This window comes from Dendrobates tinctorius, unplaced genomic scaffold, assembly GCF_039654945.1.
Source record: "Dendrobates tinctorius isolate UK_male_01 unplaced genomic scaffold, ASM3965494v1 ptg000038l, whole genome shotgun sequence".
In the NCBI taxonomy this organism is placed as follows: Eukaryota; Metazoa; Chordata; class Amphibia; order Anura; family Dendrobatidae; genus Dendrobates; species Dendrobates tinctorius.
This window is the reverse complement of record NW_027361706.1, coordinates 617,747-689,835: the sequence shown is the minus strand read 5'-3', so window position 1 is coordinate 689,835 and position 72,089 is coordinate 617,747. Positions and strand designations below refer to the sequence as shown.

The window sequence follows — 72,089 nt, the reverse complement described above, 5'->3', positions numbered from 1 at the left end:
GAGGGTATGTACTCTTCTAAGAGTGATGCTCAAACTGTTGGGGTGCAGCTGTGGGACCCTATTTTCAGAGATGATGTCCTCCACCCAAGTCTCAAAAGCTGAAAGGGTCTTCAGGAGAGGTGGGTAGTCGAGCTAGGCTATCAGACGGTCACCTCTGTAGCTGTAGTGTCATCCTTCCTATGGTTCCATTCAGGGGTGGACAGGGGCGGACATGTTGTTGGTACAACTTGTGCAACTGCACACGGGCGATGAGGTACATATATTAATCCTTATCTATCTATCTAATAGGATGACGACAGCTGTCCAGACCTGCATCCCACCACAACCACCACTCCGGAGTAATCCCTGGCGAATGCTATCCTCCTCAGTAACACAGTGACTGGCTACGCGCCCCCTTCTGATCTGAGGGTATGTACTCATCTAAGAGTGATGCTCAAACTGTTGGGGTGCAGCTGTGGGACCCTATTTTCAGAGATGATGTCCTCCACCCACGTCTCAAAAGCTGAAAGGGTCTTCAGGAGAGGTGGGTAGTCGAGCTAGGCTATCAGACGGTCACCTCTGTAGCTGTAGTGTCATCCTTCCTATGGTTCCATTCAGGGGTGGACAGGGGTGGACATGTTGTTTTTATAACTTGTGCAACTGCACACGGGCGATGAGGTACATATATTAATCCTTATCTATCTATCTAATAGGATGACGACAGCTGTCCAAACCTGCATCCCACCACAACAACCACTCCGGAGTAATCCCTGGCGAACGCTATCCTCCTCAGTAACACAGTGACTGGCTACGCGCCCCCTTCTGCTCTGAGGGTATGTACTCATCTAAGAGTGATGCTCAAACTGTTGGGGTTCAGCTGTGGGACCCTATTTTCAGAGATGATGTCCTCCACCCAAGTCTCAAAAGCTGAAAGGGTCTTCAGGACAGGTGGGTAGTCGAGCTACGCTATCAGACGGTCACCTCTGTAGCTGTAGTGTCATCCTTCCTATGGTTCCATTCAGGGGTGGACATGTTGTTTTTACAACTTGTGCAATTGCACACAGGCGATGAGGTACATATATTAATCCTTATCTATCTATCTAATAGGATGACGACAGCTGTCCAAACCTGCATCCCACCACAACAACCACTCGGAGTAATCCCTGGCGAATGCTATCCTCCTCAGTAACACAGTGACTGGCTACGCGCCCCCTTCTGCTCTGAGGGTATGTACTCTTCTAAGAGTGATGCTCAAACTGTTGGGGTGCAGCTGTGGGACCCTATTTTCAGAGATGATGTCCTCCACCCAAGTCTCAAAAGCTGAAAGGGTCTTCAGGAGAGGTGAGTAGTCGAGCTAGGCTATCAGACGGTCACCTCTGTAGCTGTAGTGTCATCCTTCCTATGGTTCCATTCAGGGGTGGACAGGGGCGGACATGTTGTTGGTACAACTTGTGCAACTGCACACGGGCCAAGAGTTAAGGGTACCAATTTCCACTTCCAAAGCTGATGAAGCTGTGCGTTATGATGAGTCATTGGGCTGATCATTAGCATAAAGACAGAATCTAAAATTTATCCACAACAAGACCATTAATATGAGGCATACAGGTAGGACTAGCTTAACATTTCTATTACCTGTATGCTCATATTATTAGGCCATATACGTCTCGCGGGGGGGGTGACAGATTCTATTTAAAGCATAAGCAGACATATATAAATTCTTATGTATCTAATTGGATGACGACAGCTGTCCAGACCTGCATCCCACCACAACAACCACTCCGGAGTAATCCCTGGTGAATGCTATCCTCCTCAGTAACACAGTGACTGGCTACGCGCCCCCTTCTGCTCTGAGGGTATGTACTCATCTAAGAGTGATGCTCAAACTGTTGGGGTGCAGCTGTGGCACCCTATTTTCAGAGATGATGTCCTCCACCCAAGTCTCAAAAGCTGAAAGGGTCTTCAGGAGAGGTGGGTAGTCGAGCTAGGCTATCAGACGGTCACCTCTGTAGCTGTAGTGTCATCCTTCCTATGGTTCCATTCAGGGTTGGACAGGGGCGGACATGCTGTTGGTACAACTTGTGCAACTGCACACGGGCGATGAGGTACATATATTAATTCTTTCTATCTATCTATCTATCTATCGAATAGGATGACGACAGCTGTCCAGACCTGCATCCCACCACAACCACCACTCCGAAGTAATCCCTGGCGAATGCTATCCTCCTCAGTGACACAGTGAGGGGCTACGCGCCCCCTTCTGCTCTGAGGGTATGTACTCATCTAAGAGTGATGCTCAAACTGTTGGGGTGCAGCTGTGGGACCCTATTTTCAGAGATGATGTCCTCCACCCAAGTCTCAAAAGCTGAAAGGGTCTTCAGGAGAGGTGAGTAGTCGAGCTAGGCTATCAGACGGTCACCTCTGTAGCTGTAGTGTCATCCTTCCTATGGTTCCATTCAGGGGTGGACAGGGGCGGACATGTTGTTGGTACAACTTGTGCAACTGCACACGGGCGATGAGGTACATATATTAATCCTTATCTATCTATCTAATAGGATGACGACAGCTGTCCAGACCTGCATCCCACCACAACAACCACTCCGGAGTAATCCCTGGCGAATGCTATCCTCCTCAGTGAGACAGGAAATGGCTACGCGCCCCCTTCTGCTCTGAGGGTATGTACTCATCTAAGAGTGATGCTCAAACTGTTGGGGTGCAGCTGTGGGACCCTATTTTCAGAGATGATGTCCTCCACCCAAGTCTCAAAAGCTGAAAGGGTCTTCAGGAGAGGTGGGTAGTCGAGCTAGGCTATCAGACGGTCACCTCTGTAGCTGTAGTGTCATCCTTCCTATGGTTCCATTCAGGGGTGGACAGGGGCGGACATGTTGTTGGTACAACTTGTGCAACTGCACACGGGCCAAGAGTTAAGGGTAAAAATTTCCACTTCCAAAGCTGATGAAGCTGTGCGTTATGATGAGTCATTGGGCTGATCATTAGCATAAAGACAGAATCTAAAATTTATCCACAACAAGACCATTAATATGAGGCATACAGGTAGGACTAGCTTAACATTTCTATTACCTGTATGCTCATATTAATAGGCCATATACGTCTCGCGGGGGGGGGTGACAGATTCTATTTAAAGCATAAACAGACATATATAAATTCTTATCTATCTAATTGGATGACAACAGCTGTCCAGACCTGCATCCCACCACAACAACCACTCCGGAGTAATCCCTGGCGAATGCTATCCTCCTCAGTAACACAGTGACTGGCTACGCGCCCCCTTCTGCTCTGAGGGTATGTACTCATCTAAGAGTGATGCTAAAACTGTTGGGGTGCAGCTGTGGGACCCTATTTTCAGAGATGATGTCCTCCACCCAAGTCTCAAAAGCTGAAAGGGTCTTCAGGAGAGGTGGGTAGTCGAGCTAGGCTATCAGACGGTCACCTCTGTAGCTGTAGTGTCATCCTTCCTATGGTTCCATTCAGGGGTGGACAGGGGCGGACATGTTGTTGGTACAACTTGTGCAACTGCACACGGGCGATGAGGTACATATATTAACCCCTTCACTACCAAGGGTGGTTTGCACGTTAACTACCGGGCCAATTTTTACAATTCTGACCACTGTACCTTTATGAGGTCATAACTCTGGAACGCTTCTATGGATCCCGGTGATTCTGACATTTTTTTCTCGTGACATATTGTACTTCATGTTAGTGGTAAAATTGCATTCAAATAACTTGCGTTTATTTGTGAAAAAAACGGAAATTTGGCGAAAATTTTGAAAATTTCGCAATTTTCCAACTTTGAATTTTTATGCCCTTAAATCACAGCGATACGGCACACAAAAAACTTAATACATAACATTTCCCACATGTTTACTTTACATCAGCACAGTTTTGGAACCAAAATTTTTTTTTTGTTAGGAAGTTATAAGGGTTAAAAATTGACCAGCGATTTCTCATTTTTGCAACACCATTTTATTTTTAGGGACCACTTCACATTTGAAGCCACTTTGAGGGGTCTATATGATAGAAAATACCCAAAAGTGACACCATTCTAAAAACTGCACCCCTTAAGGTGCTTAAAACCACATTTAAGAAGTTAATTAACCCTTTAGGTGCGTCACAGGAATTTTTTGAATATTAAAAAAAAAATGAACATTTAACTTTTTTTCACAAAAAAAATACTTCAGGTTCAATTTTCTTTATTTTACCAAGGGTAACAGGAGAAATTGGACTGCAAGACTTATTGTGCAATTTGTCCTGAGTACGCTGATACCTGATATGTGGGGGGGAACCACTGTTTCGGCGCATGGCAGAGCTCAGAATGGAAGGAGCGCCGTTTGACTTTTTCAATGCAAAATTGGCTGGAATTCAGATCGGACGCCATGTCACGTTTGGCGAGCCCCTGATGTACCTAAACAGTGGAAACCCCCCCAAGTGACCCCATTTTGGAAACTAGACCCCCCAAGGAACTTATCTAGATATGTGGTGAGAACTTTGAACCCACAAGGGCTTCACAGAAGTTTATAACGTACAGCGGTACAATTAAAAAATCATATTTTTTCCACAAAAATGATCTTTTCACCCCCAATTTTTATTTTTCCAAGGGTAACAGGACCCTAAAAGTTATTGTGCAATTTGTCCTGAGTACGCTGATACCCCATATGTGGGTGTAAATGACTATTTGGGCGCATAGCAGAGCTCGGAAGGGAAGCAGCGCCATTTGACGTTTTTGGCTAGAATTGAGATCGGACACCATGTCGCGATTGGAAAACCCCTGATGTACCAAAACAGTGGAAACCCCCCACAAATGACACCATTTTGGAATCTAGACCCCCCAAGGAACTTATCTAGATGTGTGGTGAGAACTTTGAACCCCCAAGGGCTTCACAGAAGTTTATAACGTACAGCAGTACAATTAAAAAATCATATTTTTTCCACAAAAATGATCTTTTCACCCTCAATTCTTATTTTTCCAAAAGTAACAGGACCCGAAAAGATATTGTGCAATTTATCCTGAGTACGCTGATACCCCACATGTGGGGGTAAACCACTATTTGGGCGTATGGCAGAGCTCGGAAGGGAAGCAGCGCCATTTGACGTTTTTGGCTGGAATTGAGATCGGACACCATGTCGCGTTAGGAAAGCCCCTGATGTACCAAAACAGTAGAAACCCCCCACATATGACACCATTTTGGAAACTAGACCCCCCAAGGAACTTATCTAGATGTGTGGTGAGCACTTTGAACCCCCCAGTGCTTCACTGAAGTTTATAACGTCCGGGCGTGAAAATAAAAAAATCGTATTTTTTCCACAAACATGATCTTTTAGTCCCCATTTTTTTATTTTCCCAAGGGTAACAGGAGAAATTGGACCCCAAAAGTTGTTGTCCAATTTGTCCTGAGTACGCTGTTACCTCATATGTGGGAGAAAACTACTGTATGGGCACACGTCGGGGCTCGGAAGGGAAGTAGTGACGTTTTGGAATGCAGACTTTGATGGAATGGTCTGCGGGTGTCATGTTGCGTTTGGAGAGCCCCTGATGTACCTAAATCGTGGAAACCCCCCACAAGTGACCCCATTTTGGAAACTAGACCCCCTAATGAACTTATCTAGATGTGTGGTGAGCACTTTGAACCCCCCAGTGCTTCACAGAAGTTTATAACGACCGGGCGTGAAAATAAAAATATCGTATTTTTTCAACAAACATCATCTTTTAGTCCCCATTTTTTTTATTTTCCCAAGGGTAACAGGAGAAATTGGACCCCAAAAGTTGTTGTCCAATTTGTCCTGAGTACGCTGATACCTCATATGTGGGAGAAAACTACTGTATGGGCACACGTCGGGGCTCGGAAGGGAAGTAGTGACGTTTTGGAATGCAGACTTTGATGGATTGGTATGCGGGTGTCATATGCGTTTGGAGAGCCCCTAATGTACCTAAACTATTGAAACTCCCCACAAGTGACCCCATTTTGGAAACTAGACCCCCCACCGAGCTTATCTAGATGTGTGGAGAGCACTTTGAACCCCCAAGTGCTTCACAGAAGTTTATAACGCCTGGGCGTGAAAATAAAAAAAACATTTTTTTCCGCAAAATTATATTTTTGCCCCCAATTTTTTATTTTCCTAAGGGTAACAGGAGAAATTGGACCCCAAAAGTTGTTTTGTAATTTGTCCTGAGTAGGCTGATACCCTACATGTGGGGGTAAAACACTGTTTGGGCACATGGCAGAGCTTGGAAGGGAAGGAGCACCATTTGACTTTTTCAACGCAGAATTGGCTGGAATTGAGATCAGACGCCATGTTGCCTTTGGAGAGCACCTGATGTGCCCAAACAGTGGAAACCCCCAATTATAACTCCAACCCGAACCTCAACACACCCCTAACCCTAATCTGAGCCCTAGCCCTAATCCTAGCCCTAACCCTAGCCCTAACCCTTACCCTAACCCTAACCCTAGCCCTAACCCTACCCTAACCCTAACCCTAGCGGGAAAATGGAAATAAATACATTTTCTTTTAGTTTTATTATTTTTCCCTAACTAAGGGGGTGATAACGGGGGGTTTGATTTACGATTTATGGCGGTTTTTATGTTTGGCGGCTGTCGCACGCTAAAAGACGCTTTTTATTGTAAAAATAGTTTTTGCATCACCACATATTGTGAGCTATAATTTTTCCGTATTTTGACCCACCGAGTCATGTGAGGTCTTATTTTTTGCGGGACGAGTTGACGTTTTTATTGGTACCATTTTCGGGCACGTGACATTTTTTGATCGCTTTTTATTCCGATTATTGGGACGCAGAATGAACAAAAACCAGCGTTTCATGAATTTCTTTTGGGGGGGTGCGTTTACACCGTTCCGCGTGCGGTAAAATTGATAAAGCAGTTTTATTCTTCGGGTCAGTACGATTACAGCGATGCCTCATTTATGTCGTTTTTTTATGTTTTGTCGGTTTTTTGCAATGAAAACTATTTTATATAAAAAATAATTATTTTTGTATCGCTTTATTCTGCGAGCTATAACTTTTTTATTTTTTTGCGGATGATGCTGTATGGTGGATCGTTTTTTGCGGGACAAGATGACGTTTTCAGCAGTACCATGGATATTTATATGCGTCTTTTTGATCGCACGTTATTGCACTTTTTGTTCGGTGGTATGATAATAAATCATTATTTTTTGCTTCGTTTTTTATTTTTATTTTTTAAGGGGTTCGCTAAAGGGGTTAACTAATGGGACAGTTTTATAGGGCAGGTCATTACGGACGCGGCGATACCAAATATGTGTACTTTTATTGTTTTTGTTTTTTTTATTTTGAAAAAATGGATTTATTGGGGAATATTTTTTTTTTTTTTACTGATTTATTTAGCGATTTTTTTAAAATTATTTTTAACACTTTTTTTTTTTTTTTTTTTTTTTACTTTATTACCTTGTCCCAGGTGGGACATCGCTGTCCTGTGACAGATCGCTGATCTGTCACATCACAGATCACTGTGACAGATCAGCGATCTGTCACAGGCACTGCTGCAGACTTCCTCATGCCTGCGCTTTGCAGGCACTGAGGAAGCCAGCTTCCTCAGGCCCCCGAAGGCCCCCGTCGCCATCTTGGATCCGGGGGCCTGTAGGGAAAGAGCCCCCCGCAGCAGCGCTGCACATTGCGCTGCCGTGGGGGGCTCAGGGAAGCACGGAGGGAGCCCCCTCCCTGCCGATGCTTCCCTTTAACCCCCGGTACACCGCGATCGCGTTTGATCGCGGTGTGCAAGGGGTTAACGTGTCGGGGGCGGTCCGTGACCGCCTCTGACACATTGTGCCGGGTGTCAGCTACGATAATTAGCTGACACTCGGCCGCGATCAGCGGCGCTCACCACGTGGGCGCCGCTGATCGCGATGACGTAATATTCCGTCCATGGTAATTAGGTCCATGGTCACATGGACGGAATATTACGTCAATTGTAGGTAAGGGGTTAATCCTTATCTATCTATCTAATAGGATGACGACAGCTGTCCAGACCTGCATCCCACCACAACAACCACTCCGGAGTAATCCCTGGCGAATGCTATCCTCCTCAGTAACACAGTGACTGGCTACGCGCCCCCTTCTGCTCTGAGGGTATGTACTCTTCTAAGAGTGATGCTCAAACTGTTGGGGTGCAGCTATGGGACCCTATTTTCAGAGATGATGTCCTCCACCCAAGTCTCAAAAGCTGAAAGGGTCTTCAGGAGAGGTGGGTAGTCGAGCTAGGCTATCAGACGGTCACCTCTGTAGCTGTAGTGTCATCCTTCCTATGGTTCCATTCAGGGGTGGACAGGGGCGGACATGTTGTTGGTACAACTTGTGCAACTGCACACGGGCGATGAGGTACATATATTAATCCTTATCTATCTATCTAATAGGATGACGACAGCTGTCCAGACCTGCATCCCACCACAACCACCACTCCGGAGTAATCCCTGGCGAATGCTATCCTCCTCAGTAACACAGTGACTGGCTACGCGCCCCCTTCTGCTCTGAGGGTATGTACTCATCTAAGAGTCATGCTCAAACTGTTGGGGTGCAGCTGTGGGACCCTATTTTCAGAGATGATGTCCTCCACCCAAGTCTCAAAAGCTGAAAGGGTCTTCAGGAGAGGTGGGTAGTCGAGCTAGGCTATCAGACGGTCACCTCTGTAGCTGTAGTGTCATCCTTCCTATGGTTCCATTCAGGGGTGGACAGGGGCGGACATGTTGTTGGTACAACTTGTGCAACTGCACACGGGCGATGAGGTACATATATTAATTCTTATCTATCTATCTAATAGGATGACGACAGCTGTCCAGACCTGCATCCCACCACAACCACCACTCCGGAGTAATCCCTGGCGAATGCTATCCTCCTCAGTGACACGGTGAGGGGCTACGCGCCCCCTTCTGCTCTGAGGGTATGTACTCATCTAAGAGTGATGCTCAAACTGTTGGGGTTCAGCTGTGGGACCCTATTTTCAGAGATGATGTCCTCCACCCAAGTCTCAAAAGCTGAAAGGGTCTTCAGGACAGGTGGGTAGTCGAGCTAGGCTATCAGACGGTCACCTCTGTAGCTGTAGTGTCATCCTTCCTATGGTTCCATTCAGGGGTGGACATGTTGTTTTTACAACTTGTGCAATTGCACACAGGCGATGAGGTACATATATTAATCCTTATCTATCTATCTAATAGGATGACGACAGCTGTCCAAACCGGCATCCCACCACAACAACCACTCGGAGTAATCCCTGGCGAATGCTATCCTCCTCAGTAACACAGTGACTGGCTACGCGCCCCCTTCTGCTCTGAGGGTATGTACTCTTCTAAGAGTGATGCTCAAACTGTTGGGGTGCAGCTGTGGGACCCTATTTCCAGAGATGATGTCCTCCACCCAAGTCTCAAAAGCTGAAAGGGTCTTCAGGAGAGGTGAGTAGTCGAGCTAGGCTATCAGACGGTCACCTCTGTAGCTGTAGTGTCATCCTTCCTATGGTTCCATTCAGGGGTGGACAGGGGCGGACATGTTGTTGGTACAACTTGTGCAACTGCACACGGGCCAAGAGTTAAGGGTACCAATTTCCACTTCCAAAGCTGATGAAGCTGTGCGTTATGATGAGTCATTGGGCTGATCATTAGCATAAAGACAGAATCTAAAATTTATCCACAACAAGACCATTAATATGAGGCATACAGGTAGGACTAGCTTAACATTTCTATTACCTGTATGCTCATATTATTAGGCCATATACGTCTCGCGGGGGGGGTGACAGATTCTATTTAAAGCATAAGCAGACATATATAAATTCTTATGTATCTAATTGGATGACGACAGCTGTCCAGACCTGCATCCCACCACAACAACCACTCCGGAGTAATCCCTGGTGAATGCTATCCTCCTCAGTAACACAGTGACTGGCTACGCGCCCTCTTCTGCTCTGAGGGTATGTACTCATCTAAGAGTGATGCTCAAACTGTTGGGGTGCAGCTGTGGCACCATATTTTCAGAGATGATGTCCTCCACCCAAGTCTCAAAAGCTGAAAGGGTCTTCAGAAGAGGTGAGTAGTCGAGCTAGGCTATCAGACGGTCACCTCTGTAGCTGTAGTGTCATCCTTCCTATGATTCCATTCAGGGGTGAACAAGGGCAGACATGTTGTTGGTACAACTTGTGCAACTGCACACGGGCGAAGAGGTACATATATTAATCCTTATCTATCTATCTAATAGGATGACGACAGCTGTCCAGACCTGCATCCCACCACAACAACCACTCCAGAGTAATCCCTGGCGAATGCTATCCTCCTCAGTAACACAGTGACTGGCTATGCGCCCCCTTCTGCTCTGAGGGTATGTACTCTTCTAAGAGTGATGCTCAAACTGTTGGGGTGCAGCTATGGGACCCTATTTTCAGAGATGATGTCCTCCACCCAAGTCTCAAAAGCTGAAAGGGTCTTCAGGAGAGGTGGGTAGTCGAGCTAGGCTATCAGACGGTCACCTCTGTAGCTGTAGTGTCATCCTTCCTATGGTTCCATTCAGGGTTGGACAGGGGCGGACATGCTGTTGGTACAACTTGTGCAACTGCACACGGGCGATGAGGTACATATATTAATTCTTATCTATCTATCTATCGAATAGGATGACGACAGCTGTCCAGACCTGCATCCCACCACAACCACCACTCCAGAGTAATCCCTGGCGAATGCTATCCTCCTCAGTGACACAGTGAGGGGCTACGCGCCCCCTTCTGCTCTGAGGGTATGTACTCATCTAAGAGTGATGCTCAAACTGTTGGGGTGCAGCTGTGGGACCCTATTTTCAGAGATGATGTCCTCCACCCAAGTCTCAAAAGCTGAAAGGGTCTTCAGGAGAGGTGGGTAGTCGAGCTAGGCTATGAGACGGTCACCTCTGTAGCTGTAGTGTCATCCTTCCTATGGTTCCATTCAGGGGTGGGCAGGGGTGGACATGTTGTTTTTACAACTTGTGCAACTGCACACGGGCGATGAGGTACATATATTAATCCTTATCTATCTATCTAATAGGATTACGACAGCTGTCCAGACCTGCATCCCACCACAACCACCACTCCGGAGTAATCCCTGGCGAATGCTATCCTCCTCAGTGACACAGTGACTGGCTACGCGCCCCCTTCTGCTCTGAGGGTATGTACTCTTCTAAGAGTGATGCTCAAACTGTTGGGGTGCAGCTGTGGGACCCTATTTTCAGAGATGATGTCCTCCACCCAAGTCTCAAAAGCTGAAAGGGTCTTCAGGAGAGGTGAGTAGTCGAGCTAGGCTATCAGACGGTCACCTCTGTAGCTGTAGTGTCATCCTTCCTATGGTTCCATTCAGGGGTGGACAGGGGCGGACATGTTGTTGGTACAACTTGTGGAACTGCACACGGGCGATGAGGTACATATATTAATTCTTATCTATCTATCTAATAGGATGACGACAGCTGTCCAGACCTGCATCCCACCACAACCACCACTCCGGAGTAATCCCTGGCGAATGCTATCCTCCTCAGTGACACAGTGAGGGGCTACGCGCCCCCTTCTGCTCTGAGGGTATGTACTCATCTAAGAGTGATGCTCAAACTGTTGGGGTGCAGCTGTGGGACCCTATTTTCAGAGATGATGTCCTCCACCCAAGTCTCAAAAGCTGAAAGGGTCTTCAGGAGAGGTGGGTAGTCGAGCTAGGCTATCAGACGGTCACCTCTGTAGCTGTAGTGTCATCCTTCCTATGGTTCCATTCAGGGGTGAACAAGGGCAGACATGTTGTTGATGCAACTGCACACGGGCCAAGAGGTAAGGACCAATTTCCACCTCCAAAGCAGATGATACTGTGCGTTATGATGAGTCATTGGGGTAATCATTAGCATAAAGACAGAATATAAAATTTATCCACAACAAGACCATTAATATGATGCATGCAGGTAGGACTAGCTTAACATTTCTATTACCTGTATGCCCATATTAATAAGTCACATACGTCTCGGGTGGGGAGGGAAAGATTCAGTTTAAAGCATGAAACATACATATATAAATTCTTATCTATCTAATAGGATGACAAAAGCTGTCCAGACCTGCATCCCACCACAATCACCACTCCGGAGTAATCCCTGGCGAATGCTATCCTCCTCAGTGACACAGTGAGAGGCTACGCGCCCCCTTCTGCTCTGAGGGTATGTACTTATCTAAGAGTGATGCTCAAACTGTTGGCGTGCAGCTGTGGGACCCTATTTTCAGAGATGATGTCCTCCACCCAAGTCTCAAAAGCTGAAAGGGTCTTCAGGAGAGGTGGGTAGTCGAGCTAGGCTATCAGACGGTCACCTCTGTAGCTGTAGTGTCATCCTTCCTATGGTTCCATTCAGGGGTGGACAGGGGCGGACATGTTGTTGGTACAACTTGTGCAACTGCACACGGGCCAAGAGTTAAGGGTACCAATTTCCACTTCCAAAGCTGATGAAGCTGTGCGTTATGATGAGCCATTGGGCTGATCATTAGAATAAAGACAGAATCTAAAATTTATCCACAACAAGACCATTAATATGAGGCATACAGGTAGGACTAGCTTAACATTTCTATTACCTGTATGCTCATATTAATAGGCCATATACGTCTCGCGGGGGGGTGACAGATTCTATTTAAAGCATAAACAGACATATATAAATTGTTATCTATCTAATTGGATGACGACAGCTGTCCAGAACTGCATCCTACCACAACAACCACTCCGGAGTAATCCCTGGCGAATGCTATCCTCCTCAGTGAGACAGTAAATGGCTACGCGCCCCCTTCTGCTCTGAGGGTATGTACTCATCTAAGAGTGATTCTCAAACTGTTGGGGTGCAGCTGTGGGACCCTATTTTCAGAGATGATGTCCTCCACCCAAGTCTCAAAAGCTGAAAGGGTCTTCAGGAGAGGTGGGTAGTCGAGCTAGGCTATCAGACGGTCACCTCTGTAGCTGTAGTGTCATCCTTCCTATGGTTCCATTCAGGGGTGGACAGGGGTGGACATGTTGTTTTTACAACTTGTGCAACTGCACACGGGCGATGAGGTACATAGATTAATCCTTATCTATCTATCTAATAGGATGACGACAGCTGTCCAAACCTGCATCCCACCACAACAACCACTCCTGAGTAATCCCTGGCGAATGCTATCCTCCTCAGTAACACAGTGACTGGCTACGCGCCCCCTTCTGCTCTGAGGGTATGTACTCATCTAAGAGTGATGCTAAAACTGTTGGGGTGCAGCTGTGGGACCCTATTTTCAGAGGTGATGTCCTCCACCCAAGTCTCAATAGCTGAAAGGGTCTTCAGGAGAGGTGGGTAGTCGAGCTAGGCTATCAGACGGTCACCTCTGTAGCTGTAGTGTCAACCTTCCTATGGTTCCATTCAGGGGTGGACAGGGGCGGAAATGTTGTTGGTACAACTTGTGCAACTGCACACGGGCGATGAGGTACATATATTAATTCTTATCTATCTATCTAATAGGATGACGACAGCTGTCCAGACCTGCATCCCACCACAACCACCACTCCGGAGTAATCCCTGGCGAATGCTATCCTCCTCAGTGACACAGTGAGGGGCTACGCGCCCCCTTCTGCTCTGAGGGTATGTACTCATCTAAGAGTGATGCTCAAACTGTTGGGGTGCAGCTGTGGGACCCTATTTTCAGAGATGATGTCCTCCACCCAAGTCTCAAAAGCTGAAAGGGTCTTCAGGAGAGGTGGGTAGTCGAGCTAGGCTATCAGACGGTCACCTCTGTAGCTGTAGTGTCATCCTTCCTATGGTTCCATTCAGGGGTGGACAGGGGCGGACATGTTGGTACAACTTGTGCAACTGCACATGGGCGATGAGGTACATATATTAATTCTTATCTATCTATCTAATAGGATGACGACAGCTGTCCAGACCTGCATCCCACCACAACCACCACTCCGGAGTAATCCCTGGCGAATGCTATCCTCCTCAGTAACACACTGACTGGCTACGCGCCCCCTTCTGCTCTGAGGGTATGTACTCATCTAAGAGTGATGCTAAAACTGTTGGGGTGCAGCTGTGGGACCCTATTTTCAGAGATGATGTCCTCCACCCAAGTCTCAAAAGCTGAAAGGGTCTTCAGGAGAGGTGGGTAGTCGAGCTAGGCTATCAGACGGTCACCTCTGTAGCTCTAGTGTCATCCTTCCTATGGTTCCATTCAGGGGTGGACAGGGGCGGACATGTTGTTGGTACAACTTGTGCAACTGCACACGGGCGATGAGGTACATATATTAATCCTTATCTATCTATCTAATAGGATGACGACAGCTGTCCAGACCTGCATCCCACCACAACAACCACTCCGGAGTAATCCCTGGCAAATGCTATCCTCCTCAGTAACACAGTGACTGGCTACGCGCCCCCTTCTGCTCTGAGGGTATGTACTCTTCTAAGAGTGATGCTCAAACTGTTGGGGTGCAGCTGTGGGACCCTATTTTCAGAGATGATGTCCTCCACCCAAGTCTCAAAAGCTGAAAGGGTCTTCAGGAGAGGTGAGTAGTCGAGCTAGGCTATCAGACGGTCACCTCTGTAGCTGTAGTGTCATCCTTCCTATGGTTCCATTCAGGGGTGGACAGGGGCGGACATGTTGTTGGTACAACTTGTGGAACTGCACACGGGCGATGAGGTACATATATTAATTCTTATCTATCTATCTAATAGGATGACGACAGCTGTCCAGACCTGCATCCCACCACAACCAACACTCCGGAGTAATCCCTGGCGAATGCTATCCTACTCAGTGACACAGTGAGGGGCTACGCGCCCCCTTCTGCTCTGAGGGTATGTACTCATCTAAGAGTGATGCTCAAACTGTTGGGGTGCAGCTGTGGGACCCTATTTTCAGAGATGATGTCCTCCACCCAAGTCTCAAAAGCTGAAAGGGTCTTCAGGAGAGGTGGGTAGTCGAGCTAGGCTATCAGACGGTCACCTCTGTAGCTGTAGTGTCATCCTTCCTATGGTTCCATTCAGGGGTGAACAAGGGCAGACATGTTGTTGATGCAACTGCACACGGGCCAAGAGGTAAGAGGACCAATTTCCACCTCCAAAGCAGATGATACTGTGCGATATGATGAGTCATTGGGGTAATCATTAGCATAAAGACAGAATATAAAATTTATCCACAACAAGACCATTAATATGAGGCATACAGGTAGGACTAGCTTAACATTTCTATTACCTGTATGCCCATATTAATAAGTCACATACGTCTCGGGTGGGGAGGGAAAGATTCAGTTTAAAGCATGAAACATACATATATAAATTCTTATCTATCTAATAGGATGACAAAAGCTGTCCAGACCTGCATCCCACCACAATCACCACTCCGGAGTAATCCCTGGCGAATGCTATCCTCCTCAGTGACACAGTGAGAGGCTACGCGCCCCCTTCTGCTCTGAGGGTATGTACTCATCTAAGAGTGATGCTCAAACTGTTGGGGTGCAGCTGTGGGACCCTATTTTCAGAGATGATGTCCTCCACCCAAGTCTCAAAAGCTGAAAGGGTCTTCAGGAGAGGTGGGTAGTCGAGCTAGGCTATCAGACGGTCACCTCTGTAGCTGTAGTGTCATCCTTCCTATGGTTCCATTCAGGGGTGGACAGGGGCGGACATGTTGTTGGTACAACTTGTGCAACTGCACACGGGCCAAGAGTTAAGGGTACCAATTTCCACTTCCAAAGCTGATGAAGCTGTGCGTTATGATGAGTCATTGGGCTGATCATTAACATAAAGACAGAATCTAAAATTTATCCACAACAAGACCATTAATATGAGGCATACAGGTAGGACTAGCTTAACAATTCTATTACCTGTATGCTCATATTAATAGGCCATATACGTCTCGCGGGGGGGTGACAGATTCTATTTAAAGCATAAACAGACATATATAAATTCTTATCTATCTAATTGGATGACGACAGCTGTCCAGACCTGCATCCCACCACAACAACCACTCCGGAGTAATCCCTGGCGAATGCTATCCTCCTCAGTAACACAGTGACTGACTACGAGCCCCCTTCTGCTCTGAGGGTATGTACTCATCTAAGAGTGATGGTAAAACTGTTGGGGTGCAGCTGTGGGACCCTATTTTCAGAGATGATGTCCTCCACCCAAGTCTCAAAAGCTGAAAGGGTCTTCAGGAGAGGTGGGTAGTCGAGCTAGGCTATCAGACGGTCACCTCTGTAGCTGTAGTGTCAACCTTCCTATGGTTCCATTCAGGGGTGAACAGGGGCGGACATGTTGTTGGTACAACTTGTGCAACTGCACACGGGCGATGAGGTACATATATTTATTCTTATCTATCTATCTAATAGGATGACGACAGCTGTCCAGACCTGCATCCCACCACAACCACCACTCCGGAGTAATCCCTGGCGAATGCTATCCTCCTCAGTGACAAAGTGAGGGGCTACGCGCCCCCTTCTGCTCTGAGGATATGTACTCATCTAAGAGTGATGCTCAAACTGTTGGGGTGCAGCTGTGGGACCCTATTTTCAGAGATGATGTCCTCCACCCAAGTCTCAAAAGCTGAAAGGGTCTTCAGGAGAGGTGGGTAGTCGAGCTAGGCTATCAGACGGTCACCTCTGTAGCTGTAGTGTCATCCTTCCTATGGTTCCATTCAGGGGTTGACAGGGGCGGACATGTTGTTGGTACAACTTGTGCAACTGCACACGGGCGATGAGGTACATATATTAATCCTTATCTATCTATCTAATAGGATGACGACAGCTGTCCAGACCTGCATCCCACCACAACCACCACTCCGGAGTAATCCCTGGCGAATGCTATCCTCCTCAGTGACAAAGTGAGGGGCTACGCGCCCCCTTCTGCTCTGAGGATATGTACTCATCTAAGAGTGATGCTCAAACTGTTGGGGTGCAGCTGTGGGACCCTATTTTCAGAGATGATGTCCTCCACCCAAGTCTCAAAAGCTGAAAGGGTCTTCAGGAGAGGTGGGTAGTCGAGCTAGGCTATCAGACGGTCACCTCTGTAGCTGTAGTGTCATCCTTCCTATGGTTCCATTCAGGGGTGGACAGGGGCGGACATGTTTTGGTACAACTTGTGCAAATGCACACGGGCCAAGAGTTAAGGGTACCAACTTCCACTTCCAAAGCTGATGAAGCTGTGCGTTATGATGAGTCATTGGGCTGATCATTAGCATAAAGACAGAATCTAAAATTTATCCACAACAAGACCATTAATATGAGGCATACAGGTAGGACTAGCTTAACATTTCTATTACCTGTATGCTCATATTAATAGGCCATATACGTCTCGCGGGGGGGGTGACAAATTCTATTTAAAGCATAAACAGACATATATAAATTCTTATCAATCTAATTGGATGACGACAGCTGTCCAGACCTGCATCCCCCCACAACAACCACTCCGGAGTAATCCCTGGCGAATGCTATCCTCCTCAGTTACACAGTGACTAGCTACGAGCCCCCTTCTGCTCTCAGGGTATGTACTCATCTAAGAGTGATGCTCAAACTGTTGGGGTGCAGCTGTGGGACCCTATTTTCAGAGATGATGTCCTCCACCCAAGTCTCAAAAGCTGAAAGGATCTTCAGGAGAGGTGGGTAGTCGAGCTAGGCTATCAGACGGTCACCTCTGTAGCTGTAGTGTCATCCTTCCTATGGTTCCATTCAGGGGTGGACAGGGGCGGACATGTTGTTGGTACAACTTGTGCAACTGCACACGGGCGATGAGGTACATATATTAATTCTTATCTATCTATCTAATAGGATGACGACAGCTGTCCAGACCTGCATCCCACCACAACCACCACTCCGAAGTAATCCCTGGCGAATGCTATCCTCCTCAGTGACACAGTGAGGGGCTACGCGCCCCCTTCTGCTCTGAGGGTATGTACTCATCTAAGAGTGATGCTAAAACTGTTGGGGTGCAGCTTTGGGACCCTATTTTCAGAGATGATGTCCTCCACCCAAGTCTCAAAAGCTGAAAGGGTCTTCAGGAGAGGTGGGTAGTCGAGCTAGGCTATCAGACGGTCACCTCTGTAGCTGTAGTGTCATCCTTCCTATGGTTCCATTCAGGGGTGGACAGGGGCGGACATGTTTTGGTACAACTTGTGCAACTGCACACGGGCCAAGAGTTAAGGGTACCAACTTCCACTTCCAAAGCTGATGAAGCTGTGCGTTATGATGAGTCATTGGGCTGATCATTAGCATAAAGACAGAATCTAAAATTTATCCACAACAAGACCATTAATATGAGGCATACAGGTAGGACTAGCTTAACATTTCTATTACCTGTATGCTCATATTAATAGGCCGTATACGTCTCGCGGGGGGGTGACAGATTCTATTTAAAGCATAAACAGACATATATAAATTCTTATCTATCTAATTGGATGACGACAGCTGTCCAGACCTGCATCCCACCACAACAACCACTCCGGAGTAATCCCTGGCGAATGCTATCCTCCTCAGTAACACAGTGACTGGCTACGCACCCCCTTCTACTCTGAGGGTATGTACTCATCTAAGAGTGATGCTAAAACTGTTGGGGTGCAGCTGTGGGACCCTATTTTCAGAGATGATGTCCTCCACCCAAGTCTCAAAAGCTGAAAGGGTCTTCAGGAGAGGTGGGTAGTCGAGCTAGGCTATCAGACGGTCACCTCTGTAGCTGTAGTGTCATCCTTCCTATGGTTCCATTCAGGGGTGGACAGGGGCTGACATGTTGTTGTTACAACTTGTGCAACTGCACACGGGCGATGAGGTACATATATTAATCCTTATCTATCTATCTAATAGGATGACGACAGCTGTCCAGACCTGCATCCCACCACAACCACCACTCCGGAGTAATCCCTGGCGAATGCTATCCTCCTCAGTGAGACAGTAAATGGCTACGCGCCCCCTTCTGCTCTGAGGGTATGTACTCATCTAAGAGTGATGCTCAAACTGTTGGGGTGCAGCTGTGGGACCCTATTTTCAGACATGATGTCCTCCACCCAAGTCTCAAAAGCTGAAAGGGTCTTCAGGAGAGGTGAGTAGTCGAGCTAGGCTATCAGACGGTCACCTCTGTAGCTGTAGTGTCATCCTTCCTATGGTTCCATTCAGGGGTGGACAGGGGTGGACATGTTGTTTTTACAACTTGTGCAACTGCACACCGGCGATGAGGTACATATATTAATCCTTATCTATCTATCTAATAGGATGACGACAGCTGTCCAGACCTGCATCCCACCACAACAACCACTCGGAGTAATCCCTGGCGAATGCTATCCTCCTCAGTAACACAGTGACTGGCTACGCGCCCCCTTCTGCTCTGAGAGTATGTACTCTTCTAAGAGTGATGCTCAAACTGTTGGGGTGCAGCTGTGGGACCCTATTTTCAGAGATGATGTCCTCCACCCAAGTCTCAAAAGCTGAAAGGGTCTTCAGGAGAGGTGAGTAGTCGAGCTAGGCTATCAGACGGTCACCTCTGTAGCTGTAGTGTCATCCTTCCTATGGTTCCATTCAGGGGTGGACAGGGGCGGACATGTTGTTGGTACAACTTGTTTAACTACACACGGGCCAAGAATTAAGGGTACCAATTTCCACTTCCAAAGCTGATGAAGCTGTACGTTATGTTGAGTCATTGGGCTGATCATTAGCATAAAGACAGAATCTAAAATATATCCACAACAAGACCATTAATATGAGGCATACAGGTAGGACTAGCTTAACATTTCTATTACCTGTATGCTCATATTAATAGGCCATATACGTCTCGCGGGGGGGTGACAGATTCTATTTAAAGCATAAACAGACATATATTAATTCTTATCTATCTAATTGGATGACGACAGCTGTCCAGACCTGCATCCCACCACAACAACCACTCCGGAGTAATCCCTGGCGAATGCTATCCTCCTTAGTAACACAGTGACTGGCTACGCGCCCCCTTCTGCTCTGAGGGTATGTACTCATCTAAGACTGATGCTAAAACTGTTGGGGTGCAGCTGTGGGACCCTATTTTCGGAGATGATGTCCTCCACCCAAGTCTCAAAAGCTGAAAGGGTCTTCAGGAGAGGTGGGTAGTCGAGCTAGGCTATCAGACGGTCACCTCTGTAGCTGTAGTGTCATCCTTCCTATGGTTCCATTCAGGGGTGGACAGGGGCGGACATGTTTTGGTACAACTTGTGCAACTGCACACGGGCCAAGAGTTAAGGGTACCAATTTCCACTTCCAAAGCTGATGAAGCTGTGCGTTATGATGAGTCATTGGGCTGATCATTAGCATAAAGACAGAATCTAAAATTTATCCACAGCAAGACCATTAATATGAGGCATACAGGTAGGACTAGCTTATCATTTCTATTACCTGTATGCCCATATTAATAAGTCACATACGTCTCGGGTGGGGAGGGAAAGATTCAGTTTAAAGCATAAAACATACATATATAAATTCTTATCTATCTAATCGGATGACAACAGCTGTCCAGACCTGCATCCCACCACAACCACCACTCCGGAGTAATCCCTGGCGAATGCTATCCTCCTCAGTGACACAGTGAGAGGCTACGCGCCCCCTTCTGCTCTGAGGGTATGTACTCATCTAAGAGTGATGCTCAAACTGTTGGGGTGCAGCTGTGGGACCCTATTTTCAGAGATGATGTCCTCCACCCAAGTCTCAAAAGTTGAAAGGGTCTTCAGGAGAGGTGGGTAGTCGACCTAGGCTATCAGACGGTCACCTCTGTAGCTGTAGTGTCATCCTTCCTATGGTTCCATTCAGGGGTGGAAAGGGGTGGACATGTTGTTTTTACAACTTGTGCAACTGCACACGTGCGATGAGGTACATATATTAATCCTTATCTATCTGTCTAATAGGATGACGACAGCTGTCCAGACCTGCATCCCACCACAACAACCACTCCGGAGTAATCCCTGGCGAATGCTATCCTCCTCAGTGACACCGTAAATGGATACGCGCCCCCTTCTGCTCTGAGGGTATGTACTCTTTTAAGAGTGATGCTCAAACTGTTGGGGTGCAGTTGTGGGACCCTATTTTCAGAGATGATGTCCTCCACCCAAGTGTCAAAAGCTGAAAGGGTCTTCAGGAGAGGTGGGTAGTCGAGCTAGGCTATCAGACAGTCACCTCTGTAGCTGTAGTGTCATCCTTCCTATGGTTCCATTCAGGGGTGAACAAGGGCAGACATGTTGTTGATGCAACTGCACACGGGCCAAGAGGTAAGAGGACCAATTTCCACCTCCAAAGCAGATGATACTATGCGTTATGATGAGTCATTGGGGTAATCATTTGCATAAAGACAGAATATAAAATTTATCCACAACAAGACCATTAATATGAGGCATACAGGTAGGACTAGCTTATCATTTCTATTACCTGTATGCCCATATTAATAAGTCACATACGTCTCGGGTGGGGAGGGAAAGATTCAGTTTAAAGCATAAAACATACATATATAAATTCTTATCTATCTAATAGGATGACAAGAGCTGTCCAAGACCTGCATCCCACCACAACCACCACTCCGGAGTAATCCCTGGCGAATGCTATCCTCCTCAGTGACACAGTGAGAGGCTACACTCCCCCTTCTGCTCTGAGGGTATGTACTCATCTAAGAGTGATGCTCAAACTGTTGGGGTGCAGCTGTGGGACCCTATTTTCAGAGATGATGTCCTCCACCCAAGTCTCAAAAGCTGAAAGGGTCTTCAGGAGAGTTGGGTAGTCGAGCTAGGCGATCAGACGGTCACCTCTGTAGCTGTAGTGTCATCCTTCCTATGATTCCATTCAGGGGTGAACAGGGGCGGACATGTTGCTGGTACAATTTGTGCAACTGCACACGGGCCAAGAGTTAAGGGTACCAATTTCCACTTCCAAAGCTGATGAAGCTGTGCGTTATGATGAGTCATTGGGCTGATCATTAGCATAAAGACAGAATCTAAAATTTATCCACAATAAGACCATTAATATGAGGCATTCAGGTAGGACTAGCTTAACATTTCTATTACCTGTATGCTCATATTAATAGGCCATATACGTCTCGCGGGGGGGTGACAGATTCTATTTAAAGCATAAACAGACATATATAAATTGTTATCTAACTAATTGGATGACGACAGCTGTCCAGACCTGCATCCCACCACAACAACCACTCCGGAGTAATCCCTGGCGAATGCTATCCTCCTCAGTGAGACAGTAAATGGCTACGCGCCCCCTTCTGCTCTGAGGGTATGTACTCATCAAAGAGTGATGCTCAAACTGTTGGGGTGCAGCTGTGGGACCCTATTTTCAGAGATGATGTCCTCCACCCAAGTCTCAAAAGCTGAAAGGGTCTTCAGGAGAGGTGGGTAGTCGAGCTAGGCTATCAGACGGTCACCTCTGTAGCTGTAGTGTCATCCTTCCTATGATTCCATTCAGGGGTGAAAAAGGGCAGACATGTTGTTGGTACAACTTGTGCAACTGCACACGGGCGATGAGGTACATATATTAATCCTTATCTATCTATCTAATAGGATGACGACAGCTGTCCAGATCTGCATCCCACCACAACAACCACTCCGGAGTAATCCCTGGCGAATGCTATCCTCCTCAGTGAGACAGTAAATGGCTACGCGCCCCCTTCTGCTCTGAGGGTATGTACTCATCTAAGAGTGATGCTCAAACTGTTGGGGTGCAGCTGTGGTACCCTATTTTCAGAGATGATGTCCTCCACCCAAGTCTCAAAAGCTGAAAGGGTCTTCAGGAGAGGTGGGTAGTCGAGCTAGGCTATCAGACGGTCACCTCTGTAGCTGTAGTGTCATCCTTCCTATGGTTCCATTCAGGGGTGGACAGAGGCGGACATGTTGTTGGTACAACTTGTGCAACTGCACACGGGCGATGAGGTACATATATTAATCCTTATCTATCTATCTAATAGGATGACGACAGCTGTCCAGACCTGCATCCCACCACAACAACCACTCCGGAGTAATCCCTGGCGAATGCTATCCTCCTCAGTGAGACAGTAAATGGCTACGCACCCCCTTCTGCTCTGAGGGTATGTACTCATCTAAGAGTGATGCTCAAACTGTTGGGGTGCAGCTGTGGGACCTTATTTTCAGAGATGATGTCCTCCACCCAAGTCTCAAAAGCTGAAAGGGTCTTCAGGAGAGGTGGGTAGTCGAGCTAGGCTATCAGACGGTCACCTCTGTAGCTGTAGTGTCATCCTTCCTATGGTTCCATTCAGGGGTGGACAGGGGCGAACATGTTTTGGTACAACTTGTGCAACTGCACACGGGCCAAGAGTTAAGGGTTCCAATTTCCACTTCCAAAGCTGATGAAGCTGTGCGTTATGATGAGTCATTGGGCTGATCATTAGCATAAAGACAGAATCTAAAATTTATCCACAACAAGACCATTAATATGAGGCATACAGGTAGGACTAGCTTAACATTTCTATTACCTGTATGCTCATATTAATAGGCCTTATACGTCTCGTGGGGGGGGGTGACAGATTCTATTTAAAGCATAAACAGACATATATAAATTCTTATCTATCTAATTGGATGACGACAGCTGTCCAGACCTGCATCCCACCACAACAACCACTCCGGAGTAATCCCTGGCGAATGCTATCCTCCTCAGTAACACAGTGACTGGCTACGCGCCCCCTTCTGCTCTGAGGGTATGTACTCATCTAAGAGTGATGCTCAAACTGTTGGGGTGCAGCTGTGGGACCCTATTTTCAGAGATGATGTCCTCCACCCAAGTCTCAAAAGCTGAAAGGGTCTTCAGGAGAGGTGGGTAGTCGAGCTAGGCTATCAGACGGTCACCTCTGTAGCTGTAGTGTCATCCTTCCTATGGTTCCATTCAGGTGTGAACAAGGGCAGACATGTTGTTGATGCAACTGCACACGGGCCAAGAGGTAAGAGGACCAATTTCCACCTCCAAAGCAGATGAAGCTGTGCGTTATGATGAGTTATTGGGGTGATCATTAGCATAAAGACAGAATATAAAATTTATCCACAAGACCATTCATATGAGGTATGCAGGTAGGACTAGCTTAACATTTCTATTACCTGTATGCCCATATTAATAAGTCATATACGTCTCGGGTGGGGAGGGAAACATTCAGTTTAAAGCATAAAACATACATATATAAATTCTTATTTATCTAATAGGATGACAACAGCTGTCCAGACCTGCATCCCACCACAACCACCACTCCGGAGTAATCCCTGGCAAATGCTATCCTCCTCAGTGACAAAGTGAATGGCTACGCGCCCCCTTCTGCTCTGAGGGTATGTACTCTTCTAAGAGTAATGCTCAAACTGTTGGGGTGCAGCTATGGGACCCTATTTTCAGAGATGATGTCCTCCACCCAAGTCTCAAAAGCTGAAAGGGTCTTCAGGAGAGGTGGGTAGTCGAGCTAGGATATCAGACGGTCACCTCTGTAGCTGTAGTGTCATCCTTCCTATGGTTCCATTCAGGGGTGGACAGGGGTGGACATGTTGTTGGTACAACTTGAGCAACTGCACACGGGCCAAGAGGTAAGGGTACCAATTTCCACTTCCAAAGTTGATGAAGCTGTGCGTTATGATGAGTCATTGGGCTGATCATTAGCATTAAGACAGAATCTAAAATTTTTTCTCAACAAGACCATTAATATGAGGCATACAGGTAGGAGTATCTTAACATTTATATTACCTGTATGCCCATATTAATAGGCCATAGACGTCTCACGGGGGGATGACAGATTCTATTTAAAGCATAAACAGACATATTTAAATTTTTATCTAGCTACTAGGATGACGACAGCTGTCCAGACCTGCATCCCACCACAACCACCACTCCGGAGTAATCCCTAGCGAATGCTATCCTCCTCAGTGACACAGTGAGGGGCGATTCTCCGCCTTCTGCTCTGAGGGTATGTACTCTTCTAAGAGTGATGCTCAAACTGTTGGGGTGCAGCTGTGGGACCCTATTTTCAGAGATCATGTGCTCCACCCATGTCTGAAAAGCTGAAAGGGTCTTCGTGAGAAATGGATTGTCAAGCTAGGCTATCATACGGTCACCTCTGTAGCTGTAGTGTCATCCTTACTATCTCTCCATTCAGGGGTGGACAGGGGCGGACATGTTGGTGCAACTTGTACAACTGCAGACAGGACAAGAGGTAAGGTGACCAATTTCCACCTAAAAAGCAGATGAAATTGTGCGTTATTATAAGTCTTTGGGGTGATCATTAGTATGAAGACAGAATGTAAAATTTATCCACAACAAGACCATTAATTTGAGGCATACAGGTAGGACTAGCTTAACATTTCTATTACTTTTATTCATTCAGTGACATCACTAGTAGAAGGTAATGGGGGTGAAACCAACAACCAAAACTTTTAGTGACATCACAAGTAGTGTCTTATGGGGGCAAAGCTAACAACCAAAACATTCCGTGAAATGAAAAATAAGAGCTAATGTGGATGAAGCCAATAACCATAATCTTCCGTGACATCATATGACGCAGCTATTTGGGGTGGATCAACTATCCCATCACTCTAAGACAGTGTTCCCCAACTCCAGTCCTCAAGAGCCACCAACGGTTCATGTTTTCAGGATTTCATTTGTATTGCCCAGGTGATGGAATTTTTGCCTGTGCAGGTACTGCAATTATCACGTAGGCCATACTAAGGAAAGCCTGAAAACATGAATCCTTGGTGGCTCTTGAGGACTGGAGCTGGGGAACGCTGCTCTAAGACATAACAAGGAACAGCTAATGTGGGCAGAGCCAACAATTACCACATTCCGTGACATCGCAAGTAGCAGCTAGTGGGTGCGGATCCAACAACCTCACTTCCACTGAAGTGCATTGTCCAATATATTAGAGATCAAACTATATGAATCCTACCAATGTGGGGGGAATATTTGAATAGTTTTACTACATATGGAGCTAATATGTATATACATCGGTGTTGTACAAGGATTTCCCAATATTGGTTGGATTTATATTTTTGACCTGGACTGTATTTTACTATGTGTCTCTATAACATCCGACAATTACATAATTATCTTCATGTTACATGTGTTCCATTTACAGGATGTAACTTTAATCTCCCAGATTTGGATGATTCTATAACAATACATGGCCTAAAAATCAAGAAGTCGTCATGTTCCAGTTATGGCTGAGGGGATTCTCTTAATTATAACTAATCTATGGACCTGATGAGCAAGAAAGTCAGAAACCAGTAAAATGTGATGGATAATCGGTAAATCATTGTCATTTCTGTACTTGAAGATAAATCCCGTCACATCCTATGTATCTCTTTACTGTTGGAAGAAAGGCTGTAAAATTTGGACATCTCCTAATATGAGGGGTTCACTATTTATTTTGGACCTGCTTGTATTATAGAGAATAAAGACTCCTTAATGAATAAAAAATAAATGAGAAATAGATGATAGAAGAAAATGAAGGACACAACAAGAGATGACATAGCGCCGACTTATCTCTCTCCACCGTCTGCAACTGTCAGATGGAATGTTGGCTCTGCAGCTCTTTACACAATATTTGTGTGTGATGTCATAATGCAAGGGGGCAGAGCCAGAAACCTCAACATTCCGTGACATCATCAGCAGGAGCAGCAGCTGTTTAAAGAGACCAGAGCAGGCCATACAACCAATTCATTACCATATACATGAAATGGACTCTAATTATCCACCTTGGCTTCTTAAAACTTTTATAAAATGGCACAATGTTACCATACACTGTAATTCCAGAGTAGTTCCTACTGATTTGAACAGTGATAAATCAATAATAATAACTCATATATCCCAGTATTATAGAAGATTAGATTATATGGATGGTTGGATGGGGAGGTGGACATGCTACTGTAGGATAATGTTACTATATACCAGGGTTGGGCTATTACTTATCCCAAGGGGCTACATGGTAGACTGTAACATATTAATTACAATTATTATTTTATAGTAATAATAACTTTATAACTTAATATTGAGCAGAATTAAATATGCTGACACCCCATACATACCATATGAGCCCATATACAGCTCTCCTCTATACCTCTTTATACTGTAAGAGCTCACACTTAGCTTCCTACATACAGTATGATTCCTCACATAGCCCCTCTATATACGTTGTCAGAACCCACGTAGCCTCTCTATATATAGTATGAGCCCCCACATAGCCTCTGTATATAGTATGAGCCTCCACATAGCCACTCTGTATATAGTATGAGCCCCCAAATAGCCTCTCTATATTAAATATGAGCCCTCACATAGCCTCTCTATATTCAATATGAGCCCTCACATAGCCTCTCTATATATAGTATGAGCCCTCACATAGCCCTTTGTATATAGTATGAGACCACACATAGCCACTCTATATATAGTATGAGCCCCCACATAGCCTCTATATATAGTATGAGCCCCCAAATAGCCACTCTATATATAGTATGAGCCCCCACATAGCCTCTATATATAGTATGAGCCCCCACATAGCCACTCTATATATAGTATGAGCCCCCACATAGCCTCTATATATAGTATTAGCCCCACATAGCCTCTACATATAGTATGAGCCACCACATAGCCACTCTATATATAGTATGAGCCCCCACATAGCCTCTATATATAGTATGAGCCCCCACATAGCCACTCTTTATATAGTATGAGCCCCCACATAGCCTCTATATATAGTATGAGCCCCCACATAGCCTCTACATATAGTATGAGCCACCACATAGCCTCTCTATATTCAATATGAGTCCTCACATAGCCTCTCTATATTCAATATGAGCCCTCACATAGCCTCTCTATATATAGTATGAGCCCTCACATAGCCCTTTGTATATAGTATGAGACCACACATAGCCACTCTATATATAGTATGAGCCACCACATAGCCTCTCTATATTCAATATGAGCCCTCACATAGCCTCTCTATATATAGTATGAGCCACCACATAGCCACTCTATATATAGTATGAGCCCCCACATAGCCTCTATATAGTATGAGCCCCCACATAGCCACTCTATATATAGTATGAGCCCCCACATAGCCTCTATATATAGTATGAGCCACCACATAGCCTCTCTATATTCAATATGAGCCCTCACATAGCACTTTGTATATAGTATGAGACCACACATAGCCACTCTATATATAGTATGAGCCCCCACATAGCCTCTATATATAGTATGATCCCCCACATAGCCTCTCTATATTCAATATGAGCCCTCACATAGCACTTTGTATATAGTATGAGACCACACATAGCCCCCTATATACAGTATGAGCCAGAGGTGTATCTAGAAGTGATGAGCAAGCCTGCTTGCCACTGCTCAATACTTGATCAAGCATCGCGGTCAGTGGCGTAGCGTGGGGGGGGCAGGGGGGGTGGTCCGCCCCAGGCGGCACGTGTGTGGGGGCGGCGCGGTAGCAGCCGCAGCAATTCCTCTCCTCTGTGGGAGAACTCATTTCCGCCCAGTCTCCCTGGCTGTGGATGGTGCAGCAGTGCTGGAGGTCTCCTCCTTCCTCCAGTTATGGGGGTGGCTGGGATTGCTGTAGGCCAGCCCAGTCTGATGTGTATACACTGGATCCAGGGCAGGGTTTGCTCCATGCTCTCACTCATGCTGAATGTGCCCAGGACAGGAGCTGTACAGCCTGGGAACCAAGTCCTCTGCCAGGCTGATGCCCACTCCTGCCCTGCAGGTAAGCTGCCCCCCTGCTGTGCTGGGGGCACTGTGTGGGTGAGGGGCTATAGAGTGCCAGGAAGCTCTGCTGCAGGGATCTGTGCCCCAGGCATGGGGGGAGAGCAGGGCAGCCCTGCTAATCCTATTAGTATGTGCAACTAGTAGAAAACTCATGAAGTTTTTTTTTTTTCTTTTTTTATTATTAATGGAAAAAACTGCTTCACCAGGCTGCATGCCCTCTGTATGTGTGATCCCTGCCAAGAGGTTCTGCAGCATCAGCTCAGAGCTGATAATAGTGATGTGGTTATGCACAGATATAGCAGAGTTGGGTGTGTCATATAACTGCATGCTGTACAAGCAGTGAAGCTATTGCATTATAAGCACTTTCCCATTCCACATCTTGTAGCCCAGTTTAGGAGCCTGAATTTTACGTACCCTTACGACTTGACTTTTTTACACCCCTTGTGCATGTCGTACAGCAGGCGGTTGACACAACTGATGAGAACTGAGGGGAAAAAAAGAAAGATTGCCAGGGAATTGCTCACAATGCAATTGCTTGATATATAGTAGGACCCAATGCAAAAACAATTGCCTTATTATGTGACAACTAGCTGGAGAGCTCGGCGCTGCCCGGGCATAGTTACTAACTGTGGTTAGTTATAACAAATTATAATTATCCGCCATCCCATAGTCCCGTGCCCATATACCCATCACACATCCTCCATCCCATAGTTCCGTGCCCATATACCTGTCATACATATTCTCCATCCCATAGTCCAGTGCCCATATACCCATCACACATCCTTCATCTCATAGTCCCGTGCCCATATACCCGTCATACATATCCTCCATCCCATAGTCCAGTGCCCATATACCCATCACACATCCTCCATCCCATAGTTCCGTGCCCATATACCCGTCATACATATCCTCCATCCCATAGTTCCGTGCCCATATACTCGTCATACATATCCTCCATCCCATAGTCCAGTGCCCATATACACATCACACATCCTCCATCCCATAGTTCCGTGCCCATATACTCATCATACATATCCTCCATCCCATAGTCCAGTGCCCATATACCCATCACACATCCTCCATCCCATAGTCCCGTGCCCATATACCCGTCATACATATCCTCCATCCCATACTCCCGTGCCCATATACCCATCACACATCCTCCAACCCATAGTCCCGTGCCCATATACCCATCACACATCCTCCATCTCATAGTCCCGTGCCCATATACCCGTCATACATATCCTCCATCCCATAGTCCCGTGCCCATATACCCATCACACATCCTCCATCCCATAGTCCCGTGCCCATTTACCCATCACACATCCTCCATCTCATAGTCCCTTGCCCATATTCCCGTCATACATATCCTCCATCCCATAGTCCCGTGCCCATATACCCATTACACATCCTCCAACCCATAGTCCCGTGCCCATATACCCATCACACATCCTCCATCCCATAGTCCCGTGCCCATATACCCGTCATACATATCCTCCATGCCATAGTCCCGTGCCCCTATACCCATCACACATCCTCCATCCCATAGTCCCGTGCCCATTTACCCATCACACATCCTCCATCTCATAGTCCCATGCCCATATACCCGTCATACATATCCTCCATCCCATAGTCCCGTGCCCATTTACCCATCATACATATTCGCCATTTCATAGTCGAGTGCCCATATACCCGTCATACATATCCACCATCCCATAGTCCAGTGCCCATATACCCATCACACATCCTCCATCTCATAGTCCCGTGCCCATATACCCATCACACATCCTCCATCTCATAGTCCCGTGCCCATATACCCGTCATACATATCCTCCATCCCATAGTCCTGTGCCCCTATACCCATCACACATCCTCCATCCCATAGTCCCGTGCCCATTTACCCATCACACATCCTCCATCTCATAGTCCCTTGCCCATATTCCCGTCATACATATCCTCCATCCCATAGTCCCGTGCCCATATACCCATTACACATCCTCCAACCCATAGTCCCGTGCCCATATACCCATCACACATCCTCCATCCCATAGTCCCGTGCCCATATACCCGTCATACATATCCTCCATCCCATAGTCCCGTGCCCCTATACCCATCACACATCCTCCATCCCATAGTCCCGTGCCCATTTACCCATCACACATCCTCCATCTCATAGTCCCATGCCCATATACCCGTCATACATATCCTCCATCCCATAGTCCCGTGCCCATTTACCCATCATACATATTCGCCATTTCATAGTCGAGTGCCCATATACCCGTCATACATATCCACCATCCCATAGTCCAGTGCCCATATACCCATCACACATCCTCCATCCCATAGTTCCGTGCCCATATACTCGTCATACATATCCTCCATCCCATAGTCCAGTGCCCATATACCCATCATCCTCCATCCCATAGTCCCGTGCTCATATACCCGTCATACATATCCTCCATCCCATAGTCCCGTGCCCATATACCCGTCATACATATCCACCATCCCATAGTCCAGTGCCCATATACCCATCACACATCCTCCATCCCATAGTCCCGTGCCCATATATCCATCATACATATCCACCATCCCATAGTCCCGTGCCCATATACCCATCACACATCCTCCATCCCATAGTCAACCATTATGACATCATAATGAGCGGAGGCAGGGCTTGCAACCTATGATGACATCAGCGTCGCCATGGCAACCATTGTGACATCATAATGAGGGGCGGGGCTTGATACGCACACACTGCTTCCCCAGGATGCAAATAGGGGCATTATGACATCATAATGAGGGGCGGGGCTTGACGCGCACACACTTTTTCCCCAGTATGTAGGCAGGGGCAAAATTGTTTGCTGAATTGGAACGCACAGGGTTAAAATTTCGCCTCACAACATAGCTTAAGACGCTCTCGGGGTCCAGACGTGTGACAGTGCCAAATTTTGTGGCTGTAGCTGCGACGGTGCGGATGCCAATCCCGGACATACACACATACATACATACACACATACATATATACATACATACATACATACAGTTGTGGCCAAAAGTATTGACACCCCTGCAATTCTGTCAGATAATACTCAGTTTCTTCCTGAAAATCTTTGCAAACACAAATTCTTTGGTATTATTATCTTCGTTTAATTTATCTTAAATGAAAAAACACAAAAAGAATTGTCCTAAAGCCAAATTGGATATAATTCCACACCAAACATAAAAAAGAGGGTGGACAAAAGTATTGGCACTGTTCGAAAAATCATGTGATGCTTCTCTAATTTGTGTAATTAACAGCACCTGTAACTTACCTGTGGCACCTAACAGGTGTTGGCAATAACTAAATCACACTTGCAGCCAGTTGACATGGATTAAAGTTGACTCAACCTCTGTCCTGTGTCCTTGTGTGTACCACATTGAGCATAGAGAAAAGAAAGAAGACCAAAGAACGGTCTGAGGACTTGAGAAACCAAATTGTGAGGAAGCATGAGCAATATCAAGGCTACAAGTCCATCTCCAAAGACCTGAATGCTCCTGTGTCTACCGTGCGCAGTGTCATCAAGAAGTTTAAAGCCCATGGCACTGTGGCTAACCTCTCTAGATGTGGCCGGAAAAGAAAAATTGACAAGAGATTTCAATGCAAGATTGTGCGGATGTTGGATAAAGAACCTCCACTAACATCCAAACAAGTTCAAGCTGCCCTGCAGTCCAAGGGTACAACAGTGTCAACCCATACTATCCGTCGGCATCTGAATGAAAAGGGACTGTATGGTAGGAGACCCAGGAAGACCCCACTTCTTACCCCGAGACATAAAAAAGCCAGGCTGGAGTTTGCCAAAACTTACCTGAAAAAGCCTAAAACATTTTGGAAGAATGTTCTCTGGTCAGATGAGACAAAAGTAGAGCTTTTAGGGCAAAAGCATCAACATAGAGTTTAAAGGAGAAAAAAGAGGCATTCAAAGAAAAGTACACGGTCCCTACAGTCAAACATGGCGGAGGTTCCCTGATGTTTTGGGGTTGCTTTGCTGCCTCTGGCACTGGACTGCTTGACCGTGTGCTTGGCATTATGAAGTCAGAAGACTACCAACAAATTTTGCAGCATAATATAGGGCCCAGTGTGAGAAAGCTGGGTCTACCTCAGAGGTCATGGGTCTTCCAGCAGGACAATGACCCAAAACACACTTCAAAAAGCACTAGAAAATGGTTTGAGAGAAAGCACTGGAGACTTCTAAGATGGCCAGCAATGAGTCCAGACCTGAATCCCATAGAACACCTGTGGAGAGATCTAAAAATGGCAGTTTGGAGAAGGCACCTTCTAATATCAGGGACCTGGAGTAGTTTGCCAAAGAAGAATGGTCTAAAATTCCAGCAGAGCATTGTAAGAAACTCATTGATAGTTACCGGAAGCAGTTGGTCGCAGTTATTTTGGCTAAAGGTTGTGCAACCAAGTATTAGGCTGAGGGTGCCAATACTTTTGTCTGGCCCATTTTTGAAGTTTTGTGTGAAATGATCAATGTTTTGCTTTTTGCTTCATTCTCTTTTGTGTTTTTTCATTTAAGACAAATTAAATGAAGACAATAATACCAAAGAATTTGTGTTTGCAATCATTTTCAGGAAGAAACTGAATATTATTTGACAGAATTGCAGGGGTGTCAATACTTTTGGCCATGACTGTATATACATACATACATACACACTTTGAGCTTTATATATTAGATGAGTGAGTTATGCCAAATGACAAACATGGCTCTGCTACATCTGTAAATAAGCTGAATTTAAGGAAAAGCATTATAAATGCAGAATGGTCAAATTGCTGGATGAGCTTTCTGGATGCCCTGGTGCCGGTGTTTGCGCTGTCACGCTACTGCACACCAGGACGTACAGCAACGCGACCAACAGGTTTTGGATTTATTATTTTCTTCTGTGATATTTTATTGGATTGTTTCATTGCAGACAGGGTTTCGCTGTTAATCCACCTTTACTGGGGATGGCCAGATATTTGTGGTATTAATACACAAACATCTTTAATCCACACAGCTCTTGCTAATACATGGGGGTCCTGGGCAGGTGACCACCTCGCAATGACGGGTATACAGGGTTTATCTTCGTGAGACATTTATTTTGGTTTCCTTTCTTTGGTAGCATCATGGTTGGCACTTGCTATGTGGTGGGGGCCCTCTGTGTGGCGCTGTAAGTGGGGGCCCTCTGTGTGACTGTGTTTGGTGGGGGTCCTCTGTGTGGCGCTGTTTGGTGGGGGCCCTCTGTGTGACGCTGTTTGGTGGGGGCCCTCTGTGTGGCGCTGTTTGGTGGGGGCCCTCTGTGTGGCGCTGTTTGGTGGGGGTCCTCTGTGTGACGCTGTTTGGTGGGGGCCCTCTGTGTGGCGCTGTTTGGTGGGGGCCCTCTGTGGCGCTGTTTGGTGGGGGCCCTCTGTGTGACGCTGTTTGGTGGGGGCCCTCTGTGTGGCGCTGTTTGGTGGGGGTCCTCTGTGTGGCGCTGTTTGGTGGGGACCCTCTGTGTGGCGCTGTTTGGTGGGGGCCCTCTGTCTGACGCTATAGGTGGGGCCCCCAGCCCCTTATGTATTATCAACGACCAAAGGGGCGGCAAATTTTTCGACCGCCCCGGGCGCCACAAACAGTTGCTACGCCACTGATCGTGGTGCTTGGTTACACTCGTTACTCGATTGAGTATCGCGGGTGCTCAAGTGCCATTCTCAAGTAGTTTTGGATTAGAGGCATACAGGCAGGATTTATTGCCTTACAGGCCTTCCATAGGTATACTGCTGCTGTAAGCTAAAAACAAAAGTCCTTTTCAAGGCAACATATTTTCTTTTACCTATTAATACCAGAAAATTTGCATGCATAAATTATATACGTAATTTAAAAAAGCACAAGGCGTGGGGTAAGGGACAGAGAAGTTTACGTGCTGCTGATGGTGCACGCAGAGGCCAAAGCCGTTGGCCAAGTGAAACTATGCATGCTTTGGGAACACAACAAACACGATCATCCATGAGACGTAGGTTCCTGTCCCATTTTGCAGAGCGTTGCAGGACACCACTCTTAAAGCCAGATCAGTGCAAACAGGTGGTTGGTTAAATGGCAGATAATGCTTCCAGTATTTCCCAGCACTACCTGTCTTCCACACGGTCCAGTCTCACTAGCCAGGAGTCTGGACCACAGAATCCTCACCCTGATCCTCTTTCCTCCCACCATGGCGAGTCCCAGGAGCAGTAACGGCGTTAGGGGCAGGCAGACCAGGCAGCTGCCTAGGTTCCCCGCTAACCCAGGGGCCCCCCGGGTAGCGGCACATCACACATCCGCTATGGGGCCCGTGAGGCGGGGGGGCCCACCTGCCGCTAGTGGCGACTCCCCCCACTGCCGCCACATTGAACTATACCGGTGTCTGCATTAGTATAGAAGTTGAACCAAAGCAAATGCCGAAATTCTTAAGTGGATTCTATCACTGTGAACAAAAAAATCATACACCAATCAGATAGGAGAATGTATGCATATAAGATATGATTAATCAGAAGCTGTAAAGTGCATTTCTACAAGGACAGCTCCATGGTCTACTTCCATATTTTCACTTGCAGTATGATTAGAATATCACAATACTCCGAGCTCCTGCCCCACTGCTAAGCAGTTCAAATGCTTCATTGATTTTTTCCAGGGCTAGCTTCTTGCTTACTAAATGTTCCAGATTGTTCCTTTTGTTCATATAATCTGTAACCAGTTTTGGGATATCAGAACCCTTGTAGCCTCCAAATATAGATCCTTTCAAGGTACGCCCTGTGACAAGCAAACCTGGATGCAAACAAAGTGTGTCCTTGGGAGATGCCACACCCAACACAACAGCAACACCATTTCCACAGTAAGTACACTGGAGAGCAGTCAGCATGGATTCAGTGCGTCCTGCACATTCAATGGCAAAATCCACTCCTCTGTTAGTTAGCTCCGTAATGACCTCATGGATGGGTTTATCATAATCCTTTGGGTTTAGGCACTCAGTGGCTCCCAGTTGTAGGGCTTTTGGATACTTATCCTTATGTGAACCTACGCCAATGATTCGTGTAGCGCTTGCATCCTTGCATCCTACAATTGCTGAACAACCAACTCCTCCCAAGCCAAAAACAGCACAACTAGAGCGCTTGGTCACCTTAGCAGTGTTGACAGCTGCACCATATCCAGTAGCAAATCCACAGCCTATAAGACAAACTTCAACAAGGGCACGGGCATCTGGGTCGCCCTCCAAGGGCTGTGGGGTACTCGGTACCGGGCCAGTGTAAGTGGGATAAGTCACAGCAGCTGTGACCCGGTCCGTGGCCCTGGGCGCCCAAATCAATGGTGGTTTGTAATATAGTTTATGTGATAGTTTGTGACGCCACCTGTGGTGTTTGGCAAGCAAGATGGTAAGCCAACGCTGCGTGCAGATCCTCTGGGGCTGATGGTGTGTTGCAGCATAGATGGTGTAGCTCCCCACAGGTGAAGCTGTAACCCCAGGACAGTGTATAGGCGTAGGCGGTGTGAGGAATGTTGGTAGCCAGATGTAGCGGTGCTGACGGTGTTGGCGCACAAATGAATGGAAGACACCAGGGCTTGCAGTTCCAAAGCTTTACTCACAGTTCATGGTACACACTGGTGCCTGACTCCGGGGTAGAGACTCAATCAACCTCCCGGGCTAGTCAGGATTATCCTCTCCAACACTCCGCCAACATGTACCTTTCCTAAACGACTCCTCTATTGCGCATTTTAGTGTGAAGAGCTCGAGCACCGTGGTACTCTGAAGTTCCTCCTGTCAGATGTTCCTAACAACTCTACTCGTATGGCAGACAGCTGTAGCCTCTCTTGGGGACTCCCTTCTCCGGAGTCCTGGCTCTCTATTCAGTTGCTGTTGTGCCCCAAGTCTTAGATGGGAGTAGTGCATTTACAGCCAACTACTCCACCAGTGTCTGCTGCAGAACCATAAGTGTCCATACAACCTCGGGGACCGGTCCCTGGCCTTGCGCTGAGAACCTATAGGCAGGGTTCCTCTTCCAACCCACAACTCCTCTCTGTTCTCCTACTCCTTCGTTCCGCACTGTTTCTTCTCTCTCTTATGGAAGCTTAGGTTGCAGTTCTACGTCTTTCTCCTTCTGTTCCTTTTCCGTGCCAGATGGCTCAGGTCACTGAGGCAGCTGCAGCACTCCTTCCTCCATCCCTTCTTCCAGGGATCCCCACTCCTCCCGAGTGGCTCCCTTCCTTCCTTTCTGACCCTCTGTCAGACTGAACCTCCAGACTGATCTGTAATTCTAAACCTTCCCAACCTTTTATATATCTCAACTCCACCCACCTCCCAGCACATCTCGTGTTACGAAGCAAGGACCCACGAAAGGTGCGCTGCTACCCTCTAAGCATGGAGCCGCAATGTGGTCCTGCTGAACTATCCTGTGTGTGGGGTGCAGGTGTTGGAGTGTGGAAAGGAGTTCCCTACTTACCTAGGTGGTGGGGCACTACACCTTAGGAGAAGGTGCAGTACCTCTGTGGCGACTGAGCCTCAGGGGCGCCACACATCCACTTTGGCAACGCAAATGTCAGACACCACTGTGTATTCAGTAAATGTACTTGTGCATGCGTAATGATTAGTGTTGAGCTATAGCACACGATACTGAAAAATATCGTATCGGAATGGATCGGCCGATCTAAAAAAAAGTATCGGGTATCGCAGATTCCGATCCCGGAAGTCCCATTCAAGTCAATGGAACAGAAATATCGGAATTAAAAAAAACCCTTTCTTTCCCTGTAGGTTAATTCTACATGAAGAAAAACAACTAATAATAATGTAGAATGTATTGTGGGAGGTGTAGGAGACATTAAAGCCATAGAGGTTTAGCCCAATCAAATGGAATAGCAGGATTTTTTTTTTTTTTAAAGACGTTCATAGTTACAAAGATATTGACTATGTTAAAGTCTTTAATTTTTTGTCAGATATGTATGTTTCACTACTTCCATGCTCTTTACCTTCTTTTTTACTTCTCCCACACTTTCTCCTTCATGATCCTCAGCAGCAGCATCTTTTTCATCAACTTCTTCTTCTTTTTCTTCTTTTTTTTCTTCTTTTTCTTTTTTTTTTTTACATTCTTCATATTCTTCTTATTCAACTATTATTCTTCTTCATATTCTACTTCTTCATCTTCTTCCTATTCTTCTTCATCATATTCTTATTTGTGTCAGGCATTCCTGTAGTTGTTATCTATAAAAGTTTGAAGATTACACCTTCCGTTCAGCCTGTCACAAAAGATTTACAACAGGATTTGTCCGCGTTCAGTTTGTCCTGCAGCAGCAGGCCTTTTCCAGGGGCACCACGAGGAGGAACGGACACACCCCTGTTGTGAGTTCATTTTCCCCTTCACCGTCGCTGTCTGATGAACTCCCTCTTCTGGTGAAGGAAGGTAGTGAGGCTGATTACCAAACACCTGATCTGGTAGATGATGACTGGGTAACAGGAAATTCTGACTGGATATAAGGCAGCCGACACCCTTCTGAGTCGCTGGTGATTTCTCTGCTGGATTCTTGGAGACCAGTCTGATTCCTGCTTCCCAAAGATAAATTTTTGCTCTGCTATTGAACTTATTAGTTTTGTTTTGTTTACCTTGTTTTTTGGAGTTCAGCCATCCCCGGTCGGGGGTGTGCTGAGTTCCATTTTTGTCTCTTGGCTCTGTCTTCAGAATTTACCTGAGTGCTGATATAGCGACTTCAGGGCCTGTTTTTCCTATCAGACGGGACATTTTTTGGTAGGGTTTTTTACGGATTGCAGACAGCAGCTTTTCTATTCTGTCCTTTTTAGTTAGCTTGGGCCCCATCGTTTGCTCAACCTATCTTTCTATCTGTGTTAGTGTTTTCATCTTGCTTCACCGTCATTATTTGTTGGGGCTGCCTATTGCTTTGGGGTCTGCTCTGGGGCAGTTTAGATTTCCCCTTTCTTTCTTTAGGCCTATTTAGTTCTCTGGCTGTGATCGAGGGGTCTAGGGCATCGTAGGAACCCCCCACGGCTACTGTTAGTTGTTGTGGATAGGATCAGGGGTCTGCAATCTGATAGCTACCAACCTCTCCGGTTTTTCTGGACTTAGCTTGTATTTTTGTTTTTTCCTCCTTCGGTGACTCATTCATAACAGAATTACCAGCCATACCGCAGATCCTAGGGTACTCAATAGCAGGAAAGAATTGTAAAAAAAAAAGAAAGTTTGTCAGAATGTTTTTTTTTTTTTTGTGTATATTTCTTCCTCTATGTCTCTGAGGCCGTAGGGGGAATTTTTTTTTTTCTTTCTCAATGGAGATGAAGCAATTGTCTGATCGTGTGGAGCAGCTCACTGCTGAAGTGCGGAGAATTTCCGCCTATCTTGCTCATTCACATGCTGCTGAACCAAAGAACCCTACTCCTGATGTGTTTTTGGGGATCGGTCTAAATTTTTGAATTTTAAGAATAATTGTAAATTATTTTTTGCCTTGAAGCCTAACTCGTCGGGGAGCTCCACGCAGCAGGTTAAAATTGTCATCTCTTTGCTGCGCGGCGATCCCCAGGATTTCTTTGAAACCTGATGATCCTATTCTTACTAATGTGGACGCATTTTTTCAAGCCTTGGGGTTGTTGTATGATGAACCTAATGCTATTGATCAGGCTGAAAAGGCCCTGTTGGCATTGAGCCAGGGTCGGGATTCTGCAGAGTTGTACTGTCAAAAATTCCAAAAGTGGGCGGTCCTTACTACCTGGAATGATGGTGCCTTTGCAGCTCTCTTTCGGAAGCGTTTGTCAGAAACCGTAAAAGATACTATGGTGGTCTCTTGGCTCTGTCTTCAGAATTTACCTGAATGCTGATATAGCGACTTCAGGGCCTGTTTTTCCTATCAGACGGTTGGGACATTTTTTGGTAGTGTTTTTGGTAGGGTTTTTTACGGATTGCAGACAGCAGCTTTTCTATCCTGTCCTTTTTAGTTAGCTTGGGCCCCATCGTTTGCTCAACCTATCTTTCTATCTGTGTTAGTGTTTTCATCTTGGTTCACCGTCATTATTTGTTGGGGGCTGCCTATTGCTTTGGGGTCTGCTCTGGGGCAGTTTAGATTTCACCTTTCTTTCTTTAGGCCTATTTTGTTCTCCGGCTGTGATCGAGGGGTCTAGGGCATCGTAGGAACCCCCCACGGCTACTGTTAGTTGTTGTGGATAGGATCAGGGGTCTGCAATCCAATAGCTACCAACCTCTCCAGTTTTTCTGGACTTAGCTTGTATTTTTGTTTTTTCCTCCTTCGGTGACTCTTTCATAACACACCCCCATACACTGCTTAGTCTTCTTCTGCTTATAAATTTGATAATATCACTTGCTCAGATTTTTAGTCTTATGCTTAATGTTCTTCTGCTTTTGTTTTTTATGCTTCTTGGTCTTCTGTCTCTTGTTGTTCTGCATCTTGGTGGTTGTCTTCCTGTTCTTTGTCCTCTTGGTCATCTTCTTCAGGGTCATCTTTTAGGTATTCTTCTGTGTGGTCTTCAGGGTATTTGTCTTCAGGGTCATTTTCATGGAGATCCAGAGTGAGAATCAAAAACCATTTCCACAAGCTTGAACTTGGAAAAGTAGCAGAAGTTACAAGAAGGCTGAGGAACTGTCGAGAACCAGCTGACGGTACTGGAACCCGGAGTGGCAGCAGAATGAACAAGAGCCAATGGCGCAACCGTGGACCAGCTGACTGTGCTGGAACACAGTTACTATGCAGGAGGTACCTGTGCTCCAAAGCACTACCAAGGACCAGCAGACGTTGCTGGAACTCGGATACCAAGAAGGAGGCACCTAGGCCAAAGGCACTGCCGAAAACCAGCTGACGGTGCTGGAACCCGGATGGGTAGCAGAAGCTACAATACTCAATGGAACTACCGAGAACCAGCTGACGGTGCTGGAACCCGGAGGGGCAGCAGAAGGAACAAGAGCCAATGGGACAACCGTGGAACAGCTGACGGTGCTGGAACACCGTTACTAAGCAGGAGGTACCTGTGCTCCAAAGCACTACCAAGGACCAGCAGACGTTGCTGGAACTCGGATACCGACAAGGAGGCACCTAGGCCAAAGGCTCTGCCGGGAACCAGCTGACGTTGCTGGAACCCGGATGGGTAGCAGAAGGTACCCATGATTAACAAAGTTTTGCATCCGCGAGCAGGCCGCAGTTACCGAAACCCACAGTCCTACAGGGGGTGCTTAGTCTTCTTCTGCTAATAAATTTGATAATATCCTTTGCTCAGATTTTTAGTCTTATGCTTAATGTTCTTCTGCTTTTGTTTTTTATGCTTCTTGGTCTTCTGTCTCTTGTTGTTCTGCATCTTGGTGGTTGTCTTCCAGTTCTTTGTCCTCTTGGTCATCTTCTTCAGGGTCATCTTTTAGGTATTCTTCTGTGTGGTCTTCAGGGTATTCGTCTTCAGGGTCATTTTCATGGAGATCCAGAGTGAGAATCAAAAACCATTTCCACAAGCTTGAACTTGGAAAAGTAGCAGAAGTTACAAGAAGGCTGAGGAACTGTCGAAAACCAGCTGACGGTACTGGAACCCGGAGTGGCAGCAGAATGAACAAGAGCCAATGGCACAACCGTGGACCAGCTGACTGTGCTGGAACACAGTTACTAAGCAGGAGGTACCTATGCTCCAAAGCACTACCAAGGACCAGCAGACGTTGCTGGAACTCGGATACCAAAAAGGAGGCACCTAGGCCAAAGGCACTGCCGAAAACCAGCTGACGGTGCTGGAACCAGGATGGGTAGCAGAAGGAACAAGAGCCAATGGGACAACCGTGGAACAGCTGACGGTGCTGGAACACCGTTACTAAGCAGGAGGTACCTGTGCTCCAAAGCACTACCAAGGACCAGCAGACGTTGCTGGAACTCGGATACCGACAAGGAGGCACCTAGGCCAAAGGCTCTGCCGGGAACCAGCTGACGTTGCTGGAACCCGGATGGGTAGCAGAAGGTACCCATGATTAACAAAGTTTTGCATCCGCGAGCAGGCCGCAGTTACCGAAACCCACAGTCCTACAGGGGGTGCTTGTCCTATTGGCACTATGGAACCAGCCTTTTTTACCAGAACCCGCAGCCAATAAGGAAGCACCGAAACTGCAGGCACCATAGACTCGGCTAACCCTACCGCAACACGACAGGACAACGTATCGGTGGCAAAGTGACGTTGACACTACCCGGAAACAGCAAGCGTGCTGTAACAAGGCTGGGCAGGAGGGAGTACCCGTGCCAAAGACACTGCCGAGAACCAGCTGACGGTGCTGGAACCCGGATGGGTAGCAGAAGCTACAATACTCAATGGAACTACCGAGAACCAGCTGACGGTGCTGGAACCAGGAGGGGCAGCAGAAGGAACAAGAGCCAATGGCCCAACCGTGGACCAGCTGACGGTGCTGGAACACGGTTTCTAAGCAGGAGTTACATGTGCTAAAAAGCACTACCAAGAACCAGCAGACGTTGCTGGAACTCGGATACCGACAAGGAGGCAACAATGCCAAAGGCTCTGCCGGGAACCAGCAGACGGTGCTGAAACCCGGATTGGTAGCAGAAGGTACCCATGATCAACAAAGTTGCAAGGCCGCGAGCAGGACGCAGTTTCCGAAACCCACAGTCCAACAGGGGGTGCTTGTCCTATTGGCACTACAGAACCAGCCTTTATTACCAGAACCCGCAGCCCACATAGAAAGCACCAAAACTGCAGGCATCATAGACTTGACAAACCCGACCGCAACACGACAGGACAACGTATCGGTGGCAAAGTTACGTTGACACTACCCGGAAACAGCAGGCATGCTGGAACCAGGCTGGGAAGGAGGGAGTACCCGTGCCAAAGACACTGCCGAGAACCAGCTGACGGTGCTGGAACCCGGATGGGTAGCAGAAGCTACAAGAGTCAATGGAACTACCGAGAACCAGCTGACGGTGCTGGAACCCAGAGGGGCAGCAGAAGGAACAAGAGCCAATGGCACAACCGTGGACCAGCTGACGGTGCTGGAACACGGTTTCTAAGCTGGAGTTACCTGTGCTGAAAAGCACTACCAAGAACCAGCAGACGTTGCTGGAACTCGGATACCGACAAGGAGGCAACAATGCCAAAGGCTCTGCCGGGAACCAGCAGATGGTGCTGGAACCAGGATGGGTAGCAGAAGGTACCCATGATCAACAAAGTTGCAAGGCCGCGAGCAGGACGCAGTTTCCGAAACCCACAGTCCAACAGGGGGTGCTTGTCCTATTGGCACTACAGAACCAGCCTTTATTACCAGAACCCGCAGCCCACATAGAAAGCACCAAAACTGCAGGCACCATAGACTCGGCAAACCCGACCGCAACACGACAGGACAACGTATCGGTGGCAAAGTTACATTGACACTACCCGGAAACAGGCATGCTGGAACCAGGCTGGGCAGGAGGGAGTACCCGTGCCAAAGACACTGCCGAGAACCAGCTGACGGTGCTGGAACCCGGATGGGTAGCAGAAGCTACAAGAGTCAATGGAACTACCGAGAACCAGCTGACGGTGCTGGAACTCAGAGGGGCAGCAGAAGGAACAAGAGCCAATGGCACAACCGTGGACCAGCTGACGGTGCTGGAACACGGTTTCTAAGCAGGAGGTACCTGTGCTAAAAAGCACTACCAAGGACCAGCAGACGTTGCTGGAACTCGGATACCAAGAAGGAGGCACCTAGGCCAAAGGCTCTGCCGGGAACCAGCTGACGGTGCTGGAACCAGGCTGAGCAGGAGGGAGTACCCGTGCCAAAGACACTTCTGAGCTGCAACTGGCGATGTTGGAGCCCAGGGGTCAATCATGCAGCAGGCTGAGGCCTACTTCGAGCTAGTTTTATATTGGTTGTACACAACTACTGATTTTTACTGGGCTCCACTTGGGCCTCTGGTTCTACTGTCTCTAGTATTTCCCCTGGCCTACAACCCCGCCAGTCGCCGCTCTGAAGTGGCGTGTTCACAATCCACACTTGTTCCTGTGTGACTGGGGCTCAGTCACGTCAGTTGATCCACTGATGTGTGTCCGGCAAGGTCTCCTGCTCTGTCCACATTCCGACTACTAGTAATGGGAATGGGGACAGAGCGGCAGACATTGCCGGACACACATCAGTGAATCAACTGACGTGCCTGAGCCACAGTAGCACAGGAACAAGTGTGGATTGTGCACACGCCACTTCAGAGCAGCGACTGGCGGGGTTGGAGGCCAGGGGAAATACTAGAGACAGTAGAGCCAGAGGCCTAAGTGGAGCACGGTGGAAAATCAGTAGTAGTGTGATTTTGGAGGCAGCAGGAGACTTTGCCATCCACATAGCAGGGGAACAGCAGGCGTTACTGAACCCCACAGACACAGGAGCGAGTGTTTGAATCTGTGCGGACAGCACTTCCAAGCTACAACTGGCTGTGTTGTAGCCCAGGATCAATGCTCCAAGCAGGCTGAGGCCTACTTGGAGCGAGGAGAAAATGTGTTGCAGTGTGAGTTTGGAGGCAGCAGGAGACATTGCCATTCACACAGCAGGGGAACAGCTGGCATTACTGAACCCCACTAACACAGGAGCTAGTGTGTTTTGCTCTGTGAAGACGGCACTTCTGAACACCAACTGGCGTTGTATGAGCACAGGATGAGGCATGGAGCAGGCTGAGGTCTGATGTTGTTGGCATGTGGATGGAGCAGGAGACTTTGCCGTCTACACAGCAGGGGAACAGCTGGCATTACTGAACCCCACTAACACAGGAGCTAGTGTGTTTTGCTCTGTGAAAACGGCACTTCTGAACACCAACTGGCGTTGTTGGAGCACAGGATGAGGCATGGAGCAGGCTGAGGTCTGATGTTGTTGGCATGTGGATGGAGCAGGAGACTTTGCCGTCTACACAGCAGGGGAACAGCTGGCATTACTGAATCCCACTAACACAGGAGCTAGTGTGTTTTGTTCTGTGAAGACGGCACTTCTGAACACCAACTGGCGTTGTTGGAGCCCAGGATGAAGCATGGAGCAGGCTGAGGCCAACTTGCAGCACGTTTTATAGAGGTTGTAGACTACTACTGATTGTAACCGTGCTCCACTTAGGCCTCAGGCTCCACTGTCTCTAGTATTTCCCCTGGCCTCCAACCCCACCAGTGACAGCTCTGAAGTGGCGTCAGCACAATCCACACTTGTTCCTGTGTTACTTGGGCTCAGTCCTGTCAGTTGATCCCCTGATGTGTGTCCGGCAAGGTCTCCTGCTCTGTCCTCATTCATACTACTAGTAATGGGAATGTGGACAGACCAGGAGACCTTGCCGGACACACATCAGGGGATCAACTGACGTGACTGAGCCCCAGTAACTCAGGAAGAAGTGTGGATTGTGCAGACGCCACTTCAGAGCAGCAACTGGCGGGGTTGGAGGCCAGGGGAAATACTAGAGACAGTGGAGCCAGAGGCCTAAGTGAAGCACGGTTAAAAATCAGTAGTAGTTTGAATGTGGATGGAGCAGGAGACTTTGCAGTCCACACAGCAGGGGAGCAGCTGGCATTACTGAACCCCAATAACACAGGAGCTAGTGTTTTTCTCTGTGCAGACGACACATCTGAGCGACAACTGGCTGTGTTGAAGCCCAGGGATTATAGTTCAGGTGGTAGAAACATGAACACAACAGGAGACCTGGATACAGTTGCCAACCAATTATTTAGTCGGGAAGAGGACTGGCAAATTCTGGGGAGATCCAGGCCTTGTTCATTTTCAGAAAAGTAAGCCGGTCAACGTTATCGGAAGAAAGTCGCGTGCGACGGTCTGTTAGTACACCACCTGCGGCACTAAAGACGCGTTCCGATAATACACTGGCAGCAGGGCAAGCCAGCACCTCCAATGCATACTGGCTAAGCTCTGGCCATGTATCCAGCTTAGAGACCCAAAACTTGAAGGGGGAAGAGCCATCTGGGAGTACACTCACAGGGCAAGACATGTAGTCTGTCACCATCTGATGGAAACGTTGCCTCCTGCTGACTGGAGCCGTCAGTGATGGTGTAGACAATTGTGGCGGACACACAAAACTTTGCCACATTTGGGCCATAGTGGTCTTGCCTTGTGCTGAGGCGCTGCCTCTGCTCCCTCTTTGTGCCGAGTTTCCTCCACTGGCTCGACGCACAGAGGTGCTTTGTAAAGCACTAGCACCACTGCTGTCGGGTTGAATGGAAAACATGATGGACTGCACCAGTGTGTCTTGGTACTCCCGCAGTTTACACTCCCGGTTCAACGTTGGTGTGAGGGTTTGCAAGTTGTCCCGGTAGCGAGGATCTAGGAGGGTGTACACCCAATAATCAGCCGTATAGAGAATGTGGGCGATGCGACGGTCGTTTCTCAGGCACTGCAGCATGAAGTCAACCATGTGCTGAAGACTCCCAACTGCCAAAGAACCGCTGTCCCCTGCTTGAGGCGTGATCTCTGCCTGCTCTGCATCACCCCACCCTCGCTGTACATACTGACTAGAGCTTTGTGTACCTCCCTCCTCTGGAGAGATGTCTTCCTCCTCCATCGACTCCTCCTCATCCGCCTCACAAAGTGTCCCCTGCCTAGGCCTTTGTGAGGAAGCACGTAGCGCAGACTGTCCAGTAGCAGATGGCATTTGGGACTCCTCATCCTCCACCTCTTCCAAAACCTCATCCCTTAGTGCTTGCAGTGTTTTTTGAAGCAGACAGATAAGGGGGACAGTCATGCTGACTAGTGCATCATCTGCACTCGCCATCCGCGTGGAATCATCGAAGGCACGCAAAACGAGGCAGATGTCCTTCATAGAGGCCCAGTCAGTGGTGCTGAAGTGTGACCGGCGCACAGTGCGACTTGTTTGCGCCTGATGCAGCTGGTACTCTATGACTGCTGCCTGCTGCTCACACAACCGCTCCAACATATGTAACGTAGAATTCCACCTGGTGGGTAAGTCACATATGATGCGATGTTCCGGAAGGCGTAATCCGCGCTGCAGAGCAGCAAGGCGCGACCTTGCCGTGCTGGAACGCTGCAAGTGAGCGCACTCTATGCGGACCTTGTGCAGCAGTGCATCAAGATCCGGATAGTCGCTCAGAAAGCTCTGCATGACCAAGTTGAGCACATGTGCCAGACATGGGATGTGAGTGAGGTTGCAAAGGCCAAGAGCTGCCACCAGATTTCGGCCATTGTCACACACTACCAAGCCCGGCTGGAGATTCGCTGGCAGAAACCACACGTCGCTCTCCTGCTTGATGGCATTCCAGAGCTCCTGCGCTGTGTGGCTTCGATTCCCCAAAGAAATTAATTTCAGTACGGCCTGTTGACATTTGGCCACGGCTGTGCTCATATCGGTCATAACAGGCTCCTGCTGCGCTGTTTCAGAGGAACTTGAGTAGGAGGAGGAGTCAATGTGTACAGACTGGATTCCTGCAATCCGTGGAGTTGGCAGAACACGTACAGCGCCACTCTCCAGATCTGTACCCGGCTCAGCAACATTGACCCAATGGGCAGTGAGGGAAAGGTATCGTGTCCCTGTCCATGGTTACTGGTCCACGCATCGGTGGTCAGGTGGACCTTGCTACTGACGGCGTTTAGTAGCGCATGTTTTATGTTTGCCTCCACATGTTTCTGCAGGGCAGGGACGGCTCGCCTGCTGAAATAAAAGCGGCTGGGCACGGTGTATTGTGGGACCGCCAATGCCATGAAGTCCCGGAAGGTGTCAGTCTCCACCAGCCTGAATGACAGCATTTCAAGTGCCAGTAGTTTGGCAATGCCAGCATTCAGAGCCTGTGCTCGGGGATGGTTTGCCGAGTATGGTCACCTTTCTCCCATGCCTGTGCTACCGATGGCTGTCGAGTGGCCTGGGAGTGTGAGGATGACTTGGAATGTGGTGCTGTGGGTGGAATGTCACAGGGTCTCCGGACAACAGTGCCAGAGGTTCTTCCTTGGCGATCCTGTGAGGAAGCCGAACCAGCTGTGTGTGAGCTGGAGGAAGAGGCCCCAACACGAGCTGAAGAGGTGGTAGGTGGTGCTGTACGTTGGCCTACGTCTTCAGTGTGTCTGTGTAACTCCACCTCGTGCTTGGTCCGCACATGTTTCCACATATTAGTGGTATTGAAGTTGCTGACATTTTTCCCTCTTTTGACTCTCTGATGACACAGCTTGTATTTGACAAAGCAAATGTCATCTGCAACTGTGTCAAAAAAGGACCACGCACTGCAAGTCTTGGGAGCGCCCGTTTTGCCTTTTGAAAGTGGAATGCTCCTAACGTGTGCCGAAGTGGAGGCTACAGGCAACCAAGTCTGCCCCTCTCCCTCTCCCTCCGGTTTTGGCCGTTCGGGGAATCTCTTCCTCAGAGTTGCTCCCACCACCTTCCTGTTCCTCACGCCATGATGGGTCAAGGACCTCATCATCTACACTCCCCTCTTCAAACACCTGCTTCTCCTGGGTTGTCTCGCCAGCACCGTACGCAACAGAAAGTGGCAACTGTGTCTCGTCATCATCTGATGCGTACTGAGGTGTGCTGACCATAGGCACTGGCCCACCCGCCTCTTCAGATTCAGAGGGACAAAGAAGTTGCGCATCACTGCATACTCCCTCTTCTTCACAATCTGGAATGCTGCTTGGCTGGCCCCCTCTTTCCAAACCAACAGATTCCAAGAACAGAAGTAGAGACTGTGATGGCTCCTGTCCAGTGCTCTCTGACTGCCTGGGCACTTTGGCAGGTGGTGAAGAGACAGATGGTTGCTCTTCGGTGCTCTGGCCCTGAGAGGATGTGGAAGTAATTGAAGTCGATGCGTTAGCTGGCATCCATCCCACAACGGCTTCAATTTGTTCCTCCCGCAGCAGTGGGGTACGGTGAGGTCCTACAAAGCTGCGCATAAAGGACTGTTGCCTGCTAAAACTGGGGGATGCTGACTCACTGGTGCCAACAGCAGGCACAGACTCCCCACGTCCTCTCCCTGCAGAATCCCCACGTCCTCTCCCTGCAGAATCCCCACGTCCTCTCCCTGCAGAATCCCCACGTCCTCTCCCTGCAGAATCCCCACGTCCTCTCCCTGCTGAAACTCCACGCCCACGTGCCTTACTCCCTGCCTTCTTCATCTTGCTAGACTGAGAAAGATAGGAAGAAAAGTACAAAGGGGGGCCTTAGTGTGCTTATTCCTGAACAGCTGGTTACAGGTATAAGAAACACTAATTTTATGAAGTGTGTGTATCGACTACACTTTAATGGGAGCTAATGTGGCCTACACAACTTTCAAATGTAGTGTTTGGTGAACTTTGCTGGGTTTTTTGGGGGGAAAAAAAACTAAAATGATGTGATCAAAGATTTGAAAGTGAGAGTATCACCAACTTTCTGGAGCTATTACAATGCAGGCAGGTAACCTACAATGCAAAAGATGAGGCTCCAAAAAATTTGGGTAATACTAATCTGGCTGCAGCTGAAGGGCACAAGCCAGAAAAAAGGCTCCTCTACTCTTATATAGTGTTTGCAACCAACCAATGTAGATGGATATGGATGGACGCACACTAATAGGAGAAGAAAAAATGAGCTGCAATTAAAGAAAAATATGTGCGAGGCAGTGACGCACGCTGAGCAGCCTACAACCAGACGTAGCTGCAGGACACACTACTCAGCGTGAGCTGCACTCACACACAGTCAGAGACCTATCAGACAGCCGTGAACAATGCAGCTAAGTGGGCACTAGCACTGACAGGCTGCAGAAAGGCTCCTCTGTGTACTCCTAGAGTGTTTGCAACCACCATATATGGATACGGATGGATGCACACTAATAGGAGAAAAAATGAGCTGCAATAAAATAAAAATGTGTGAGGCAGTGACACGCTGAGCAGCCTACAACCAGACGTAGCTGCAGGACACACTACTCAGCGTGACCTGCACTCACACACAGTCAGAGACCTCTCAGACAGCCGTGAATAGTGCAGCTAAGTGGGCACTAGCACTGAAAGGCTGCAGAAAGGCTCCGCTGTGTACTCCTAGAGTGTTTGCAACCACCATATATGGATACGGATGGATGCACACTAATAGGAGAAAAAATGAGCTGCAATAAAAGAAAAATGTGTGAGGCAGTGACACGCTGAGCGGCCTACAATCAGACGTAGCTGCAGGACACACTACTCAGCGTGAGCTGCACTCACACACAGTCAGAGACCTCTCAGACAGCCGTGAACAGTGCAGCTAAGTGGGCACTAGCACTGAAAGGCTGCAGAAAGGCTCCGCTGTCTACTACTAGTGTTTGCAACCAACGTATATTGATACGGATGGAAGCACACTAGATAGAATTTTTTAAAAATAAGCAGCTCAAAAAGGAAAATATGTATGAGGCAGCAGTGAGGCACACTGGGCGGCCTACAACCAGACGTGGCTGCAGGACCCACTCCACAGCGTGAGCTGCACTCACACAGCCCTTGCAGACAGCTGTGAACACTGCTGCTAGGGAAAAGAAAGCTACAGTGGTGGTATATGTAGCCTGGGTAAAGCACAATATTGTTTTGAGAATCGCTATTTCTAACTGTCCCTCACAGTCTTCAACAGCAGCCTGTCCCTAACTGAATTCACAGCCGAGTGACCAGAAATGGCGGCGGCTTTTATAGTGCATCATGACATCATTTCAGCAGCCAATCACAGCCATGCCAATAGTTTACATGCCTAACAGGATGTGCCCACACTTCTGAGGATTCCCATTGGCTGAATCAAAGCGAGCGGGCTGATAGCATTATGGGAACTTCCCATTCCGTTATCCGATACGAAAAAAGTATCGGAAGTCAGTATCGGAATTCCGATACAGCTAATATCGGCCGATACCCGATACTTGCGGTATCGGAAAGCTCAACACTAGTAATGATAAATCGCTTTCCCTTTACAGGTAAATCTGCTTTTACCATCATCCATCAGTCCTGATTGAGCTCCAAATGCAAACTCTAATTTTTTGCAGATGTTACTGTGTGGGCCATCGCAAGCTCTGCACGATTTCTTTTGACTTCATGAGCAAACAAGCAACACCATTTCCACAGTAAGTACACTGGAGAGCAGTCAGCATGGTTTCAGAGCGTCCTGCACATTCAACGGCAAAATCCACTCCTCCATTAGTTAGCTCAGTAATGACCTCATGAATGGGTTTATCGTAAACCTTTGGGTTTAGGCACTCAGTGGCTCCCAGTTGTAAGGCTTTTGGATACTTATCCTTATGTGAACCTACTCCAATGATTCATGTAGCGCTTGCATCCTTGCATCCTACAATTGATGAAAAACCAACTCCTCCCAAGCCAAAAACAGCACAACTAGAGCGCTTGGTCACCTTAGCAGTGTTGACAGCTGCACCATATCCAGTAGAAAATCCACAGCCTATAAGACAAACTTCAACAAGGGCACGGGCATCCACTTTGGCAACGTAAATGTCAGACACCACAGTGTATTCAGTGAATGTACTTGTGCATGCGTAATGATAAATCGCTTTGCCTTTACAGGTAAATCTGCTTGCACCATCATCCATCAGTCCTGATTGAGCTCCAAATGCAAACTCTAATTTTTTGCAGATGTTACTGTGTTGGCCATCGCAAGCTCTGCACGATTTATTCTGACTTCATGAGCCTTTGGAGGAGCTACTTCAATATCTTCAATGCTGAGGGGCTTGCATGGTTCCCAGGCAATAGCGGCCTTGCATTTAATAGCCTTTCCTGCGGTGCTCATGGTGGTTCCGGTTCAAAGCAATGATGGAGGAGAGAGCGTCAGCTGATGCCTCCTCTCCCATCATTCCCCTCTGCCTCTGACACTGCGGGTGTGTGATGACGTCATCGCGCACTCACTGTGTGCCAGGCAGTGCAGCCATTGAGACAGGAGCCCCCTGAGGAAGCGACGAAATATCAAGCGAAACGTGCGTTGGGGAACGTGGTCACAGCACGGGCAGTCATTATGGGTAATTAACCTCTTCATTCTTTACTTAGTCATGTAGCGGTCTTTGCATACGTAATGTATACATAAATATATTTATTGTTGATACTGTGGTAATTGCAGGTACGCAGGATGCAGTGACGAGTCGCGAGACAATTTGGTGCTTTCTATAATAACTTTTATAAGACTAGAGGGAACTTTCCTCAGTCACGGCTTGATCACCAAAAGCGGTAATGGAGCGCCGACACCAGGGCCTAGCGGGGTACTCGGTATCGGGCCCGTTGATCTCAATGGGAGTGTCACGGAAGCTGTGACCCGGTCCGTGGCCCTGGGGCTCCATGGCAAAAAAGGGGGTGAATGAACAATGAAATAAAGTTTATGAATAGTTTGTGACGCCACCTGTGGTGTTCGGCAAGTGAGGTGTTAGACCGACGCTGCATGCAGATCCTCTGGGACTGGTGGTGGGTTGCAGCCAAGATGGTGAAGCTCCCCACAGGTGGAGCCGTAGTCCCAGGGCAGTGTAGATGTAGCAATGGAGGAGAGGCACAGGCGGTGTAGAGGCCGTTGCCCAGATGTAGCTTTGCAGGGTGTAGTGATGCGGGAATAAGTGGAGGACACCAGGGCATGTAGTTCCAAAGCTTTACTCACAGTCTGCAGTTCACACAGATGCCTGCCTCCGTGCTGTGTCCTCCGGGTCCTGGGCTCAGTCAACCTCCAGGCAAGATAGGATGCTCCCTTCGAACACTCCGCCAACATGTACCTTTCTGAATGTCTCCTCTATAGCGCCTTTTACTGAAGTACTCCTAGTACTGAGTTACACTGGAGTGCCTCCTGACAGATGTTCCCAAGAACTCTACTTGTACAGCAGACAGCTGTAGCCTGCTTCGGGGACGCCTTACTCCTGAGTCCCAGCTCACTATCCAAGTTGCTGTTGTGCCCCCAAGTCTTAGATGGGAGTAGCTCACTACTCCACCGGTGTCTGCTGCAGAGCCTTCAGTATCCATACAACCTTGGGGACCGGGTCCCGGCCTTGCGTTTAGAACTTCTAGGCAGGGTTCTCCTCTAACCAACGTCCTCTCTGTTCCATTTTTCTCCTTCATTCTGTACTAATCCCTCTCTCTCATAGAAGGTCAGGTTTCAGTCCAATGTCTTTCTCCTTCTTTCCTTTCCTGTGCCAGCTGGCTCAGATCACTGAGGCAGCTGCAGCACTCCTTCCTCCATCCCTCTTCCAGGAATCCTCACTCCTCTCCGAGTGACTCTCTCTCTCTCTCGCTGACTGACTGACTAACTAACTCTTCCTGCTCTTTATGTAGTCTAAACTCCACCCGCCTCCCAGAACGTTTCGTGTTCCAAGCAGGGAACCACCAAAGGTGCTCTGCTACCCTCTAAGCAAGGAGCCGCAATGTGGCTTTGCTGAACTACCATGTTGTGTGGGGTGCGAGTGTTGCAGCGTGGTCAGGAGATCTCACCTTACCTGGATGGTGGGGCACCACACCTCAGGAGGAGGTGCAGTACCTCTGTGGCGACTGAAGCCTCAGGGGTGCCACAGTAACACGGGTTGCCCTCGCAGGGGCTCTAAAACAAGCAAACACAAACGGGTAGAACACGACTACTTCCGGCAATAGCCGGTCACTATAGGGCCGCGGTATGGCTGACTACGGGTCCGTAAATATATAGTCAACTTAGCCGTCCAGGCGTCCCTCGCCATTCGGGATGGTGGTCTTTCGGCGTAGTAGTCGCTGGGCCCAGTTGCTGAGGCGTTGGCGTAGTCTTCGCACGCTCCAGCGCTCTGATGACACTGGAGCCCCACAGGCCCCGGCTGAGTCCTTGGACGGATGGGCCGCAGTTCCCAGACTGGGGCAAGTGGCAGCGATGTAGGGTGGTGAATCACAGACCACCCGCGCAGCTAACGGCTGCGACGGGGAGTCCACGGCCAGCAGAGGCTCGGCCCCTGCTGTGAACCGGTGCGGGACAGTGGTGGCCGGCGGCGGCACTGTACTTGCCGCGAACACTGGTGAGAGCAGGGCGACTGCGGGTGGCGGGGAACAGGTCGCTGCCGCGGGGTGGAGCGAGATGGCAGCGGCCGCGGGCAACCGCGGGTAGGCTGCAGCTGCGGGCTGGAGCGGGGCAGCAAATCTCGGATGATCGCCCTGCCACCGTCCCTCTGGAGTCCTCAGTCGGCATCTTCCCTGCCACTGGTAGGTCGCTCTATCTTGCAGTCGCTCCCACAGTCTCCTGCTGCCTCTGTCACAGTCTGCTCACTCATCGTCCCGGGGATTCCCCGCCTCCTTTATATTGTTCCCTCCTCCAGCCCATCTGTCTGTCACAACAGCCTGTCCTCGAACTCTGTGCCCCGGGGACAGTTTCCCCCGGAACCCAGATGACGGCTCCCTTGGTTCCGGTCCGGACACTCGACGGGGGCCATTCCTCCCACACTACCATGGTGATGTTTATGATTTAGGGGCATTTGTTCAGCATACCATTGCACTGCATGGTTGGCTATATGAGCCTCCTGATACTGAGTGAATCAGCTGCCTGATGTTTACATTAACTCTTTCTATTACTATTGGTTTGACATAGGTTATTTTTTGCTCTGTCCTGCTATTATGTTCTGCTCATAGTCTGTGGCCATCAGTCTTGTGGATCATGTGTATTCATACATACTAATTGACATATGATATATTTTATTGTACATTTTACTATTTATGTAATTGATGAACTTCTGTATTAATAAATACTTATTTTTCGTTGTATATGGTAAACTCATTTTTTTCTCTGTATTTTCTGATATGTATCTGAGTTTATATACATGAAATTTTCTTGACTTTGTGCTGGTACTTTTTATGTTTATGTAGGAACCAGACGGGAGCAGCGCATGGCACGAGGAGAGGTGAAAATTGTGGAGTTTTTTAATATATCAGTGAGTTCTGGACTGTGGGGCCATTCTCGGGGGGGGGGGATGTGGACTGTGTTATATATTATGTGGGCTGTGTTATATTCTATGTGGCTGTGTTATATACTATGTGGACTGTGTTATTTACTATGTGGGCTGTGTTATATATTATGTGGCCTGTGTTATATACTATGTGGCTGTGTTATATACTATGTGGATGTGTTATATACCATGTGGCTGTGTTATATTCTATGTGGGCTGTGTTATATTCTATGTGGCTGTGTTATATACTATGTGGCTGTGTTATATACTATTTGGCTGTGTTATATACTATGTGGACTGTGTTATATTCTATGTGGGCTGTGTTATATACTATGTGGCTGTGTTATATACTATGTGGGCTGTGTTATATACTATGTGGACTGTGTTATTTACTATGTGGGCTGTGTTATATATTATGTGGCCTGTGTTATATACTATGTGGCTGTGTTATATACTATGTGGATGTGTTATATACCATGTGGCTGTGTTATATTCTATGTGGGCTGTGTTATATTCTATGTGGCTGTGTTATATACTATGTGGCTGTGTTATATACTATTTGGCTGTGTTATATACTATGTGGACTGTGTTATTTACTATGTGGACTGTATTATATATTATGTGGCCTGTGTTATATACTATGTGGGCTGTGTTATATACTATGTGGCTGTGTTATATACCATGTGGCTGTGTTATATTCTATGTGGCTGTGTTATATACTTTGTGGCTGTGTTATATACTATGTGGCTGTGTTATATACTATTTGGCTGTGTTATATACTATGTGGACTATGTTATTTACTATGTGGACTGTGTTATATATTATGTGGCCTGTGTTATATACTATGTGGGCTGTGTTATATACTATGTGGCTGTGTTATATACCATGTGGCTGTGTTATATTCTATGTGGCTGTGTTATATACTTTGTGGCTGTGTTATATACTATGTGGCTGTGTTATATACTATGTGGCTGTGTTATATACTATGTGGGCTGTGTTATATACTATGTGAGCTGTGTTATATACTATGTGGCTGTGTTATATACTATGTGGGCTGTGTTACATATTATATGGACTGTGTTATATACTATGTGGGCTGTGTTATATACTATGTGGGCTGTGTTACATACTATGTGGACTGTGTTATATACTATGTGGACTGTGTTATATACTATGTGGGCTGTGTTATATACTATGTGGCCTGTGTTATATACTATGTGGGCTGTGTTACATACTATGTGGACTGTGTTATATACTATGTGGACTGTGTTATATACTATGTGGCCTGTGTTATATACTATGTGGCCTGTGTTATATACTATGTGGCCTGTGTTATATACTGTGTGGGCTGTGTTATATACTATGTGGCCTGTGTTATATACTATGTGGGCTGTGTTATATACTATGTGGACTGTGTTATATACTATGTTGGCTGTGTTATATACTATGTGGCCTGTGTTATATACTATGTGGCCTGTGTTATATACTATGTGGCTGTGTTATACACTATACTATGTGGCTGTGTTATATACTATGTGGGCTGTGTTTTATACTATGTGGCTGTGTTGTATACTATGTGGGCTGTGTTATATACTATGTGGCCTGTGTTATATACTATGTGGCTGTATTATATACTATGTGGCTGTGTTATATACCATGTGGCTGTGTTTATATACTATGTGGGCTGTATTATATTCTATGTAGGCTGTATTATATTCTATGTGGGCTGTGTTATATACTATGTGGCTGTGTTATATACTATGTGGATTGTGCTATATACTATGTGGCTGTGTTATATACTATGTGGGCTGTGTTATATACTATGTGGCTGTGTTATATACTATGTGGGCTGTGTTATATATTATGTGGGCTGTATTATATTCTATGTGGGCTGTGTTATATTCTATGTGGCTGTGTTATATACTAAGTAGGCTGTGTTATATACTATGTGGACTGTGTTATATACTATGTGGACTGTGTTATATACTATGTGGCTGTGTTATATACTATGTGGACTGTGTTATATGGGATTTGGATGTTTCGCCCCCCCGCAGTTCGCCCCCAGCAGTTCGCCCCCGCACATTTCGCCCCCAGCATTTTGCCCCCAGGGTGTTTCGACCCCACACATTTCACCCCCGCACATTTCGCCCCATACCCAAGGAGCTGCAGCTGTGACAGGTAAGTATGTCAGTTTTTTTGTGTTCTAGGGTGATAATACTCCTTTAAGGCCAGCCAGATGAGACACTGGGTGAGCTGCTGAAAAGGCAGCCACAGGAATCCCCAGCAATTGGGGTCCTGTATATTTTACCCTCAGGTATGTTCAGCCCTAGATGTTTTGTTCCCTGCATGTTGACCCCAAAAGCTGAGGGTGAAACATCAGGGGTCAACATGCTAGGGGCGAAACATCAGATGGCGACCCATCCAGGGACAAAATGCTGTAGGTGAAACATCCGGGGGCGAAACATCCAGGGGCGAAACGCTGGGGGCGAAATGTGCGGTGGCGAAACATCCTGGGGGCCAAATGCTGGGGGCAAAATGTACCTGGGGCGAACTGCTGGAGGCAAATTGCTGGGGGCGAAGCTTCCTATAACCGCTCTTAATAGGGTGCATTTCCTGGAGTTGGACAATGCATTATTCTGCACATTGCTTCCTTCTAGAATTCCTGCCCATGATAAGGAGATTAAAGATTTTCTCTATTTCCTATTTTCAGTAACAAAACAAAGGTTCAGGAAGAAGATGAGCTGATATAAATAATAAGTGATGACCCAGGTAAGTACAATAATGTGGGTCTATAAAAAATAAAGCAAATGAACTGCATATTTTTTTTTACTGCTTAAAGGGTAGGAGAACTTATTTTTTGGATAGAGGAAAAAACGATTGTACCGTGATGGAAAAAGCGGACACATTGACCAAAAATGGATGAAAATTTTCTCTTTGCATGCAAAAACAACCCCAAAACATCTGAATGAGGCCTAAAGGTACTGCCACACTTAGCGATGTACCAGCGATCCTGACCAGCGATATGACGCGGTCAGGATCGCTGGTGCATCGCTAAGTGGTCGCTAGTGAGCTGCCACACTGGCAGATCTCACCAGCGACATCGCTGGGGACGGGGGTCGCTACTTACCTGTCACACCAGGGGATCCTGCATCCTCCCGCCCGGCTCCACGCGTCGCTCGTCATCACAACAGGAAGCTGACGACGAGAAGCGGTCCTGAACGTTCTCGCGCGATCAGCGATAACCAGGGGGGAGCGGGTTGTAGGTAAGTATCACACACAGCGATATCGCTAGCAATATCGCTATAACGTCACAAGTTATAGCGATATTGCTAGCGATATCGCTTAGTGTGACAGTACCTTTACTAATTTTGAGTTGGCCTCCTCCATTACACCCAAAGAAATAATTACATTATCTTCTCCTGTTTTTCACAAACAGAGCGTCCCTTCAATATCAGAAAAGAGGAAATAGTGGACTGGGTAAGGTCAGTGGAAGGCTGAAAGAGACGAAGAAAGAATACAATCAAGATTTATAGACAACATTATTATTATTATTATTATTATTATTATACAATTTATAGCGCCATTTATCCATGGCGCTTTACATGTGAAAAGGGGCAAATATAGACAAGTACAATAAACATGAGCAGTACAAGACACACGTAAGTACAAAAGGAGAGAGGACCCTGCCCGCAAGGGCTCACAGTCTACAGGGTTGGGTGAGGATACACTAGGAGAGGGTAGAGCTGGTTGTGCGGCGGATCAGTAGACTGTGGGTCACTGCAGGTTATAGGTTTGTCGGAAGAGCTGGGTCTTCAGGTTCTTTTTGAAGGTTTCCATGGTAGGCGAGAGTCTGATGTGTAGGGGGAGGGAATTCCAGAGAATCGGGGAAGCACAGGAGAAGTCTTGTATGCGGTTGTGGGAAGAAGAGATAAGAGGGAGAGTAGAGAAGGAGATCTTGAGAGGATCGAAGGTTGCATGCTGGTAGGTACCGGGAGACCATGTCACAGATGTAAGGAGGAGACAGGCTGTGGGTGGCTTTGTATATCATAGTTAGGGTTTTGAACTGGAGCCTCTGCACAATAGGAAGCCAATGAAGGGCTTGGCATAGGGGAGAGGCTGGGGAATAACGGGGAGACAGGTGGATTAGTCGTGCAGCAGAATGTAGGATGGATTGGAGTGGTGCCAGAGTGCTAGAGGGGAGGCCAGAGAGTGGGAGGTTGCAGTAGTCAAGGCCGGAGATGATAAGGGCATGCACTAGTGTTTTTGCGGTGTCATGGTCAAGGAATGCACGGATCCGGGAAATATTTTTGAGATTTCGACAGCAGGAGGTTAGGGTTTGGATAAGTGGCTTGAAAGCGAGGGCAGAGTCGAGGATCACCCCGAGGCACCGAGCATGCGGGACTGGGGAAAGTGAGCAACCATTGACATTGATGGATAAGTCTGGTGGAGGGGTAGAGTGAGATGGGGGAAAGATTATGAATTCTGTTTTGTCCATGTTCAGTTTTAGAAAGCGAGCAGAGAAGAAAGCTGAAATAGCGGACAGACATTGTGGGATTTTGGTCAGTAAGGAGGTGAGGTCAGGTCCAGATAGGTAGATCTGCGTGTCATCGGCATAGAGATGATACCGCAAGCTGTGGAATTCTATGAGCTGTCCCAGGCCAAAGTTGTAGATGGAGAAGAGTAGGGGTCCTAGAACTGAGCCTTGAGGAACACTGACAGAGAATGGGAAAGGTGAGGAGGTGGTGTGGGAGAGGGAGACACAGAATGATCAGTCTGTTAGATATGATGAGATCCAGGATAGGGCCAAGCCTGTGATGCCCAGAGATGAGAGAATCTGGAGCAGGAGGGAATGGTCCACAGTGTCGAAGGCAGAAGACAGGTCCAGGAGAAGAAGGACTGAGTATTGTCGCTTGCTCTTGGCGGTTAGTAGGTCGTTGGTGACTTTAGTTATGGCAGTTTCAGTTGAGTGGTGCAGTCGGAAGCCTGATTGTAAGCGGTCAAAGAGGGAGCAGGAGGAGAGGTGGGAGGACAGTTCAAGATGGACAACATCAACAATATCATCATTACCACCAGTGAGATCATCACTACCATCATCATCATTACCACCAGTGAGCTCATCACTACCATCATCATCATTACCACCAGTGAGATCATCACTACCATCATCATCAATACCACCAGTGAACGGTTTTGTCAGCAGATCGTCAGTATTCTCACAAATAAATCTAAAGAGAATAGAACATCAGAAAGTTTCCTGAATGCAAAAAACTTTCTTAAAAATAAAAGCAGAAAATGTGATAGTTTCACATTTATACCTGTACTTACTGTGACAAATATTGTCTGTGTAATCATATTATAATATTTATTGCCCCCAATTTTTTTTAACTCTCAACTTTTTTTGTTATTTCAGTCTTTGACATATACCCTTCACTTTTCTACTGTTGGGATATGGGTATTTTTTCCTTAAAATTCATGTATTTGGGGCTAAAAATCATTTTTTCAACTAGGTTTTATTAATGAACTTTACACCAAATGAGATGTCCCTTTTCAGAGATTCCTTGACGAGGTGGGTTGGGTTGATCTTTGAGGGATGCGTCCGCCATGCAGGGTCGGTTTTAGACAAAGTGGGGCCCTTGGCAAAAGCTTAAAGTGGGTCTGCAAATGCTCACATATCGCTCCATCACTCAGAAACATTTCTGTTGTATTTACTTGCGCTGAGTTCAAGCCGCTAAACGAGCCCGATCGACAATATTGAAGTCATTCAACGCTTGTTTCCTGGAATTTTTAGGGTATCTGCACACGTTCAGTAATTGGCAGCGATTTGTATGCAGCGCATGTCCGCTACGTCCATAGTGTTGCCAGCTATTGAATGCAGGTGATTCTGAATGTGTCCATTGAACTGTGCGGAATTAAACCTTCAAACACATTGTACGGGTGAGATTTATCTTACGGAGGCTTGTGTCTCTGCCAGATAAATAGACATGCTGCGAACTGGAGAGACACGCCACATGTCCATCTCTGGGTGATCCGCGGGCATCGGTGCACGCACAGTAGGCATGGGATTTCTTGAAATCCCATCCGCTATGCTGTAACATCTGGATGCTGCACAGGTACGCAGCATCCAACCCACATCATTTACTGACCGTATGCACCTACCCTTACTCTGGCTGAGGGAGAATGATTGGTGCAGATAGTCCTTGATACTGTATAATGCAGGTCCCATATAGTACATATAGTAAAATGCGCTCCCATGGTCCTTGATAGAGTATACTGCAACCCCCCTCAGAGTATAAAGCAGCCCCTCAGAGTATAATGCGGCCCCCCACAAACACACACACACACATAGTGCAGCCCTCACACACAGTATAATGCAGAACCCACACCCATAGTATTATGCAGCCCCTTCAGAGAATAATGCAGCTCCCTCAGAGTATAATGCAGCCCTTTCAGATTATAATACAGCCCCCCCACACACACAGTATAATGTAGACCCCCAGAGTATAAAGCAGCCCCCTCAGAGTATAATGCAGCCCCACACACACAGTATAATTCATCCCCCCACAAACACACACAAAGTATAGTGCAGCCCCCACACACAGTATAATGCAGCCCCCCACACAGTATAATGCAGCCCCCACACACAGTTTAATGCAGCCCCCACACATACAAAGTATAGTGCAGTCCCCCAAACACACAGTATAGTGCAGTCCCCCCACACACACAGAATAGTGCAGACACACAAAAAAACAGTATAGTGCATTCTCCCCACACACAGTATAATGCAGACAACACAGTATAGTGCAGTCCCCCACACACAGTATAGTACAGCAGACAAACACACACCAAAGTATAGTGCAGTCCCCCCATACACATTATAGTGCAGCAGACATACACAACACAGTATAGTGCAGCCCCCTACACACAGTATAGTGCAGACAACACAGTATAGTGCAGTCAACCCCACACACAGTATTGTACAGCAGATATACACACTCCAAAGTATAGTGCAGTCCCTCCATACACACTATAGTGCAGCAGACATACACAACACAGTATAGTGGAGGCCCCCCCACACACAGTATAGTGCAGACAACACACTATAGTGCAGTCCCCCCACACACAGTATAGTACAGCAGACACACACACACACACCAAAGTATAGTGCAGTCCCCCCATACACACTATAGTTCAGCAGACATACACAACACAGTATAGTGCAGTCCCCCCATACACACTATAGTTCAGCAGACATACACAACACAGTATAGTGCAGTCCCCCCATACACAGAATAGTACAGCAGACACACACACACAGTACTTACCTGCTGCTCTCGCTTCTGCATACTGCAGAGCTTCTCAGCTTCAAATCAGCTCCCCTGTTGGTACATGCTGAGTCAGAGGCGAGTGATGGGAGAGGGAGCATCACATGATGCTCTCTCCTTCATTACTGCTTTCAACTGTATCGGCATCTATAATTTGATATGATTATTAACAGGTTGGCTTAAGATTATTTCAAGGTTTTCTATGGGTCTGATCACTTTGATAATGGCTACAGTAACGAGGCGTACGGAGCGGAGTCGCATGTGTACGAGGTGTACGGAGCGGAGCCACGTATGTATGAGGTGGATGGAGCGGAGCCGTGTGTGTACGAGGTGTATTAAGTTTGAAAGGAATGGCGCCCGCCAGCTCAAATTTTTTTTATGTGCGGCACATTTACTCTGCCGAGTTTGAGACCTCTGCTGTAAAGTGTCAGATCACTGATCTGACACTTTGCAGTGCACTGTGTAAGATCAGCGATCTGACATGTACTGCAGGAGGCTTTCTGAACGCCTAATCTCAGCAGGCACTGAGAAATCCACCTCCCTGCAGGACCCCGAAGGCCCCCGCGGCCATCTTGGATCCGGGGGCCTGCACTGTTCCCTGCGTGATTCTTCCCTATGCCCATGTTTGATCGCAGTGTGCCAGGGGTTAATGTGCCGGGGGCAGTCCGTGACCGCCTCTGGCACATAGTGCCGGGTGTCAGCTGTGATAATCAGCTGAGACCCTGCCACTATCAGCGGCGCTCCCCCCGTGAGCGCTGCTGATCACTATGACGTACTATCCCGTCCATGGGAATTAAGTCCCAGGTCACATGGACGGGATAGTACATCATATGACAGAAAGGGGTTAATATGGAGCATCTTATAGGGCCACCATTAACCTTTGTGCAGCATTATATGGGGCATATATTAATATGGAGCATCTTATGGGGCCACCATTTTACTTTTATTAGTATATATTTTTATTTTTGAAATTTACCAGTAGCTGCTGCATTTTCCACCCTCGGCTTATACTCAAGTCAATAAGTTTTCCTAGTTTTTTGTGACGAAATTAGGGGCCTCGGGTGACGCTCAGGTCGGCTTATACTCGAGTATATATGGTATGTCAAATTGGTAGCTAGACCCTAGTGGGTCTTGCACAGTGTCATTTTTACTACAGTCCACAGATGTAATTTAGATCCCTAATCTCACCTCTGCTTTACCAGCATGATGAATTAATAGGAAAAACACATGGTATTGATGGAGCTGTTGTTTTCCTGCCAAAGAAACTCAATAAGATCAATGAGGTGGTTAGCCGCACACGGAATGGAGAAATAGTAAAGATGACAATTAGTTTCACATTTGAGTTAAAACTCTCTTCACCAATTTGCTTTCACTTTTACAACATTATATTCCGAAGCCTTGAAGAAAAAGATGAATATATTGTGAAGCAAATAGGTGTGAATAATTATCACCCAATTGATGTTACATAAGTCAAATCAATCCTATAAAGAGAGCATGGCACTCAGGAATAGCTTGGTTGTTGGTGCTCAAGTCGGGTATCCAACCCATCAATCAAAAAATGACAAAAATCTTTGCAGTCAATATGTGAAATATTCAGACACTTTTATTTTGTGCATCCAGACAGAAAGGTTTAAACGTTTTCGGTCCAGCATAGGACCTTCATCAGAAAAATCTCGTTTACTGAAATAAATAAATCCTTGCAATGGTAGCCAAAAGAAGGACAAAGTAGAGAGTCTGGATGGCCAGTGGAAATGTTAAATGGCTGGCGTCTGGAAAGCGTATGTGGACTGAGCCGTCCAAAGTCATAAGTCAAAACATACACAACCTAACAATGGGGAATTGATTTACCACCAAAATTTTGAAGTATGAGACTAAGATAAGATAAGATAATCCTTTAATCGTCCCACCAAGGGGAAATTCAGAGCATTACAGCAGCAAGGCAGGAACAAGTACAGATACAGATGCATAAAGGCATTACACTGACATTAGGTAGGTACATATACGAAAAAAAAAAAAAAAAAAGATGTAACCGGACTATCACAACTTTGGATCTATCAGTTCACTGTTTGGGTCGTTCTCCATTTTGGACAGTGCTGGTTATACAGCCTAACTGCAGCAGGAAGGAAGGACTTTCGATAGCACTCCCTCTCACATTTAGGATGAAGTAGCCGGTCACTGACAGTACTGCACATCTTTGTCACGGTCTCATGCATGGGATGGGAATCATTCTGCACCATGTAGCTCACCTTGGCCAGTATCCTCCTGTCGCCTACTTCCTGAACTGGATCAAGGGGGCATCCCAAGACAGAGCTGACCCTTCTAATCAGTTTGTCCAGCCTATTTCTGTCCCTGGTTGATATGCCACTACCCCAGCACGCCACACCAAAGAAGATGACTGATGCCACAACAGAGTTGGAGAAGGATGCAAGGAGTGCCCCTCTAACTCCGAAGGCCCTCAGCCTTCAGAGCAGATAAAGCCTACTTTGGCCCTTCCTGTACACTGCATCCAAGTGATGGGCCCAGTCAAGCTTATTATTGAGGATCACACCAAGGTACTTATAGGTGTCGACTATCTCAATGTCATTTCCCTGAATGTTCACCACTACTGGTGGATTTTTTCCCTTGCGAAAGTCCACCACCAATTCCTTGGTCTTCACGGAATTAATCCTAAGGTGGTTCCTCTGACACCACTCCACAAAAGCTTGGTTAGTATCTCTGTACTCTCTTTCATCTCCTCCTGAGATGAGGCCTACTATTGCAGAGTCATCAGAATACTTCTGCAAGTAGCAGCTAGATGAGTTGCACTTAAAATCCGCAGTGTACAGTGTGAAGAGAAAAGGGGCAAGAACTGTACCTTGAGGTGCCCCTGTATTGCAGATCACTGTGTCTGACACACTGTCCTGAACCTTTACAAACTGAGGTCGGTTCGTGAGGTAGTTAAGGATCCAGGTGGAGAGTTGGAGGTCCACGCCAACAAGGCCCAGTTTGTCTCTCAGTAGAGCTGGCTGTATGGCATTAAAAGCGCTAGAGAAATCGAAGAACATTCTCACAGTGTTCCCAGGTTTCTCCAGGTGAGAGAGAGTCCTATCTAGAAGGTGGATAATGGCATCATCCACACCAATGCCCGGCCTGTAGGCAAACTGGAGAGGGTCCATATCCGAGCTCACTAGAGGACGGAGACGTGTGAGAACCAATCTCTCTAGTACCTTCATCAGGTGTGATGTCAATGCTAGAGCTCTACAGTCATTAAGGTCTTTCGGATAAGGTTTCTTCGGAACTGGTACCACACACGATAATTTCCACAATTGTGGTACTATACCTATTCTCAGGCTCATATTGAACAGATATGTAATGATCTCACTCAGCTGGTGCCCGCAGGTTTTGATTAGCTTTGCACTGATGCCATTGTGAAGTACAGTATTCAGATGTACAGGACATCTTGTTCTCCGGGATCCATTTTTGTGCTTGCGACGCCATTTTGCTGTTTACGAGTTAAATTTTGTAACTTAACTAGATGAAAGTTCACGGCTGTTATGAAACCAGACTGTTCCAGCTTGTACAAGATATAAGATATGAGATGAGACCCTAAAAGAATGTGCTATTGTTCTATATTCTACGTCACGCAGCTAGGGACATATTCTGATTCTCTTACAATACTATTGGCTTACATGTATTACGATTCTATTGGTAGATGTATACTTTGCATAATTAAGCAGAATGCTATGTAATGTGAGATTCAGTAAAGGGGCTCAGTGATCTGCCTCGATCCTCCCGTACAGAGACCCCCGTCTCCGTGTGGTCATTCCCAGTTGCTAGCAACGCCCTGTGAATTAATTTGGAAATCACTGGCTCAACCGTGAAGGGTTAATTTAGCCCTACCTCAACACCGTCAGGACCTGCAGCCTTCAAAACTTTGATCTTATCCAGTTCTTTTGCAACCTGGGTACTTGTGAAGAACAGACCCTGGCTCAGTTGACAAGTTGCAGCAGGTGGTGAGGTTATTGTAGCAGAGAGGTGTGAATTATATGCAGGGGCAGGAGCAGCCAGTGTGTGATTAAATCTGTTAAAGAATAGATTAAGTTCATTAAGCCCCTCTTTATTTACAACCATGCTGGCGACAGTCTGTCTATGCCCAGATATAGACTTTAGACCCTCCCAGACTTCATGAATCCTTTTCTGTGACAATTTCAGTTCAATCTTTGTCTTATAATTAGCCTTTCCCTGCCTGATTAGATTCTTCAGATCTTTCTGCACCTCTCTCAGCCTGCCCTTGTCACCTGATCTGAAGGCCAACTTCTCTTTGAGAAGAGCCTTTATTCCGGGGCTGATCCCTGGTTTATTGTTAGAGAAGCACCTCACTACTTTTGTGGGTACCATGTTGTCTACACAGAAATTAATGTAGTCCGTTATACAGTGTGTGAGACCATCCATGTCATCACCATATGAATCTTGCAGCACTTCCCAAGTGGTTGTTTCAAAGCAGTCTCTCAGTGAGGCAGGTAACATACTGTGTGCAACTGGGTAGTATAGATGCTGGAGACTAGGAGACAAGATGACTAGTGTCATCTTGTGGATTGATATGAGCCACAAAGTCCTTCAAAATGAAACTGTTCTGGATGTAATGATGCTTGCATTAAAGAACTGATTGGCCAGATATGTACGGGGTCAGGATGACCGGGCTGCGGGTACATGTGCTGCATCGGGTCCAGAATTGTCAAGGCTGTGTCCCCTATTTCCCAGGGGAAGGAATAGGGGAACGGACAGACCCCATTACCCAGGAAGAGGGGGCATGTTTAGACAGGGAACCTGTCCGGAAGCTGAGGAAAAAATTGCAAAGTAGGAGTGAGTCCCCAGCTGTGAGCGTGTGAGCAGCAAGGGGGGCAGTGCACTACGCACCCAAAGCGCCGACGCCGCGACGAACTGTAGCAGACGTACAGACCCAGTGACCTAGAGGCAGGGGGCCAGCTTAAGAGAAAGCGGGCATGACAGCAGAGATTTTTGGCGTGGACAAGCAGCGCATAGGAGGCTGAGCAGTGTGCTCCATCCTTAGAGCACTAGCGCTGCAAAGGACTGTTCCCGTTGGCTCCCGCCACTAAAAGTGATACTGCCAGAGAGCGAGGCGCTGTGTGCCCACTGACCACCAGAGAGCGAGGCGCTGTGCGTTCCTTGACCATGAGTACCACGCACATGCGCAGTAGAGAGAGCAAGTTCATGCCACGTGTTCAGCGTGGATAACCAATAATTATAAGGCACAGAGGAATGACAGAGGACGTTGGTGTGGTCAGCAAGGTACTCCCTCAGCATTTTCCCAAACTTTGCACTCTTTGTGAGAGTCCCCCGTGCCTCGGGGTCAGGGCGATGGGATGGTCTGAGAAAACTCTCCCCGAACTTTGCCAGTGTTCCACTGCGTCTGCTGGATTGGAGTTGTGTTTCTCTCACCTGTACTCCTTGCTTCGCCAATGAACTGAGACCTCTGCTGTCAGCGTTTTCATATGGGAATTTTTTTAATAATTCCGCAAGAAGGGCCCTCTGGTCCTCCAACATTTTAGTACACCTGTCTGCCTCTGGAATAAGAGATATAAAGTTCTCCTTGTAGCGTGGGTCTATAAGTGTCACCAATCAGTATGGGTAGGATACGTAACTCAGGTATATATAGATATATACATACAGTTGTGGCCAAAAGTATTGACACCCCTGCAATTCTGTCAGATAATACTCGGTTTCTTCCTGAAAATGATAGCAAACACAAATTCTTTGGTATTATTATCTTCATTTAATTTGTCTTAAATGAAAAAACACAAAAGAGAATTAAGCAAAAAGCAAAACATTGATCATTTCACACAAAACTCCCAAAATGGGCCAGACAAAAGTATTGGCACCCTCAGCCTAATACTTGGTTGCACAACCTTTAGCCAAAATAACTGCGACCAACCGCTTCCGGTAACCATCAATGAGTTTCTTAAAAATGCTCTGCTGGAATTTTAGACCATTCTTCTTTGGCAAACTGCTCCAGGTGTCTGATATTTGAAGGGTGCCTTCTCCAAACTGCCATTTTTAGATCTCTCCACAGGTGTTCTATGGGATTCAGGCCTGGACTCATTGCTGGCCACCTCAGAAGTCTCCAGTGCTTTCTCTCAAACCATTTTCTAGTGCTATTTGAAGTGTGCTTTGGGTCATTGTCCTGTTGGAAGACCCATGACCTCTGAGGGAGACCCAGCTTTCTCACACTGGGCCCTACATTATGATGCAAAGTTTGTTGGTAGTATTCAGACTTCGTAATGCGATGCACACGGTCAAGCAGTCCAGTGCCAGAGGCAGCAAAGAATCCCCAAAACATAAAGGAACCTCCGCCATGTTTGACTGTAGGGACCGTGTTCTTTTCTTTGATTGCCTCTTTCTTTCTCCTGTAAACTCTATGCTGATGCCTTTGCCCAAAAAGCTCTACTTTTGTCTCATCTGACCAGAGAACATTCTTCCAAAACGTTTTAGGCTTTTTCAGGTAAGTTTTGGCAAAGTCCAGCCTGGCTTTTTTATGTCTCGGGGTAAGAAGTGGAGTCTTCCTGGGTCTCCTACCATACAGTCCCTTTTCATTCAGATGCCGACGGATAGTACGAGTTGACACTGTTGTACCCTCGGACTGCAGGGCAGCTTGAACTTGTTTGGATGTTAGTCGAGGTTCTTTATCCAACATCCGCACAATCTTGCGTTGAAATCTCTTGTCAATTTTTCTTTTCCGTCCACATCTAGGAAGGTTAGCCACAGTGCCATGGGCTTTAAACTTCTTAGTGACACTGCGCACGGTAGACACAGGAACATTCTGGTCTTTGGAAATGGACTTGTAGCCTTGAGATTGCTCATGCTTCCTCACAATTTGGTTTCTCAAGTCCTCAGACAGTTCTTTGGTCTTCTTTCTTTTCTCCATGCTCAATGTGGTACACACAAGGACACAAGACAGAGGTTGAGTCAACTTTAATCCATGTCAACTGACAGCAAGTGTGATTTAGTTATTGCCAACACCTGTTAGGTGCCACAGGTAAGTTACAGGTGCTGTTAATTACACAATTTAGAGAAGCATCACATGATTTTTCGAACAGTGCCAATACTTTTGTCCACCCTCTTTTTTATGTTTGGTGTGGAATTATATCCAATTTGGCTTTAGGACAATTCTTTTTGTGTTTTTTCATTTCAGACAAATTAAATGAAGATAATAATACCAAAGAATTTGTGTTTGCAATCATTTTCAGGAAGAAACTGAGTATTATCTGACAGAATTGCAGGGGTGTTAATACTTTTGGCCACAACTGTATATAACCAGAGGTGTCCGGAGGGATAGTCTGAGACGCCCTCCTCCTTTCACTGAGTACCGCGAATTTTGGGCTTCCCAGATGGGGTTGACCTGGTGGAACAAACTGAGACGGCCGCTCCAGTATTGTGCACAACTAAAGGATATTTAGCTCTAAATGAGAGAATCTGTGGAAGGAAAAGAAGAATTTTGTGGCTTGGCACATGAGTTGTGTGACGAAGGTGTTAGGAAGAACAGAGGAAGTGAATTCTGATTGTTTCTGTTACTGCTATGTTGAAGAAGGAAAAATTGTCTATTATAATGGCAAGGACGGGATGTATTGTGGTTCAAGCAAGTGTCTGTGGTGTGAGGAAGTGATTAAAAGAAGGAACTGAGATTAATGATACTAATGTGTTAGGCAGACTAATAGTTAAAAGTGATGATTTGAAAGAAGAGGTCTCCTTGCTAGATGAGAATTGTACAAGAAGACCGAGAGGCAGCCCCCACCTTTTCTTTGTTAAACGCTCACAGTATCTATTATCAGCCACCGCTGACAGCCTCAGTCCCCGCTAAGAAAAAAAAAAGTTTTCAGAAGAATTTAACCCGTCTGTTCAGCGTACAGAGAAAAAAAAAGCAAGCTAGCAGCCAGCAGCTGCTCCAGCCCCCACCATTGTGCCCAGCGAGGCTGCGAGTTCACAGTCCCTTATCAGTATCAGTGTGCCCTTCAGCCCACACAGCAAACTCTGCCCCCCCCACAGACTTCAGCTACTGGGAAACCTGCTCCTCAGCCCCTCCCTGCTAATGCTGGCACTGTGCCAGACTCGAACATTTTCAGAGATTGTCATTCCCCTGCTATTTTAATCGGAGTAGATGGTAGACCCAATTAATATACTTTTATAAACCCTATTTCTGTGGGACCTTTTCCCAAGGTTACTGTTCAGTTTGTAATCTCCCCCACACGTCCAGTAAATTTACTAGGGGCAGATTTATTATTACAGTTCCGCTCCGGAATACAATTCCAAGATGATGGTCAGATGGCTCTTACGTTATGAAGACAGTGAGGAAGTCTGTATTTTGCATGCCCTTCCTACAGTTATGATGGCCCTGATAGGCCCAGATCCACCCCCAATATTGCCTGAGGATCAATGACGCACCCCATACCTCTCAGAGATACTATCTAAACTCTGGTCAAAAGGGTCAAATAATATAGGGAGAATGCCTGTAGAACCAGTAAAAGTGTTTCTCAAACCTGGTGCCTAATCCTCATACTCTTTTGTCCCAAATACCCCAGGATGCTCACTGTATAATGAAGCCCATACATATCTTTTTGTGGCAGCTTTGATGTCCGGCCTCAGACCCGAATTGCAAGAGGCAATAATTTCAGTTAGACTTGACGTTGAGAATTCCACCCCGGCTGATGCATTGAAAGTAAAAAAAAAGTTTTCAGACTTTAACCTGCTCTGTTCAGGAGAGAGAGAGAGAAAAAAAAAAAAAAAAAAGCAAACAGCAGCCTCTAGCCCCCACCGCAGCTGCGAGCACACAGTGTGCCCTTCAGCCCACACAGCAAACTCTCGCCCCCCTTCTTCAGACTTCAGCTAGTGGGAATCTTGCTCCTCGGCCCCTCCCTGCTAATTCTCGTTACTGCTCAGTTCGTGATCTCTCCCACATGTCCAGTAAATTTACTAGGGGTAGATTAATTATCACAGTTGCGCTCCGGAATACAATTCCAAGATGATGGTCAGATGTTTTTTTTTGTTATATAATCCCTATGTAGATGAAGACAGTGAGGAAATCTGTATTTTGCATGCCCTTCCTACTGTTATGATGGCCCTGATAGGCTCAGATCCACTCCCAATATTGCCTGAGGATCAACGACTCACCCCATACCTCTCAGAGATACTATCTAAACTCTGGTCAAAAGGGTCAATTGATATAGGGAAAATGCCTGTAGAACCAGTAAAAGTGTTTCTCAAACCTGGTGCCTAATCCTCATACTCTTTTGTCCCAAATACCCCAGGATGCTGCTTGGTTTACAGTTATTGATCTTACCAATGCCTTCTTTAGCATTCCGTTACACCCAGACTGCCAGTTTCTATTTGCATTCACTTATCATGGCCGACAGTTAATATGGACAGTTATGCCACAAGGGGCCTAAAACAATCCCAACCAGTTTGCAAAAAAAAAAAAAAAAATATGAGCAGGTGTCTTTTGCCATTTCTGCCATTGCTAGCCTCCTTAAGCATCTGGAAGCACTGAACTGTCGAGTTTCGGCCTCGAGACTTCACTTCTGCCTTGGTCAAGTGATATTCTTGGGTCACTGTCTCCTTCAGGGTGCCAGACACCTCGCAGAAGAAAGAAAAATAGCTGTCAGCTCCCTTCCTATCCCAAAAGATGAAATTGAACTCCAGCGTTTTCTTGGACTATGTATTTATTTTTGTCAGTGGATACCGGATGCATCCCGCATAATGCAACCCCTTTACAACGCCTTGAAAGACGGTATAATGAACTATAAGGAAAGATGGCAGTGATGAGGATTACCTCCAACATGACTGTTCCCAACTTCTGACTGAAGAAACAGCTACTCCACCAAATGTCAGTGAGAATCCACTCCCAAATCCTGATCTGGTGTTATACACGGATGGTTCAAGATATGCTGACGAGTTTGGTAGATTCCACTCGGGATATGCTGTTACCACAGAGGACACTGTAGTGCACACAGCTGCGCTCCCGCCCTCACAGTCAGCACAAGAAGCAGAACTCCAGGCTCTGTCTACTGCATGTACTTTGGCCAAGAACAGACGGGCTAATATATACACGGATTCACGGTATGCATTTGGTATTGCTCACGATTTTGGGGCTCTATGGGCCAATCGAGGGTTTATTACTACTGCCGGAACCCCAGTGAAAAATGCTGAAGCTGTTAAAACCTTCATGGACTCGATCAAATTACCTACTCAGTTGGCCAT

At 47.0% G+C, this 72,089-nt stretch overlaps 1 protein-coding gene and 1 long non-coding RNA gene across 2 annotated transcripts; one reads left to right on the top strand and one right to left on the bottom strand.

The window, feature by feature from the left end:
• The first annotated feature begins 20,743 nt into the window (after positions 1–20,743).
• LOC141088334 (uncharacterized) lies at positions 20,744–22,617 on the top strand. Its single transcript, XR_012231907.1, has 3 exons — positions 20,744–20,972; positions 21,472–21,592; positions 22,503–22,617. It is a non-coding gene; the product is annotated as an uncharacterized lncRNA (long non-coding RNA).
• A 12,669-nt stretch (positions 22,618–35,286) lies between these two features.
• On the bottom strand, positions 35,287–51,186 carry LOC141088158 (NADP-dependent alcohol dehydrogenase-like). The gene is made up of 2 exons (XM_073574083.1): positions 51,048–51,186; positions 35,287–35,903 (listed from the first exon to the last, which is right to left on the bottom strand). Exons 1-2 carry the CDS (start codon positions 51,184–51,186, stop codon positions 35,287–35,289), a joined length of 756 nt encoding a protein of 251 aa, XP_073430184.1.
• Positions 51,187–72,089: the final 20,903 nt, after the last annotated feature.

Coding starts and splice junctions, on each gene's coding strand:
- LOC141088158 (XM_073574083.1), bottom strand. CDS start 51,186: ATGGATGATGGTGCAAGCAGATTTACCTGTAAAGGCAAAGCGATTTAT. Junction 35,904..51,047: donor CCGTGCCCTTGTTGAAGTTT/GTCTTATAGGCT, acceptor CCCTTGTTGAAG/TTTGTCTTATAGGCTGTGGA.